Source organism: Zingiber officinale, chromosome 1A (assembly GCF_018446385.1).
Source record: "Zingiber officinale cultivar Zhangliang chromosome 1A, Zo_v1.1, whole genome shotgun sequence".
NCBI classification, from domain to species: Eukaryota; Viridiplantae; Streptophyta; class Magnoliopsida; order Zingiberales; family Zingiberaceae; genus Zingiber; species Zingiber officinale.
In genome coordinates, this window is record NC_055987.1 from 20,772,902 (window position 1) to 20,844,990 (window position 72,089).

Here is a 72,089-nt window from a genome sequence, read left to right on the forward strand (position 1 = left end):
TGGAGTTTGCCTTTACTCGTATCCACGTCCAGTTATTGTTGAGATGACTTCACGAAACCACGAGTCGTTCGTCTGCAATAGGTATTACTAGCCAAGAATGAAGACGAAGTAATTCGAGAGAACTCCGAAGCACGATTTGGTGGGCGGCAAGGGATCGAAATCGTCGATAATAAAATTGTCGGCACTAAATTTGTCAAAGTATAATTCATTGGCATCGAATTCATTTGCACTAAATTCGCCGGCATCAACTTTGTCGACACCGAATTCGGTGGTTGAAGAAGGCTGGCAATAACTCTTAGGCCGCAAGAGCTCAAGCGAAAGCTAGGAGAGGGAGAGGGAGAGGGAGAAAAGGATGAGAAAAAACTCTAATCAAATTAGAGTTTTCTCTCAAAGAATAAAATTGCTCATCTTTTCTCATAAAGAGGTATTTATACACCTCTACATGACTTTGGGAGCAAGTCATCTCCCAAATCCAATAAGCAAAGTTAACATGTTCTATTACCGTTAAGATCTAAGTTTGGTTCAAAACCAAACCATCTTTGTTTAAACTCTTTTGGTTTATTATTAAATCAAGTTGTTTCATAACTAAATCAACCCCCTTTTAGTTTATATCAAACAATAATAAATTCATATCTCCTACAATAGTCACGACTCAACCAAACTCTATCTCTCTCAATTTGATATATACAATTCTCAAATTCGTTTTAAATCTTTTAGATAAACTCGTAGTACGTGTGACCCAATAGGTTCCCGATTGTGTTGGTCGTCCATACTTAACCATTAATTGTAAATCGATCATAAGTGACATCTAATAATATTTCATGATCCTCAATTGATCGGTGTCCCCTTGGGATGATCTAGTGGCTAGTGCATGAGATGCTGTCACCATGAGGTATAGGGTTCAAATCTCGACATAGTCGAGATAAATGCCTTATTCATGCGCCAGTCATTATTTCAAAGGTTACTAAGCACCCATGATTTACATCATTCGTGTTAGCCTTGGGGCGGGTTGGTGGAGGTGTTGGGAGCGAAAATTAAACGGTTGATTCGAAAATCACTTTTGAACCTTTCAGCAACTATAGTGAGTCGTGTCTCATTCATGTGATTACGTCGCGCTTAGCTTAAGAAATACTGACCATAGGGTATACATCTCCTCGCAAAAAGCAATCAATCCTTTGTGGGCTATCTAAATATTTCCACGACCAAGCGAATTGAATACCTTAAGTTGAAGGAAATTTGATGAACAATTGCTTGGTTAAACCAAAGAGTATAACCTGTGCTAGTCTCACATAATCGATGATATCTGAATTAACTTATCAATTCATCGACTAGGGATTATTAATTCAATATATTTATAATTATACATGTAGAGAAACTCATAAGTTGTGATCCAATTACAAATTTTCTTATGCTATAAATCATTTTACATATTCAATAAATGAATTTAAAATCAAATCATACATATAGAGAATGTGCACTCAATTTATTTATCCAATAAATAAGTACAAATTATAAAACGATTGTCTTAGAACATCTCTCAAATATAACATATCCTCCTTTCCGATATCTATTAGAGGATACCTACCTATATATTATATTAGCATCTACAATGTTTGAATTTTAATTGAGATCGGGAAAATAGAAAAATTTCTTCTGTGCTCACCTCTTGTGTGCGACTTATTAGTGCGTGGGACGCTCGGAAGTGGATCCGGGCACCCTCCACACTCAATCGTGCATGGAGAGATGTACAAATATATATAATTTAATTGAATATTTTACATATAGAATTCTATTGCATACCCCCTCCTACCTAATTGGGGATGACAACTAAGAGATTAAGGATTTAATGTTAACCCCAACACATAATATACAATTTAACATATTCAGTCAGCGACTCAGAGGTTATATAGGTCTCCCAAATGATAATATTTCAGATGGAAATTTTTTAACACACATACACACGACTTAAATGATCGACAGATATATGTATATATGCTAATAACTATGACTACTCATTATTTTAAGGAAATAAAAAAACAATGAAAATTCGAGTGTTTTCAAGATATATACGATTAACTACTGTATCAGAAATTTCAGAGAATTGTAATTAATTATAATTCGTCTCAAACTCATTTATGGATCTCATAAAAAAAATTAATGTTGTGATCGTTTCCAAATAATATAATTTACTTGTCCAAGAAAATTAACCTGACCAAATCACTTTCATCATTGCAAGATTAACAAAAAAATAAAAAAGTGTGTTGGACGTCTTAATTAAGTTGGCACGACTAGGACATCACTCTTTAATTAAGCTTCCAAATTATTAAATTTTGATGCACTTGAAAAAAAAAAAGTGAAGATATGCTTTTAGTTAAATCCCTTTTGAAGCCACACCTGTGGTGTTAGATACACGCTCTTCGCCTTTTAAGATATGAACTTCTATGGAACGGAAACTTTTCACTATCAAAACAATTCCTTTATCTATTTGGACGGCATTTTTAATCAATTAACAAAGCAGACTGTTCCGGTCTGGAAATTGCACCACAATGACTCGGCGAGAAAAGTCCAGACCAACGTAAAGAACAATGATATTGATGTCTTCATCTAGATTCCTACATGATAATTTCTACAGAAAGTACAAGCATCAAAGAACTTGCCCAAAGTTGCCCTAGCGAAATTATTCCTATGTCTAAGTTAACACGGTAGTAGTGAGACAAAACTCTAATATATATTTTTATAATTTTATACATCTATAAGGATACTTATACAAAATTAAGACGGGACAATTGCCCCATCAAAATTATATGTGGCTCTGCCCTTGCCATCGTATGCCAGGAGCTCAACAGCTCGATGAGTTGGCAAGCCAGGAAGTCGATGAGTTGACAACTCAGGAGATCGATCGAGAACTGGGTCAGATCGGTTAGGCTCGACTCAACCAGTCGGAGATTGTTGATACACCATGCGAAGGCTATGTTAATTGACACGGGCGGAGCCAGGTACAAGACTACCCGGGCTGTAGCCCGGGGGCTCGATAACGATGAGAAGAGAAAAATCTTAAATTTATCATAGAAAAAAGGGAAAAAAGAAGGAGAAAGAAGAGGCAAGCTCGGGCGTCAGTGTCAACGTCACCGTCGTCATTGGCGCTCGTGGCCCACAGCCCAGGTAAGTCACCCGGCGGACTCTGCCATTGTTAATCGAGTAATGAAGTACGCCACATGATCCCTATATTGATCGAATCTTAATCTTACCACATGACTTCTATATTAATCCAGTCAAGAGTTCACCATGTGCATCCCAATCGAACTAGCGCATAAGGTGTTGTCACTATCGAATCTTGATAAAATCGAGATAAATACTTTCCTTATGTGTTAGTCATTATTTCAAAAGTTAGTAGTCGTCGTATTCATCTTTTTACCACTATATTAATTAAAGTTATACCAATTGATTATAATATTTAACGTTTTAGTTCGATTGATGTTCAGATTTATATTTAGCTAGCTAGGTTTCAAAATTCTAGATGTACTTGTTAGCTGTTACGTTCTAATTTGATGGCGGTCTCTCCCCTTGGTTCACATATCAAAGTGATTGTGACGTAGGTCTATTTTTGGAAGAGATATAAATATATATCACATCTAGCATTGACTTATCCATGCGGCACTAAAATAATTAGGTATCGTGTTGATTTAAAATCACTAAATCACATCATCATCTTCATGAATCTTTCTCCACTCGTCACTTATAATTACAAAAAGAACCAATATTCCACCTCTTCATTAAGTTCATGTGTAGATTTATCATCATCATTGCTTTTCATCATATCAATGACGACCTACTCCTTTTAATGTGTCATGAGAAGCCATTTTAATCCGACAGAATCGCCTTCTAAATCATTATGCCGTGGAATATAATTCCATCTCTCAATGACATGTAAATTTTCCTGAAACTGCTACGGATTAAAGTATATATACTTTCATCTCCAAAAGTGTGTCTCATCATTTGTGTAAATCCTTTCTCATCATTTGCCAAAGATTAAAGGGGCACTGAGGATAAAACAGCGAAGCTAATAAAAGGGTAAGGATCTACTAATTAATCATCATTTGGTCTCCACTTAATTGGGCTTTTAAAAGATAGTGAGGTATATGCCCCATCCATGTCCACTCCATCAATTGATATATAATTAATAGTCAACTTTTTTTGCTTAATACAATATTTGCAAGCTAAGTGCATTTGCTTGCAATAAGATCCTCGAAAAGTGTGGCCTCAAGCATATATATATTTTTAATTTTTAATTTTAGTCGACACCAATTGTCCAACACAAAGGAAGGTGAATAAGTGTCAAATTAACCTAATTAAATTGAGGACTAAATGTGTTTTATTATTAAATGTGTTTTAGAGATCATGGGAGGACGTTTGTCATTAAATCAAACAATTACGTATTTTTAAAATTAATTTTATTATATGTTTAATAAATAAATCTAAAGAGGAGAGGAGGACCCACCTCAAATATGCCGGCCTGTTGTCTATCTAATCCAGAATCTTACTTTTCCTTCTATTCATTACTAATCACGAATGAAATAAATTAACTTGTAGGCCACTTCATTATACATGATGGGCAAGTAGGTCGCCCCTTGTTGTCTGATGTCTATTATAAGCTCAGGGACATCCATAAATCAATTAAATATGTTCTTTGAAGATGAAATAGATAAAATATTCATAGCCTAAGGAAAATAATATAACTGTTATACATTTTAATTGGTATTAAGTTCTTATAAGCCGATTAATTCCAGGATAGACAGGCCAATCCCATAGAGGTGTGATGGTGACTTAGTGGGCGAGGAGCTTAAACAAATGCTAACTGCTCTTTGGTGGATGTGTTTATTGGTAAGCAGCGACCTTATGCTTAGAGGGAATTTGCAGATCGAGTGTTTTTGTTTCCTGACCATATGAAATAATTTGCTATTTAGACAAGTGATAAGATAAAATCCTTTTAATAATATGTGTTCATAACTACTTTAATGATCTATTTTGGCCAATTTGCTTAGAGGAATCTTCTGTATAATTAGCCGGTAAACATGGAGCCGAGTCAATGATCTACTCTGGCCAATCAACTATGGTATGTCATGTGACTTCCAGTAATCCATTCAAATAGGAAACTCTAAAGAAATCATTTTGACTTTTAAAGAAGTCAAGTCTTGTCAGAATACTTACAAGTGAGTTTATTCCACCTCACATTCGCATTATAGTTTTGGTAATTATTTACTCGAGATGCCACATGTTTCATTTAAACAATGTTTGATAGCACCCCAAGAATATAGTGGAATTGTTTTCGAGGTCATGATGTCACGGTAGGATATCTAGATTATTTTTCAGGTATCACGGCTCGAACCCCAACTACGATATATTTATAGGAATTTTTTCTCTAAATGGAAGACGTAATCAAAGGATATAATTTATCTTGATGGCCAGTAGGAAACTTACGTGAAATCGAATCGATTACCCAAAAAAAAAAAATTTGAATTATCATTTCTTTTTTCAAAAAAATATAATAAAATTGGTATTCAGACAGAATCTATCATCAAAGAGATATGATTCAAATTGTCACAAATCATTTTTAGATTTTTAATCGACTTATTCACATGTTGACTTATTTTCACTTTTTTCACTTCCTCATGAATAAAAGTTCGCGCTTCTTTCTTTTTTTGGTTTATTTTCCACTTAAGTAAACACATCATTTGTTTCGTTCAGTGGAGAAAAAAGCAGGCTCGTCCTCGTCATTTTGTGTCTTCTTCGTTACGGTTACTTCCGCGTCTCTTTACTTCTCCCCCTCGTCCATTGTCCGTCCATACCCGAGAGAAAGATTACAACGTAAGAGTATGCTTTTTTTAATCTCACCGCAAAGGAGAGGAATCCAGCCACCTCTGTACTCGCCGTCCCTACCCACCATGTCCTCCTCCCCCGGCGCCCCTCCACCGGCAGCTACCGCCACCCCACCCCCATCCACCTTTGCAGCGCCTCCCCCTACGACTCCTGCAGCCCCGCCTCCAGCTACCCCCGCCACACCTCCTCCAACCACCCCCGTGGCCCCATCCGCCCCTCCCCCAACGACCCCCGCCTCCTCACCTCCGGCATCCCTGCCTCCACCCGCCACTCCGCCTTCCCCCGCCATCCCGTCCCTGTCCCCTCCCTCGACCTCGCCCTCCCCCTCCATACCATCCGCCTCGTCGCCTCCCCCGCCTCCGGCCTCATCCGCTTCGCTCCCACCCCCGTCTCCACCCTCTTCACATTCTCCATCGCCGCCTCAAGTGCCATCTACCAGGTCTCTGCCGTCTCCCTCTTCGCTTTCTGCATCTCCGTCAAGTTCTAGCTCAATCTCGACACCGGTTGTCGTCGCGATAGCGGTTGGCGGGGTTGCGATCCTCTTGCTGCTTAGCTTCCTATGCCTTTTTTGTTGGAGAAAGAAGCGCAGGGCGCCGCCGCCGACGCCTCATTACTATGGAGCTTCACCGCCGCCTCCAATGGCAGGGAAAGGTTAGCTCCATTTTCTCTTGTTGATTTTCTCGGGAAAATTGTTTTTTTTCCCCTTACCTTTTCCCTTATTTCGATGTGCACTTTGTTACTTTCAACTGCACAAGTGGTTCGTCCGTGTAATTATCATGGAAATACACCGCATGAAATAACCAACAAATCGAAGGCTCTTTATCTTATGAGTAGTATGCTTCGTCGGTCACTGAGATTGGTGCATGGTGGTTCGAGTTGCTTCGAATAATGCTGTGTCAAAAAGGTTGATGTTGTGTGAAGACAACCTTGCATCTATGGCATCCGCAATTCACTGTTTTGTCTAGTTGCTTAACTAATATTTACATTCAAACACGTTCATCAATCAGCAACAACTATTTTTGTCACTTCTTTGAAAGAAGATTGTTGTGATCGTATTCTTTGCTGTTCCATTTTATGCTTTGGTTTGGACATTATGTTTTTAGTCTTCAATGAATTGCTAGCCACTCCAATTGTCAAATTATATCTCATCAAAACAACCACGAGGGATTGTTTCAGATGACCGCTATGGTGAATATTGGCAACAGAATGCTCCTCCAGCAGCTAATGTTGTGAAATTTCCTCCTGGACCACTACCTCCTCCATTCTCTTTGCGTCCACCACACTCTCCCAACCATCTGCCTCCAATGCCTATGATAAGTAGCAGTGGAGGTTCAGGGTCCAATTATTCTGCTCCTGAGACTCCACTACCGCCACCATCTCCTGGTGTTGCCCTTGGATTCTCAAAAAGCACTTTTACTTATGAAGAACTGGCTATAGCAACAAATGGTTTCTCTGATGCTAATCTCCTTGGGCAAGGTGGTTTTGGTTACGTACATAGAGGAGTACTTTCAAATGGTGAGGAAGTTGCAGTGAAGCAATTGAAAACAGGAAGTGGACAGGGTGAACGTGAATTCCAGGCAGAGGTTGAGATCATCAGCCGTGTGCATCACAAGCATCTTGTTTCATTGGTTGGATACTGCATTGCAGGAGGCGAGAGGCTGCTTGTTTACGAATATGTTCCTAATAATACATTGGAGTTCCACTTGCATGGTAAGGCATTATGCCATTCTTGATTATTACCTGTTCAAGTTTTTGTACCTTGTATCAATTAAAGCTTTCTTACTTTTTTTGCTTCTAATTCTTAGCCTTCACTTGTTTAACCATACATGCATTGAAGTTGGGTTCCGGTCATATATTCAAGCTATATAATGAGCTGATATTAAAAAACTTAGACAACAATTTAACTGAAATGTTTCCTTCTGAATTACTTGAATAAATTGGTCTTCATCTGGGTCTTGATTATTGAATTTAATCTCTTTAAGGTGGGTTTGATGTAATTTGTATATGCGAATACAAACTGAACTTGTTTAAGTGATCTAACTTGAGGTTATTGGATTTTGGATTATTGGATGTGGATTAAATGTGTAGAACCCTTTAGCCCGATCCATTATTATCTATGGACTGATAACAGATTATATTTCTATATAAGGGAGAGATCCTGTTGGATTAGGGTATCTTGACATCTCTTTCGTTCCCCATTGACGAAGAATTTTGCCGTCGTCACCCTAGTTCCTTTGTAAGACCTGGATTTTCCGGTTCGAGGGCGACGCTCTACGATGATGTCTTTTCTGCTGCATTCAGGTTTTATCGTCGTTATTGCAATTTCTTCATTGTTTTTATTATGCCATGCATGTGATGTTACTAGATCTTGGTGCTTAGTGTTGTATTTCCTATTCGAGTTCTTGTTTAGTTTCTAGAATTCATGCGGCTTAGGAAATAATTGTTAATATTAGGCCTAAGAGCCAATTATAAGATGATTAGGCTTATTGGGTTAATGATTAATCCAATATACTAAATCTAACCCATTAAGAGGATAATGTAGATTAATGGGGATTAATTGGTATCATTATTGGAAGAAGACCAAAAGACAAAGACTCTTGATATTGCTTGAGACTTTTGGTATTCTTTGAAGAATATAAAAGACATTGTGAGCTCATTTTTATTAGAGACTCTTAGGGGCTGCTTGTTTGGGGGGTTTGGAATGGGAATGGAATGAAACTTGGTGCTTGGTTTGGGGAAATGATGATGGGACCCACGGATTCATTCCTCTAAATATAGGAATGGACCATTACTAAGTAATATGGGGGGTATGGGAATCATTCCCATTTCATTAATATTTGCAATCATTCCTATTCTCATTCCCATTCCCTTACCCGAACCAAGCGCCCCCTTAATCTTCTTGTCTTCTTCCTCCTTCCTCCTTCCTCTTTGGCTGAACCTTCTAAATGGCTAGCACCACAAAGTTGGTTCTTCTCCAAATTATGAGTTCGTGAGACGAACGAAACATGTTTGTGTGGATACCATAGAAGCGTGACCACTTGATCGTGCTGAGATCTACCAAGGACAAAGTTGCTGTCAGGAGTTCGTGTTTACGCAATAAAGGTATAACTTTTATCACAACTAATATACCGTTTCCTTCCCATGGATCTTTTGGAAAGGATCTTGTATTTATTCAACTATGCTTGTGTTGTTCTGCGCTCAAGATCCTTACAATAATAACTTCTATTAATTGCTATTAGAGCCAGGTTCTGTTTCATCGTTTGCTATAACACTGCAGTTTAAAGTTTTTCAACGATTTGTTGTTCTTTATGCTAGATGAAGTTTTCCTAGTATAAATCATGTTTGATCATCGAAAAAATCTTTTGCAAAGAAAACCTAGGAAAGGCTTCATCTTCTAGGTTTTTCGTGATTTTCATGAAGCACACGAAAAACAGCGGTGAACCGTTGCTGTCTTCGAGAAGAACTGTCGCTACTTGTTCTAATTATGGTAAAATCGCAATGGTGTAATTGATTGCCTTGGTCGGGCAATCATTTACCAAGCCAAAGTCTGCAAACATAATCGATGGGAATCGATTGACCCATTCGATTAGTTGGTACCAATCGATTGACATTGCGTGATCAAACATGGGACCAATTTTCAATCAATTACAGGTCCAATTGTTGTTGTAAATCAATTGGAGATCGTCATCAATTGATTGATAGTTTTGAGGTCGGACACAGAAGTGATTGGAATGGATCAGGTCAATCGATTTGCTAATCGATTAACAACCTTAAAATCACGGCAGTATTGATTTAATCGATTGGTCAAATCGATTGAAGACATTAATTTTCACCAATCGATTAATGGCCTAAAATCGCATACAGAAGGCTCTGAGATCGTTTAGTTGATCGATTGGTGACCACCAATCGATTGCCATGGATCAATAATTAATTGGTGAGTGTGAAGTCGAACACAGAAAATTCTGTGATCGATTAGTGGGATTGATTGGCAGATATCATTAGTTGATTAATGGTCGTGAAGTCGAATACCTTTTAGATCAATTAGGCCAATCGATTGAATCATACCAATCTATTACCATACAATATCAATCGACTGATACGCCTAAACTTGAGTTGTTAAAGCTGATCAAGTACTTATCTGTTCGATTAAGTCTTCTTGGGTCTATCTACACACATGCTACTAAATTGAACTATTGTGTTAGCTAAAAGAAAGACACCTTAGGTAAGTTTAGTACATTTTGTGTTGGCAGACGTATATCTATATTAAGAGTAATTGACCTAAAGAAAAATTACTTTTATGCTAGATATATGTTTAAATGGAACTTATAATTAAGGAACAAAATTTATTTTATTCAGATTATGCACAAAATATGTTGGCTCAAAGGAATGCATATGACGTGACTGATTAAGGTTGTCGTGAGCGATGGGCCGATATATAACTCATATAAAGTGTTGATTTATGCACATAGGGTCGGCTCAAAGTAAAACACATTGTGTGACCAATTAAAGTTTGAGTTATATTAAAGAGTATCACTAACAAATTGTTTTAGTCCAAATAGTAAAATACAATGTTGTATTTGGTATCTCATAAAGAGCCCATTCATATGCACTTAAAATTTTATTTTATTTGTATAATCTTATGTTTTACTGTCTTACTTATATTAGTTCTTGGCTTTAATTCAATTATGAGCTTACATTATTTTCACTTTTATAATTTCAGTGCAATCAGTAACTGCTAGTATTAATAACATTCTCACACTAATTGGTTTTAACTTTGTTGAATGGAAAGAGTAGGTTATCATAGTCTTAGGCTAGATGGACTTAGACTATGCATTAAGATACGATTGTCCTGTGCTAACACTATAGAATAGAGGGCTGAATTTAAAAAATAGGAGCGATCAAATCTCATGAATCTAAGTATCATGAGACTTTTTATTCTGGCACTAATTAAAGGCTCGATAATTGAGGGAGAGGATACTAGGAGTTTCCTTAGTCAATTAACAGACCGTTTCGTGGCAAACGAAAAGGTTGAGACTATCATGACAAAGGAAACATTATGGAGTACATTATGAAAATGTCTAATATAGCCATAAGTCTGAAAGTATTAAAACTCGAAATGTCCGAGTCTATGTTAGTGTATTTTATTTTTATGTCTTTGCTAGCACGGTTCACTACTTTTAAGATGTCTTATAATACTCAAAAGGAAAAATGGACATTAAATGAACTTATAGCTCAGTGCGTGCAAAAGGAGAGATTGAGGCGTGAGACACCTGCCATTTAACATCTGACTCCCAAGGTTTGAGTAAGAAGAGAAAGAGAATCAACAATACATGGAAAAAAAGCAAACTGCAGATTCAAGGAGTTTTGGCCATAAGGAGCACAAGAAACAGATAAGAAATACACTTATTTCTTTTGCAAGAAGAAAGACCATATGAAGAAAGATGACCTTAAATACACCAACTGGCGTTGTAAAGAAAGGTAAACTTTTCAACTTTGTTAATTCAGAAGTCAATTTATCTATTGTACCCACTGATACTTGGTGGATAAATACCGGTACTACTATTCACATAAGTGTCACTATGCAGGATTATCTTAGGAGCCATCTTCGTCTTGATGGTGAAAGATACATCTATATGGGGAATGGAAAGAAGGTTAAAGTCGAGTCCATAGGTATTTTTAGGCTTTGTTTAGGAACATATGTCTTTTTGGATTTAGAAAATACATTTATTATACCATTTTTTCGACATAATTTAATTTCAATTTCTTGTTTGGACAAATCTAATTATTCTTGTTCATTTGGAAATGAAATTTTCTATATTTTCTTTAATTCAATGTTAATTGACAATGACCCTTAGTTGATAAGCTTTATAAATTAAACACCTTAATTCATCGTGTAGCGTTGGTTCATAGCATTTTTGTCTTGTCATTGCGCAGCGTAAATAGCGAAGCGCATAGTGCAAGCTAATTTAAAAAATAAAATATACTTATATAAGTAAAATAAAAATAACATAACCTAAAATTAATCATAATAGTTCATTACATGCCAAAATATTCAAGACCAACAATTTAAAAAGTCTTATAATTAAAATAACATAACCAAAACAACAATTTAAAAAGTTTTATAATTAAAACAACATAACCTAAAAATAATCAGTATCATCCAACTCCATATCACTATCATCATCAATAGTATCTATGGTTGGAAAATTTCCACTATCAAAAGTTATTGGAGTTGCTCCATAATTTTCAGCATCAAGATGATTATTTTCTTCATCAACGAGACTCAAACTTTGGTTGTTTGCCTTTGCTTCCACTTATTATATAAGAGACACGACATTTAAGAATCAATTTTCAGGTGAAGTAGATATAAGTAAATAATTTGCATATGCTTATTTGAATTTTCAACCTCTTTTTTTTTCTTTGAATTCATAAGAGGAACTTCAATTATATTCTCAACATCTTCGACTCGCTTATTTGAGTTGAAAAATCTTTCAAAGATAGCGGACGATACTCTCATAATAGGATTACTTTTAAATAATTCATCATCTTGAAGTCATTTAGTAGTTATGGGGAGGATGATGTTAGGGTCGATTTGTGCTAGAGGAGGGGGGGGGGGGATGAATAGGTTGTCACGCGCTTGTTGCTTGCTTTGATGATGATAATATGCAGCGGAAATACACTCAAAACACACTACAACGCTAATGCTAGGGTTTACTTAGTATCCACCTCAAGAAGGGGTGACTAATCCAAGGATCCGACCCTCACTCACTCATCTACTATGAAAACACTCCTTTACGGTAACTACTAAATGCGGAGAAGCCTTGCACAAACTCACAATACAAGAAGAAAGAAAAACAAGCTTATACAATACAAATCTTACAAGATTTACAAAACCCTAGCTTGCTTCTTCCTGCTTGAATACACCTCTTGACTTGCTTGGAAGTGCACCAACACTCCTCTCTAAGACTCCAAGATTTGGTGTGTGCTTGTGAGAATAATCGCAAGAAGTGGAGAGGAAGAACTACGAAGGAAGATGCTCGCCAAAGCTTTATCTTGCGCAACGGTCGTCTCTCTATACTCTTTGGAAAGTGCTTGAATCAATTGACCGATCGATTCAGGCTTTCTTGTGATTGCGCGAGAGAACCAACCCCCAATCGATTGACCAATTGATTGGGGAGCCCACTTGATCGGCTGATCGATTGGGGAAGCTTATGTACCCACGACAATTGCTCCCAATCTATCGGCTGATCGATCTGGATCCGTCACTGATCGCAACACTGCCCAATCGATCAGCTAATCAATTGGGTTCGGTCCAATTTGGTCACTTGATCAAATTGACCAACCTTAGCTTGCCCGAGTCAAGTCTAAGGTGCCCCAAGCCCAATATCCGATCAACTGTGACTTGTTGGGACTCCTCGTACCTAGCATCCGGTCAACCTTGACCTGTTGAGACTTCTTCGCCAAATGTCCGGTCAATCCTTTGACCCACTTGGACTTTTCCCTTGATAACACTCACTAGGACTTTCACCTAGCTTCACTCATTAGGATTTTCACTTGGCTTTACTCACCAGAATTTTCCCACTGTCGGCTTCATTCACCGGGACTTTTACCTACCTAGCTTCACTCACTAGGTCTTTCACTTGGCTTCACTCATCAGAATTTTCCAACTGTCTAGTTTCACTCACTAGGTCTTTCACCTGGCTTTACTCACCAGGATTTTCTCTTGTCTAACATCCAATTAGGACTTTTCCAGTCAAGTATCCGGTTAACCTTGACCTACTTGACTCTTCTTCACATCAAACTGGTCAGTCTTTGACCAAAAGGAAATTGTATCAATAATCTTCCCAATCGGACGATTGCATCTGCAATCTCCATGTATTGTCAAACATCGAAATCCAAACATTAAGACTCAAGCTTAGTCAACCTAGTCAACCTTGACCCAGGGGATATTGCACCAACAGATGAGACCTTCTTTCTCAGGTATCTATTCATCATCCGAATCAATTTCATCAACTGCAATGGGATCAATCTTATCTCTCCTCCTAATGCTTCTCTCCCTAAGCTTGAAGTTATATTTCATAAACACCAACGTATTTAACTTTGCATGTTCAAGCCTATTTCTCTTTTTTGTATGAATATAATATTGCAAAGAAGAAAACATATATAAAAAATTAAACAATGATATGAAAATTATAAAACAATTAAAATTCAAGTAGAGTTCGAATATTCATCGATTCAAAAGTACTCCAATTTTTTTCACATCCCAAAGCACTACAAGTGAGACTAAGCACTCGAATTGCAAACGTAGTAAGCTCGTGTGTCTTACTTCCAAAACGTTCCCACCATGAGGCTATTAACATAAAGAAAATGAAAATTATAAGAATGTATATATAATTTTAAAATACGAATGCTAGTATAAAAGGTTAAAAATTGAAAAGAGTCTGTAAAGAAGTTAATAATTTTACCTGGAGTCCGCAACATTCTTGTTCGCTTTGCTATTGGAGTTCTAAATTCTCCCTCAGCTTTGTTATTCAAGTTCAATTGGATGTTCGCTTTAAGACAAACATTAGAAGACAACATTTTATCCATGCAAGCATACAATCAATCTCTAACTTCATCACAATCAGAAAACCTTTCTTCATAACGCAATTGCAAGTTTAAATAGTACCTGACCACGTGTAGAGGATGATGAAGTTGCGGAGTCCATCGTGAATCATTTTTTTTTTTTTCCAAATGGGCTTGTATTTTCTATCAACTCCCTCACAATTAAATTTTATTATCTCTTTTGCCTATCCATAAGTTCATAAATATATCCCATGGCCAATCTCTCCTCTGAATCAACTTCTCTTAACATACTTACAAGAGGAACAACACTTTTAATACAAAATACAACATGTGGCCAAAAGTTGGGATCATTAATAACAATTCTCTTCACGACCTTCCCTGAGTTGTTTGAGATAGTGGTGAACTAACCCAATCTTCAAAAGCAAACATTTGTTCAAGTGGTCTTTTAACCTTATACATACTCTGAAGAGTGAGAAAGGAAGTAGTAAAGCGAGTAATAGCAGGACGGAGAATTTCTTTATCGTTTGTATACTTTCTCATCAAAGAAAGTATAGTCCCATGACCATAAAGGAACTTCACAACCATCTTAGCATGCTCATTTGTGTCAGAAAAATCCTCCAACATTAGATCAATGCAATGCGCCACATAAGGTGTCCACCAAATTCTGTGTTTAGTCTCCATAATTTTTTTCCCTGCCTTAATGCAATTCAAAGCATTATCCGTGACAATTTTGAATCACATTTTCCTCTACCACCTCATCAACATCGTCATCAAGATACTTAAAGTTCAATTCCCCATTTTTAATAAAAGCTGATGCATTAATAGATTTCAAAAAGAAAGTGTCGGTAGGACTATTCACCAAAAAAATTGATCAAACTTCTACTCTTCCCATCCGTCCAACCATCGAACATCATAGTGCATCCAAATTTTTTCTATGCCTTTTTATGCTCCTAATATATTATGTTGATGTCATCAACCTCAGCCTTAAGTGTCCAAGTTCTTAACTCATGCATTGAAGGAGGCTTGAACCGTCTTCCATATTCTGCAATACCCTCAACCATAGGCAACCAATAAGGATCATTCATAACATTAAACGGAAGTGTGGCAGAGTAAATAAAACGACCAACTCTATGTTTCACATCAACAAGCAAATCTTTTTTTATGCCAAATTAAGGGTTGTTTGTCTAGGTTCCAAACTAACGAACCCATGAAGAGTACCTTTATCTTTTGATTCACCACTACCAGACAATCCAATTGAATTTCCCCCTTCACTTCCAAGTCTAACCTTTATGATTGCGTACTCATACTCTGGGGACCCTCACCAATCTCTTGTAACAATTTCGTTTGTTTGCTTTTAGATGTTCTAATTTTGCCAAGTGATTTTCTAATTTCTTGCTTAATATGATCCGGAACACTAACACAAGGTGTAATCCTTTTATGAGTTTGAGCTAAATATTCCTTTAAGCGAGTAATCCCTCCATTCGATATATGTTGACAAAATTTGTGCCTAACAGATTCCCCTCTCCTTTTAATAATAATACTTCCAACCAATATCTTTTTTTTTTTTTGACAAATTCGTAGATATTGCAAATTTCAAATATACAATCAAAATCTTAGAAAAACAAAAGAAAAAAATAATTATTTTCTTGACACTATTTGATTATCTATGAATTAAGGAGAAAAAGCAATCGAAAGAAAAAAAAACTTCACTGTTTGAACAAATAATTAATTAATTCTTTCTCTAATTTCACTGTTGATTATATTAGAAGAAAAATCAATTAAAAATTACAAACAATCGACAGAAAGTCAGAAACAAACCAATCGAAGAAAAATGAAAAGGAAGGAGAAAACCTCACCTTCAGTCGTCGCCCTTCGTCATCCCTTGCCGCTCGCCGCCACTCTCTAATCGTATTTGAACCTGTCCTTCTTACTCACCTCTGCCTTTGCCCTAGCTGCTCGAAGGTTTGTCACGATTCTGCTATGTTAAAATCTGATTTTTGCTTAAGTTGATTTGTAATCAACTAAATCAAGATAGCCCAAGCTATCGCATGCTATGGGCCACTAAGTTAAGATAGTGCACGCGATCGTGTGCTATTGACACTATTGTCCCGAATAGCGTGAGTTATTTGGGACAATCGCTAATCAGCAAACGTTATGTAGCGTTCGCTAATTGTAGCGCGTGATAGGGTGCTACATAGTGCGCTATTTGCCGCTATTGAAAACACCGCCTATGGTTGACAACAAGATTATGCATAGTATAGGTACAAAACTTAAATTGACTGATGAGAATTCATCAATGCCGTAGCATATGCGTTTAGGACATATATCCAAACAATGCCTAGAACGGTTAATGTCATATGAAATTCTCAATTCCCTTAATATGTTAGACTTTGATGTCTGCATAGAGTGTGTTAAGGGGAAGACAATTAACAAAAGAAATAAGGGAGCAAGTCGATGTAGTGATGTCTTAGAGTTAATACATACAGACATTTGTGGCCCATTCGTTAAGACATCTTGGAATAGACATACATATTTTATTAGTTTCATAGACGATTACTCTTGATTCGACAATCTATACCCTATTTATAAGAAGTTGTAATTTTTGGACATATTCAAAATTTTTAAAATCGAAGTTGAAAATAACTAGGTAAAAAAATTAAACCATCAGATCTGATCATGGAGGCGAATATTATGGTCTATATGATGCATCAGGTGAACAACGTCTCGGACCTTTTGCGAATTACCTTATTGAGCGTGAAATTGTGCCTCAATATACCATACCTAGTACTCTCAGTTAGAATGGTGTAGCTGAGCGTCGTAATCGTATCCTAAAAGATATGGTAAGAAGTATAATAACTTTTACTTCTTTACCTGAATCCTTGTGTGGTGAAATACTCAAGATTGCAGTTTACCTACTTAACAAAGTACTTAGGAAGACAATAACTAAAATCCCATTCGAGATATGGACGGGTAGGAAGCCTAGCATTAGACATTTATATGTCTGGGTTGTCTAGTTGAGGGTAGGCCTTATAGGCCTAATGAAAAGAAAATGGATTCAAGGAATGTTAGCTGTAATTTTGTGGGTTACTCCGTGAAGTCAAGAGAATATAAATTTTATGATCTCACTAATATATCCTTCTTCGAAACGGGAAACGTTAAATTCATTGAGGATAGTGGGAGCATTAAGGTTAGGAAAGTATCTTTTGAGGAAAGTATTAGTAATTCTCCCGTGGTCACTACGAGTGCAATAAGTAATAGTATGGTTACCATACCTTACGTTATGGATATTGCACATCCAATAGGAGTAGTGAATTAAAATATTTCTGTGTCATCTCTAATGCAATTGGAAGGTCCTTCCACTCAAAGTGAGATATTGCCTTGATGGGCAAGTATCTCAACCACCTTAAGAACAAGTGCTTTTAAGGCGATCCACTAGGGATAGGAGATCCACGATTTCTCGTGATTATGTTTATCTCTAAGAGCTTGAGTTTGATATAGTAGCCGCTCGTGATTTACCTCCTCCGTGTTGGCCCTGGGATGGGTTGGCGGGGGCATTGAAGGCGAGCATATTCGCCTTTTGCCACAATTGAGTTTGATTTAGGGTTGGAAAATGATTTTGCATCTTTATAAGAAGTCAAATAATGCTCTAACCTTGAAAGGTGGATATGCAAGAAGAGTTGAAGTCTATGACAGACAATGACATTTGTGAACTTGTCGAAGTACTTTAAGGTACAAACTCTTTGGTTGTAAATGGATATTTAAAACCAAACTGGATTTAAAGGATAATGTCGAAAAGTATATGACTCATTTTTTGTCAAGAGATTCACTTAGAAGGAGGATATTAATTACAAGGAGACTTTCTCACCACTCCCTCAGAGTAATCATGACACTTGTAGTTCATTTTAATTAATAGCTACACCAAATGGACGTAAAGACTGCATTATGGTGCAACCAGAGAACTTTGAGTTTGATGATTCAAAGCACCTAGTATATAGATTAAAGAAGTCTATTTATGGTTTGAAACAGTCGTCCTGTAGTGATACCAAAAAATTGATCAAGTGGTTGTCTCATTTGGATTTAAGGAGAACCTTGTTGATTAGTATACATATGTCAAGTTGGAGTAGGTTTGCTATACTTGTCTTATATGTGGATGACATATTACTTGCAAGCAATAATAATGATCTATTATATGAAACCAACTCATTTCTATCCAGTCATTTTGAAATGAAAGATCTTAGTGAAATATCCTTTGTTTTAAGCATACAAAAATGCCATGATCGTTCAAGAGCATTCTTGGACTTTTACAAAATGCCTATATTGAAAATATATTTATAAGGTATGACATGCAAAACTGTGCATTTAGTGACACACCTGTGCCTAGAGGTGACATATTCAGTTTGTAGCATTGTCCACCGTTTGAACTTGAAATAAAGGATATGGAATAATTCCCTTATGCATCGTGGGAAGTCTCATGTATGCACAGATTTGATATTGACCATATATAGTGTTCACAGGGGATGTTAGGCAAATATGTAAGTAACCAAGGATCATCGCACTAAAAAGCGATAAATAGAGTGATGCGGTATTTGCAACAAACTAAATGATATATGCACATGTATCGGAGGTCAGATCACCTGGTGGTAATTGATATTCAGACTCCGATTTTGCTAAATGGTTGGATAGTAGGAGGTCCACTTCAGGGTATATTTTCATGCTGGTTGGAGGACTATATCTTGGAAGAGCGCCAAGCAGATGCTAGTGGCCACTTCTACTAGGGAGGCAAAGTTGATAACATACTACGAAACATCCAATCATGGGATTTGGCCGTGAAATTTCATCACAACGTTACATATCGTTGATGGCATTGACAAGCCATTGAGGATCAACTGTGATAATAAAACCGCCGAACTTTATGCTAAGAACAACCACAGTTGTTGAAGTCTAAGCACATCGACATCAAGTTTTTGGAAGTTAAAGAAAAGGGTTCAGAATCATCAAATGATAATAGAGCACATAAGCACATATTCTATGTTGGTAAATCTACTCACCAAGGGCTTGGTGCCTAAAGTGTTTCATGCGCATGTTGTGTGTCACGCCCCGAGGGTAACGTTGTCCGACGAAAATCGGACATCACCTCTCCTGTAGCAGTGACAAATGAAACTAATATACATTGCCACAAGGCTACTCACATGCAAACTAAAGCCAATACGGTTGGATGTAAATACAACCATGCAGTTTATAAGCAGCCCACACCGCTGGAAGTAAACACAACCACGCAGTTAATAAATAACCCACACGGTTGAAACAAAACACAGCAGAAGTCACAAAATAACGATCACAAAACCACAATATAACTAACTGCGAGCCGACTCGGCTTGACACGACTGCATTAAACCAAATATACGAAACCACAAAGTTGACCTCCATACAAAAGATACATATACATGAATAAGTCCAAAGCCAATAATACGAACGAAAGCAATAACAGAAGAAGTTGCTCGATGTGACATGGGACTGACGGACAGGATATCCAGGCGACTCCATAAATCCTTTACCTATTACCTGGCGAGGGTAATAGACAGATAGTGCATGAACATAATAAAGAACTAGAGATACAAAGGTATATAATCTCGTAGGAAAAATAACAGATACATATTAAATGTCCATACCTGAAATCATATCCTAGGTTAGTAATAGAGGTCATGATTAGCAAAGATTTGCTACAAGTACTGCTCATAACAACAAGGATAACATGTGAGGTATATATATACTACTAATAAGTAAGTCAGTGTCCTCTGCACCACGACCTCTGTATGGTCGAGAGACCGGATCGATGACAACTGTACTCACTACAGCCGCCACTACTCTCAAGTGACCGAGTGGACAGGTGCTGAGTAGCTAACTAGCTACGTAGCAATGAGGTCTCTGCTGCTCGCATCTCCAGCTATCACTACCCATGAGTGGCCGAGTGGGAGCACGACAGGACAAGCGGCATCTGCTCCAGCTACCACTACCCATGAGTGGTTGAGTGTGCGGCGCTGGTCAACGACTCTCTCGACCACAAGGGAGAATTTGTCGTTGACATACATGCAATGATATGATACACAAGATGCAACAGTCATCATATATATATAAACATAAATCAGGTATGCTACAGGAAGCCAACATGCTCAATAAGGTATGTAAATTAACAACAATCAAAGCAAGTAAACATGGTATCTAGTATCTATTATCTAATATCTACTAAATATCATAGATGATAATGAGAGACTGTATAGACCATTAAAACGATCATCTCAAAGATTGAGTGGATAAGTATTAAGCTCAAGAAAAATACGAGTGGAATCAAGGTAGTACAACAATTATCCGAATATATAGTTCATGCACTAGGGTCAAAGAACTAAAGAAGCAAAGCAGGAGGTATCCGCCTTTATCTGTCGATCGTGCTAAATAATCCTACATCGAGACGGTTGTCTCGAATAAACGTCTTGCAAATTACATGATGTACAGTTTAACTAATCGCATATGTAGTAAATAACTAAATAAAATCCCCAATCTACTTATGGTAACTCTAATCGAATATGATTTTTGATTAATCCCCCAATTAACCTTAATCATACTACAACCTAATTAGATTAGGTTTATACATGAATCATCAATTAACCAATCATTTAATTCATTACTCATGGAACAACTCATCCATAAATCCTTTAATAAAGAATTATCCCACAACTTAATCAATTTCTATTAACATAATCTTCTTTAACAATTCCCCAAATAAATGATTACTAATGAATCCAAATCTGTAACTAAATTCCAAATTCATCCACAATTGAAAGTGAAATAAAATCTCCATCATCAACATATTATAAATTCCAAATCAATCCAAGGTTATCAACGAGATGTAGATTAATCAACTAATTAATCTATTTAGATTTAGTTCGTTACCTTAATCAAACATCGAACTTCCTCTATGGTGGCAACTCATTGTGGTCACCTGAGACACCCATCCGGACTAGCTGCTGGTGGAGCTACTGTGGCCGGAGCAAGGCTGACAGAAATCCAAGGCCGAAGCTACAATGATCGACCAACCTAGCTAGCACAAATTTCTCATTCAAAAATCAGAATTCAGATCTCTACAACCCAAAAATCAAAATGCCAAGCATGTCTTACCTAAAACCAAGCCTGTAATTTCCTCTAGGATGAAACCCGAATGTTGCTATGCTAGAAATGGTGCTCTCCTCTTCGAATCTGAAGAAGAGATGGTGTCTTTGATCGCCCCCCCCTCCGAATCTGGATAGAGCACCGATGGGCTCTAGGGCACAGCATCGAAAGGAGATGACAGTGATGAATTAGAAAGAGGAGAGCCTGTTGGTGGTTGCTCGGCACTGGCGACATGATTGAGGAGAAGGCCGCGACTGTGAATCAACAACTCCCTGCTCGTGGATGGAGAGACCAGCGGTGACGACTCATAGAGGACAAAGGCCGAACAGAACTCGGCGATCAAAGGAGGAGAACATCAACCCTCGACCGATAGTGGATTGGGGGTCGGCGTCGGCAAATCGGGTGTTAGCATCGGCCATGGAAGCTAGGGCACAGCTCGTAGGGGAAAACGGTGATGCCAATGCTCCGGCGTCGGCCCACAGCAACTGATAAAGGCCCCTAGCAGTTGGCGGTGGTGGATTTACGTCGGCGATGAAGAGAGTTCGGATGGAGAAGAGGAAGAGGTGGCAAATTGTGGCGTTGTAGTGACGCGAGAGGAAGAAAAGGGTCGCCATTGGCTTGCTAGCACTTGTGGTGGCCGGTGGCGTCGGCGATGAGGAAAGGAGAAGCAGCAGTGGAGAGGAGAAGGTGACACGGGGAGAAGGGAGAGGGTGGGGGGAATTAGCGCAAGAAAGGAAGGGAGGAGGAAGCTTCGACAAATGATTTAGGGCACTTAATATAACTTATATAAGTAGGGTTTAATTTATTAAACCCTAAGTTAATTCCTCAATCAACTCCCACTTAAATGGTTATTCTAAACAGGCTTTCTCTATGCCCGATCATTTCATCCCCTTAAACGTGTTATATGGACTCCGCTTAAATCCCAGAAAATTTCTAAAAAATCTTGAAAAAATCCAATAAGGTTATTACCTTGATAACACTTATTATTTAATTATTGGATCTTACATTGTGGATAATAAAATTCTTGAAGAAATACTCATCTAGTGGGAGCTTGTATTTATTTTATTGCTCTATGTTAATAAAGACATATTTTGTTTTGATTATTATACGTACTTAAAGTTCAAAACATTAATGAATATTTATATGTTTGTTTGATACTCTAAATAAAATATCATGATTTATTGTTGCAGTTTAACATTTGATGTTTGTAAATATGATATAAATTCCTTTTAAAATCATAAGGCTTGGATCATGATTTGCTATTGCAGTTTAATATTAAGTATTTGCAAATATAATCATACCCTTTTGGGTCACTTTAGGACTAGTTGGAAATTAACATGTATTGATCACATTTTATTTAATTTTCATACTATACATCCACATCTTGATATATGTCACTAATGATATTAGTATTGTGATTACTGTCGAGGCTTGTTATTGTCATATATAGTAGTTATGACATCTTTAATTCTATACCAATGAAGTTAATCGACCAAATTGTTTACAGGTATACAGTACCCATACAGTTTGATATCAATTAAAGTTATATTCGTATATCATATACACATTACATGTGACCCCAAGTGGGAGATTGTTGGATTTAATCTCTTTAAGGTGGGCTTAATGTAATTTGTATATGCTAATATAAACCGAATTCATTTAAGTGATCTAACTTGAGATTATTGGGTTTCAGATTATTGGATGTGTAGAACTCTTTAGCCCGATCCGTTATCATCTATGATTGATAATGAATTGAATTCCAATATAAGGGAGAGGCCCCCGTTGAATTAGAGTATCTTGACATCTCTTTCGTTCCCTATTAACAAAGAGTTTCGGCGCCGTCACCCTAGTTCCTTCGGAAGATTTTTTTCCGGTTCGAGGATGATGCTCTACGACAATGTCTCTTCTTGCATTCATGTTTTATCGTCATTACTACAATTTTTTCATTGTTTTTATTATGCTACACATGCGATGTTACTAGATCTTTGTGCTTAGGGTTGTATTTCCTATTCGAGTTCTTGTTCAGTTTCTAGAATTCACGCGGCTTAGAAAATAACTTCTATCATTGATATTGTTAGAATATTGTAACATAATAACTAGGGATATCATTGTAATTATGCTGTATATCCTTCTTTATATAAGTCAATAACTCCGTGGTGTCTAAGACACGGTTTTTCTCTTAACATGGTATCAGAGCCAGGTTAAAAGAAAACTCTAATTTCCTACGCCGTTGCTCTCTTGCGTTTTCTCTTCTCCGCAACCCCCCTTGCTCTCTTCCGCGATTCTCCAGCGACAACGAGTGTCGGCGGATGCGAGCGACGACAAAGACATCCTAGATCGTGCTCAACTCATTGGAGGGGTTTCCACAACGAGCGGCGGCAGCGGCGAGCTTCCATCTTCGGAGTTGTTCTCCAATGAGTTCTCCACCGCACAAAACCCCTCTGTCTCCACCTCCCGAGGCGCCGTCCCAGACCCCGATCCCACCCACGGTGTCGCTCCCATCGTCATCCTACTTCTACTTTTAGTGGCGGATCTTGCTTCCTTGGAGACCTCGCCGTCGCCCTCGCCGACCGTTGGTAGCCCGATCCGCTCTCCTCATGCACCCCCTCCGGTGATTTCTTCCTCACAGACTCCTCTCTCTTCTCCACCTCCTCCCTGACAGCACCCTCTTCGTATTCGCCAACGATCGTGCGACCGTCCTCGACGTGACCAGCAAGCGCACGATCCGCAAGCTGACTCCCGATCCTTGTTGAAGAGTGCCGACTTCAATCTAGGGTTTCGTTGCGGCAATGGTTCTGCTCTCTGAAGGCTTCCCGTGGACGTGGTTGTGGAAGCAGGGAGTTTTCACCAAAGAAGGGGATAGCTGGTTGCCTCTTCATCTTCTCCTTCGACGTTCTTGACAGTTCTTTCCAAACTAATCAATGGCTACATCCGGCATCCCAAAGCTAGATACCTCAATCTTTACCAACCACATCACTGCACCCCTCTCTTTCGAGCAGTTGGATGGTAAAAATTACGTCTCTTGGGCATTTCATATTGAGCTTTGGCTTGTTGGACAGGGTTATGAGGCACATCTCACTCAAATTGAAGAAGATGTTCAAGTCGCCGATCGTCCTCTATGGAAGAAGGTTGACGCTAAGTTGTGTTGTATTATCCGAGCCACCATCCATCCATCTCTTAGGAATGTCTTCCGTACTCACAAAACCTGCAAAGCCGTTTGGACATAGGCTCAACAACTCTTTACAAACACCTCTTGGCGATTCTATCAAGTTTGTGAATATCTTATGACCATCCTCAGTGCCCATCAGATTAAGGATTCAATGTCAACTTCTGTCGACACAACAGCAGACCTCCGTCTCGCAAGGGTGGCAAAGGCTGTCCTTGGTGTGATCATTGCCACCGCCCGGGCCACACAATTGATAAGTGCTGGGGTCTGCATGATCGACCTCCTCGCACTGCTCAAATTGTTCAGAATTCTGTTGCTTCTTTAGCTTTCACTTCACAGTTAACACCGGATCCGACCCCATAACCTTCCTATAATGACTTTCTGAAATGATTTGAGGATCGTTAGGCTTCTGATTCCACTGCTACTGTTGTACACGCTGGTAATTCCTTTGCTGGCATATCTCACTCTTCAGGTCCTTGGATTATTGATTCTGGGGCCACTGATCATATCACTTGTAATAAATCTCTATTTTTCTTCTCTCACTACTTCTGGTTATTTACCAATTATCACCATGACCAATGGTTCCCAAACTTAGTCCAAGGATATTGGTATTGTTCATCCTTCTCTGTCTCTTTCCATTTATAATGTTCTTTATATTCCTGGAGCTCCATTTAATTTATTGTCAATAAGTCAACTTACTTGGTTTTTTGATTGTGTTATTTCTTTTAATAAAATGTCTGTTTTCTTACAGGACCATAATACTAGGAGGATGATTGGCTTCGGATGTGAGTCTCATGGACTTTATCGACTTCAACAACCCTCTCTTGTTGGTTTGGCGGCGGCTTCTCCACTTCTTATTCATGCTTAATTGGGACATCCTGGTCTTGATAAGTTGAAATAATTACATTCTAATCTTTCTCACTTAGAGTTTTTGTCTTGTGAGTCGTGTCAGTTAGGTAAGCATGTTCGTCGTTCTTTTTCTCCTCGCACTGTGAGTCGGGCTACACTCCCCTTTGCTTTGGTTCATTTTGATGTTTGGGGTCCGAGTCGTGTTTCTTCTACATTGGGATCACGATATTTTGTTACTTTTATAGACGATTTTTCCCGTTGTACATGGTTATATCTGATGAATGAACGTTCAGAATTGTTTTCTATTTTTTCAATTTTTTTTTCACGCGAGTATCTTTCTACTCAGTTTCGTTCCTTTTTGGCATCTTATGGTGTACTTCATCGCATGTCTTGCCTTCATACCCCTCAACAGAATGGGGTTGCAGAACACAAGAATCGTCATCTCCTTGAGACCACTCGGACTCTTCTTCTCTATTCTCATGTTCCTCATCAGTTTTGGGGTGATGTCGTACTTACTGCGTATTATCTCATCAATCACATGCTTTCCTCCACTCTCCAGGGTAAAATACCTCATCATATCCTCTACCCTCATCATCCTCTTCATCCTTTACCACCTCGGGTCATTGGTTCTATATGTTTTACTCATGATCTTGATCCTAACATTGATAACCTTTTTCCCCGGTCTCATAAGTGTGTTTTTCTTGGGTACCCACGGTCTCAGAAAGGGTACAAGTGTTATTCCCCTACTCTTTGTTGGTACTTCATCTCTGCTGATGTCACATTCTTTGATTGTTTCTCTTCCTAAGACTACAGGTGATGCCTTTGCCCATCCAGGCTAGAAACATGCTATGCTCGATGAAATTTGTGCTTTACAGAGTAGTAGGACTTGGGACCTCGTTCCTCTACCACCTAGGAAGTCAGTTGTTGGTTGTCGATGGGTGTATACGGTGAAGGTTGGTCTAGACGGTATGGTTGACAGACTTAAGGCGTGTCTTGTCGCTAAAGGCTATACTCAGATCTTCGGATTGGATTATGGGGATATTTTTTCTCTTGTTGCCAAGATGTCTTCTGTACGCCTATTCTTGTCAATTGCTACGATTTGCCATTGGCCTCTTTATCAGCTGGACATCAAAAATGCATTCTTACATGGTGATCTGCTTAAGGAAGTCTACATGGAGCAAACTGTAATTCAACAGTTTGGCATGACTCGGAGCTAGGCTGACCATTCTGTCTTTTATCGCCACTCATCTACTGGTTGCATCTACGTAGTGGTTTATGTTAATGATATTGTCATCACAGGTAGTGATCATTTTGGGATTTCATAGGTGAAATAATATTTTTTTAAACATTTCGAGACAAAAGACCTTGACAAACTCAAATATTTCTTGGGGATAGAAGTAGCACAGTCTAAACAGGGAATCGTCATATTCTAAAGGAAGTATGCAATGGATAATCTAGAAGAAACAGGAATGTTAAACTCAAAGACAGTCGACAACCCTATGGATCATAATGTCAAGCTCCTGCCAAATCAGGGAGAGCCTCTTCCAAATCCTGAACGGTACAGACGATTAGTAGGGAAACTAAGCTATCTTACTGTTACTCATCCGGATATCTCATTTGCGGTAAGTATAGTAAGTTAGTTTCTCAACTCTCTATGCAAAGAACATTGGGATGCTGTGACTCGCATTAGTCGATATAGCAGAGGCGTACCAGGAAAGGGTCTTTTGTATGCAGACAAAGGACATACTCGAGTCATAGGATACTCTGATGTGGAATGGGTAGGATCTCCCACTGATAGAAGATCCACTTTTGAGTTTTGTATATTTGTCGAAGGTAACCTTGTTTTTTGGAAAATCAAAAAGCAAAATCTTGTGGCAAGTTCCAGTGCAGAGGTAGAGTATCGGGCTATGACCATAACTAGTCAAGAGCTTATATGGCTAAAACGGTTACTTCAGGAACTCAGGTTTGGGAAGGTTACACAAATGTCACTTATATGTGACAACTAGGCTGCCATGCATATTGCCTCGAACCCAGTTTTTCATGAGAGGACAAAGCATATTGAAGTTGACTGTCACTTTGTTAGAGAGAAAGTCATATCAGGAGAAATATCTACTAGTTTTGTCAACTCACATGATCAATTAGCATATATATTTACTAAGTCACTGAGAGATTCCCGAATTGATTACATATGTAACAAGCTGGGTACATATGATCTATATTCTCTAGCTTGAGGGGGAGTGTTAGAATATTATAACATAATAACTAAGAGTATCATTGTAATTATACTGTATATCTTTTTCTATATAAGTCAATAATTCCATAGTGTCTAAGACACGATTTTTCTCTTAATAGATATGACTGGAGATTTTGTTTTGTTATTTTGCAGAAGAGGCATTATTTTAAGATAATTGAATGGATACTTTCTGAAAGTAATTCTGTTGCAGGAAGAGGCCGACCAACCATGGAATGGTCTACACGATTGAAAATTGCTTTGGGTTCTGCCAAGGGATTGGCATATCTTCATGAAGACTGTGAGTTATTCTGATATTTTGTATGTTACAATTGTTTCGAATGTTCATCAATGTAGAATTGATTTACTCTTTTGTATCAATCCTTACTAGGATTATTCTGGTGCGCAGGTCACCCTAAGATTATTCACCGTGATATTAAGTCATCCAACATTCTCCTTGATTATAAGTTTGTGGCAAAGGTAAACAAATCTACTGCATCAGATAATACATTAAAATTTAGACAAAAATATAATATTTGGTTTATTAAACTTCAAAAAAGAATATGGCTTCTGCTTTGACATGTAATCTTCCTCACGTGCTAAACATGCCAACATGGATCTTTAGAATTGTTATTAAAATATTATGTGAAAATTCACACATGAACTGAAGAATGATTTATTATTTTAGTTGAATAATCTATAGATTATTTTGCAATAGGAACAATTGTAGTACGTGAAACGGGATATCTTATGCTACTTTGTACTTGAAATTTGTCCGACTCAGTAAGTCGGATCACTTGGATAAGTGATGAATAATGAATGTAAGAGTTGGCTTGGCCTGAACTGGTTGTTTTTTTCGAGGCTGAAAATTGGTATATAAGAAAAAAGGAGCTGAAAAATGCTATATTTAAACTGAAAAATGAAAGGTTTGTACTGAAGTGTGCACTAAGCTTTTAGTTAATGGAAAAAGACAAGTCTTTCTTTGCTTCACATCCTTCGGAAGTTCAATCAGACATATTTGGTTAACTTCAGCGCTTTTAGCTGAAACCTCCCTATCAGCCAGCAGATTGGCTGAAGCACTTTTTCAAGCAACTTATTTTAGTTAGTTAACCATTACGTTGCTAATTTTGAACACATTTTATGATTTTCAGGTTGCAGATTTTGGGCTCGCAAAGTTTGCTTCTGATAATAACACCCATGTTTCCACAAGAGTCATGGGGACGTTTGGGTAAGCTTCATACTTGTCATTACACTTCAACAGGTACCTTTGACATTAGATCTAATGATGCAACTAGTAATTGTAACACTTGTCTAGCTTAGTGACCTGTGTTTTCCATTGCATCCATTTAGCGAGTAGATCTTTTAAGACCTAAATGCTTTGTGGAGTTCCCGTGGCATAAATTTCTTTCACATCAATTTAACCTATGGACGCTGCTTTGTTGTAGTTATCTGGCACCTGAATATGCATCTTCAGGCAAACTGACAGATAAATCAGATGTGTTCTCGTTTGGTGTAATGCTTCTAGAGCTAATCACAGGACGCCGCCCTGTTGATCAATCCCAAACTTACATGGATGAAAGCATGGTTGATTGGGTTAGTATTTATATTTACATTAATGTTTTATCTTGTTCTGATCATCTCTTTGCATCTTACCTTATCCAGTTGTTTCTTGTAACTTCAGGCAAGGCCATTGCTTACTCAAGCTCTGGAAGATGGCAATTATGACGATGCTCTCGTTGATCCTAAGTTGGGAATGAATTATAATTCTGACGAGATGGCCCGCATGATTGCCTGTGCTGCTGCATGTGTTCGTCACTCAGCACGTCGACGGCCAAGAATGAGTCAGGTTCCTGTCTCTGTCTTTTACTTTTTTTGTTTTTTTTTGAAGTTCCTTATGAAAGTTTATAATTATATAACATCTTCAAATTGTGGCTTGCATCTGATGTTTGCATTCTGCAGTGACCGCAATGTTGTCCACCTTTCACTAACACCACTGAGTGTAATCTATAGGTCGTCCGTGCTTTAGAAGGTGATGTATCTCTCGATGACTTAAACAACGGCGTTAGGCCCGGTCACAGCAGGTTTTACAGTTCATACGGCAGCTCTGATTACGATTCCAATCAGCACAAGGATATGAAGTTCAGAAAAATGGCAATGACCACTGAAGAATTCGCTAGCGGCGAGTACAGTGCACCAACCAGTGAATTCAGTCAGATTCGATCGGCATCAAGCAGCGAAGGTCAACAAACACAAGAAATTGAGATGGGAAATAAGAGAGGCAACTACTATGGTTTCGGCAGCAATTTGTAAGAACCTCCTGCATCAATTCTACTGCAAATCCCAGCCTTGTTCCACGGCTGAGAAAACCAAATCATCTTCTGGACAGCTTTTCTTAAATGTTCATTTCGCTGACTCAATAAATGACTAATAGCTTGATTCTTCTTTTGTGATGTATATGCTTTTCTGATCAAATGCTGAAAGGAAATGTATTTCTTCAACGGTTAAATTGATTTCTAATATAAAGAAAGTGAGATTTGTATTTTTTGTTCATTTCTATGTTCTGCTGATGCTATTTGTCAAATCCAAATAGACAAGAAGCACGGCACCTCATTTATTTTTGAATTCAAGTCCAGAAAGAATGTTAGATGATCCCTAAAACATCAAGAATGCTATTTCCAAACAAAAGGAACTTATTCTGAACTTTAAAATATTGTTACAATCATTAAACAACCAAGGGGGACTGCTGACAACAAAAGCATCAAGCATACTGTAAGAAATCAAATACTGTTCTTTTGGATAGCCGAATTAATTACCAGAACATTGGTTGGCATTAGTGAAAAACCTTCTTTTCCTCTCATTTCGTTTTGGTCAAATTCACTTGGTCTCATTTTGACAACAGAATTTGTGCAGCCATATCGGCGACACGGCTCACAAATAGGTGCAGGCATTCCGGGAAAACCTTATATGTTTGCTTTTGCTCGAATCAACGACAAGTGGACACGAAATGTGCTTATGGTGCTTCACCCTCACCAGCTTCCCAATCACATAACCCCGTGAGACGACATCAAAGTCCAGAGTTAAGGGGACAGCTCCACCGGTGCTGGTTAAAGCCATGCCTGCTCCTGCACCATACAATGGGACCTTTTCTCCATGCAAGACAACTGATATTGTCCTGTGACTCTTTCTAGGCTGGTAATATTTCTGCAACTGCAATCAGGAAAAAAAAAACGTGAGAACTAGCTCCTCCAAGAACTATAGTCGTGCAAACTGTAGTTACCAACATTTGAAGCATATCATTTCTGTGGCCTGACATAAATAGCGAACATTAAATGAAAAAGAATTAAATAGGTAAAACTACCATCCACAGGCAGAGAAGATTTAGTTTGGGTCTCATATACAATTTGACCATTGTACTTCAGCAATGAGAAGGCTTACAAAGATTATAATCAGTGACCAAAATGGTTGCATTCATTATGGCTTAAAGAATCTATACTGTCCCAATTCAGTTCTTCATAATGCAGTTTGAAGGATAGATAATACTGCATATAATCAAATACAACATTCAATGAGAAACTTACCTCGCCAGTAGCAATTGTGATTTCTGAAAATTTGAGACGGATTGGGTCAGAAGTGACATGGATGCCAAACATTGTAGCAGTATTGTACACACTGATCTTCACTGAACAATTGACAGTGACCATCTTAGTTGGAACACCAGTCATGTCGGTACCCTCTCCAGCATAAAAGTCATCCATTGACAAGCTCTGGTTTAAGAGGAGAGTTTAATGGAATGTTAAATCATGCAGCAGGTTCAGAGTTGTGAAAGTCTCTTTAACACATAACAATAGAACTTGCACAATACCTAGTTACCTACATAAGCATCAGAATTTGCTAGGGCATGTTCTAAATAAAATGATCCCTGATGACCATGATAGAAATTAGACATTCCTAGCTAATGCAAGGCAATATTGCCCAACACCAAACCAATAATTTGCAGTTCATAAGGAAAGGAAAAATGCAAAAATTAAGGGCTATATCAATTTAGAAGTTATGTGATGAACCATTTTTGTCCTTCAACTGCAAAAATTGAAAGTGACTAGTTAGAAAACCATTTCAATTTTCAATGTGATTTCTATAATTGCACTGGTTACAAGTCATGACAAATTCAGCAACATTTCATATCATATTACTCATATAAATTTAGATTCCAATCAAATCAGCAATGTGATTATTTTACAGGGCGGCAATGCTGCCCTTCCAAAGTTCAACTAAATGAAGAAGCTTACCCAAAAATTTTAGATTCACAAGCTGTAATCTTTTCTGCAGTAACCATTAATGAATACACACACCCAAATAAAGTAATAGAGTATATCTTCAAATTATAGGAACACGAAGTGCAACAACAATACAATTTAAACACAATAATTTTTAAAGAAGCATACCTTGACAACAACTTCTGGTTTATATGGCCGAGCTGCTCCCCAAATGATAAGAGAGAAGAGGGTAAACAAGAGGATGAAGCTTACAAGACCCAGAATAATCTGACAGCGGCGCGTTAACCCCTTCTCGTCATCGAGGTCCGCATAGGATCCTTCTTCCTGGATCACATTGCACTCAGGCCACCCCTTGTCGTTTACTCTCTTCCTGTCGCCTTTCCGGCCCGAGGAGGACCGGAAGGGCCCGGAAAATCGGCTAGCCGAAGAGGTCCGCGAATGGCGCCCAAACGAAGGGTGCGACGGCGACTCCATCGGGCTATTAAAAACAGGGGTCGCCTGCATCGACGACGACTTGTCGCCATCGTGAGAATCCCGCGACGGACTCTGGACGTAGTAGGTCTGCCTCTTCGGCGACCGAGGCGGGGAGGACGGGGCTAAGCTCGTAACATCGGACTCCGACTTGGTGTGCATCATCTTAGTATCTTACTCTACTCGATTTTGCAAATAGCTTGAAAAATTGTCAAATTTGGAACTTTCAGCATAAATCCTAAAGCAAATTGAAGCAAACTACCAAATTTTTTTTCATAAAACTCCGAACCTTTCGTGAGAAAGAAACCGTAAGATCAGGGAACGTGGATTTCTTGCAACATTTCAGCAATCAACCATTGGCAACATTACGAGTTCCACGCAAAGATTCGAGCTTTGCTTCGGACGCGAAGCCAAGGAATTGAAAAAGGAAAAGCTGAGCTCGCACTGCACTACCAAAGAGCGAAACGAACAAGTGAGGGATAAGACGTCACAACATCCAACGGGATCCGCTGTCTACCCTCGATGACAAACCTCGAATATAATAAAACTTACAAAAAAAGGAACAACAGAGAAGCGACCACATTTATCATTTATGCCATTTAAAAGATCATGGCACGCGATCACGAAACCCGTTTCCTGTTTGGCGTGAAATAGGCAAGTTGTTAACACGCAGTCGCTAAGATTCTGAGAATACTCTCGTGAGTGGGGGAATTGGAAGTGTCGGCGGAGTGCTGTTTTATTTATTTATTTAGTTTTAGTTGACAGGTATTCAACTTAATTAATTAATTAAGTTTGGGATGATTGATTACTAGAGTGAGAGAAATTCACTTTGAAATTAAAACTCGACTCTTAGGATTTTTTATTTAATAAATTAAGAAGCGCTTTTAAAAATTTATCTTATGGTCAATAATTTTAGAGTTATCATCTCATTAAAAAAAATTCCTATAATACATCAAAACTATCTTTAGATATTTAATTAACCATCTAAAGAACCTAATCGCTACATAATTATCTCGGATCCTGAGTGTTGTTAATTTACCTTAGGAGGTTGATGAATGATGATATAAATATGAAAGGGACGGAGCACGAGGTTAGCATAGTAAATACAATGGGAAATTCGGGTAAAGGAGTTAATAATTGGAATAGGTATATATATATATTTATTTATTGGAATAAGTGGAGTTAGGTATATATATAATAACACCATAATACATATGCCATGAAAAAATTGTGCAAGAAGGTATTCCCACCTACTTGGTAGGGAAAAGAAGGGAAAACAGGTCATGTTAAATAGGAAAATAAATAAATTATGAAAACATCACTACTTGAGCATTTTTTAATTGCCAATCACTATCTTCCCCTAAATTGGAGTTGTCCAAGTTCTTCCAGCCCTGGTAACCCACTTATACAGCACTTGGGACCATTCGCAGAACTGTAAGCTGGAAAGCAAACATGAGGTGGTGTCCAAAGAGGGGGTCGGATGCTCTGGATCGCAAAGTGCGGTCCAGAGGATGGATCATCTTACTCATAAGTGAAAATTCATGGACCCTATGGTTCATGAGATCTCACTTATTAGTAACTTCTGGTCCAAGAATGAATTAGGAGTTACGGTCCAAAGGATCGTGAATATCAAAGAAGAGCCAAAATACATCATCAGCCGCCTTTACATGATTTACTCTTACAGCAGGGACTCACTGATATTTTAGAGATTGGTTGTATAATTGTAATTCAAATTTATTTGGTAGACGAATCAAATCAAGAAAAAATATCATTTATTTCAAGATTAGTTGGACAAAATCTGAACACTTTGATTATACCCAGATTTATTTGGAGCCACATATAATGCAAATTCCTGTTAGAGATAAGAAACAGCAGTAAGCAGAGTAGCAGGCCCTAGGCAGATAGATGAATGACAAGCTGCAACAAGCTCATGACGTTGAAAATAAATCCTTGGTGAATGAGATCGTGGGTTTGAATCGTGGGATCCCTCTTTCCACTGCGCACTAACTTCATCGGTTACTGTGATTAATATCTCTCGTGATGGCCTTGGGCAAAGTACATGGGAGCGTTAGGGATGAGTGTTATCGTCTTTTTGCCCAATGACGTTGAAAATAAATGATTCTATATCTGAGATCAAAATCAAGGGAAACAGATACTACCACTAGAAGCTGGATAAATTAAAACCGACTCCAGGAGGGTGGAAAGAAAAGGTTGAACCGAGGAAGGTGGCAAAATATGATTAAAGAAACAGAACATTGATTAGACCATGCTCAATCAACTAGTTTAACACATTATTGCTGGGAGCAAGATGAAGTTGAAAGGTCAAGCAGTGAGTGGACGGAGAAGAGGTTCACAAGAATTAACTTGCTTTCGCTAGATGGCGCACGTAGATTTTGCTGTCCACTCTACAATCACAACGGAGACATTAAGCCTATTGTAATCTCTATATGCAACTATCCAGCAAACCGTTGAAGTGATGCCCATATGCGACTTCAGGGGGATAGCACGATGAATCCTCCAAGCTGCTGTTAGATAATTGCCGCATTATCACTGCACAAGCTGCTGCATACAAAATCGGACGAAGACCGTCAATTTCACAATACACAGTTTATTACCTTGATACGTAATATTCACTGACAGAATTTTCCAGACGTTAGCATGACGAAAGAGTAAATCACAGGAAATAATGCGACGAGAATTTTCACTACTTTTTCCAGTAAATCATGTCTGAAGGAAAAAGGAGTTGTATCAAGTTTGAGCTCCTGAAATGCAAGTGGCAAGCAACTCCTGAAATGCAGTCGCGCTAAAGAATGTGCAAGCTTCACAAATACATTTATATTTTATTACGCAAAAAAAAAAAAAAAAACCACCTAAAGAATTGTATTTTCGTCCCCGAATAAGGTCCAATTCAATATGCAAAAAAATGTAAGTTCCAACCTCAATAACAGACAAGATCGATAAAGCATAAAATCCAACAGGTAATTTGTCAACGACAGGAAGCCAAAGAACAACTACACCGCGAGGCACCAGCAGCTGCTGCAATTAGGCCCTCTTCTTCTTGCTTTTGCCTGAAAGGGCAGGAGGGTTGCGTCGAGGAAGCAGCCCTCGTATGATCGCCAAGAAGGCAAAAACCATGAATGGAGCATAAAATTGAATCAGTCTATCTGATGCTTTCCCTGAACCCAGCAACTCTCCCATTATGGCCGCCTGAAAAACGATCACAAAGTTCTTAATCAAAACGTAACTGTAAATGTTTGTTCAAAAACAATCAAGAAGCTCATCAATTCACATTCCACACGGTTTTCTATGAGTCACCGATCCAGAATAATGTGAAGAAGTTGGGATACGGGTCTGGATCGGTGCTAAAATCACAACTTTTTCCAAGTCTGTAGCAAAGCTGCGATTTTTAGGGTTTAGGACATAAAGAGGATGCTGAATACCATGGTCGTGGCGACGTTGACGCCCGCCATGAGGGAAGTGGTGGCAACCCAGGGGCGGCGGGCGATGATTCCGTAGACATTGGCGACGGAGAGGGGCCAGAGGAAGGCGATCTCCAGCCATATGAGGCCAGTGAAGAAGCCGGGCTTCTCGGCCATCAAATAGTCGCCGAACTCTTCGGCGTACCACCGCTTTAGCTTCACGAGCTGCGTCGGATAGAGCGAATCGGGGAGGACGATCTGTGCGTCGAACAATGGCGCCGTCACCGCAAGCACAACGGAGAAGACCACCACGACGGCGTCAACGAGCACCGATATGAAACCCATTTCTCCTGTGTAAACCCTTCGCGTTCTCACCCTTTCTTACAAAATAAACAGGGCGACTATCCAGACTTCCACTAGACATTGAATCGTCAAATGGGCCGGACTGCGGGCAACTCCTCCCCCGGCCCATATGTGTCTTGTATGTATAGTTTAATATATAAAATTTACTATATAACTTTTTTTTTATATATACTAGTGTGATCGTACACACACGTTGCGTGTCTAATATAATAATATATAAATTATTTGGGTCTTTAAAAATCCGAATTGTTTGGATTTTCTAGTGTCACGTTAGAGAATCCAGCAATAAACTATTGTAATAAGCTTCCCTATATAAAAAATTATTTTAATTTAATATTATACTTATCTTAATAAAAGAAACTAAGAAAAATATATTTTTTAATATCGTCGGCTTAAAATATTTATAGAAGCTTCTTTGAATATAGTGTTGTCAATTCTAAGATGTGGGACTAAAGAAAACTATATTTTTTATATAAAACAACCAAAGAAAATTACTAATAAACCTTGGAATTATTTTTAGTGTGAATAGAAAAAAGGACAGTAACGTAAATTCATTTTAGGCTTCACCAAAGTTAGTTAGTAAAAGGGGAAGATTTTTAATAAAATAGTAAGATAATCTATCTAACACTTCTAACTAATTAATCTGGAATGATTGATCCGATCTAATAAAAATTTCACAAAAATACAAATAAATCTTGATGGATGATTAGATCACGAGTAATTTAAATACCACACATATATGATATGTCCTATAAAATATTCAAATCTCGTTATACGAGAACTCCCTTACATTTTACCATCAAACATGAGGGCTAAACATATAACTAAATTTGAACATGGCATGGTGATTGATACAAGCTACTAATGATGTGACCATAATATTGCTAGAGAGTCTTGAGGGTATGTCTTTAACCATAAATAGGGCCGACCCTGAGGAATGTCACCGGGGGCGACGACCAAGGGCCCTCGATTTTTAAGGGGCCCTGAATTTGACATACATATATAATATATATCATATATAATTAGATTGTTTTAATAAAACCCCCCAAAAAATTATTGGATTATTTTAATAAAGGTCCAAAAAAAAAAGAAGGAAGGTAAATGATCATTTTTTCTCTTTCCAAGATTTTATTGTTAGTACAATTCTTTCTTCATTAATTTGTTTATAGAAATCATAAGACTCCAAAGAGTAAAGTATGTTATAGAAGTCATAAGACTCAAAAGAGTAAAGTATGAATCATGAACGCTAATTTTCTCATTTCTTCTCCTTTGAATCTCTTCTAATTAAATTAGAAAAGTTATTCTCCAATTGAAATTTTAGTTTTATCAATATCATCATTGATCAATATATAAACTTACAATGTAAGTTACCTACTTATCTATATTTTTTTTTTCTTATTGTCAATATTCAATATTGATTTTTAATATTGTATTGGAGCCAATATTTTATGATTTTTCTTACATATTTAAAAGACTTAAAATAAATCATCTCAATTTTAATTATCATAGAATAAATTATATCGATTGCTTCAAGCATAAACCAAACTTTATTGTTCTTCAACTATTATTTTCACTACTTGTGTTTGTTTCATTATCAGCTTTATTGTTGGTTTTGTGTGTTTTATTTTTACACTTGAAATTGGTAGTACAAACATGTTTTCAAAGAAATCTCAACCTTGGAGTCAAAAAAGAAACAAAAGATAAAGAGTGGAACAGATTATTAAAACTCATAAAGGTATTCTTTGTAAGTTTTTAAAAGCTAACTCTTCAATTGAAGATTCAATTGATGAATTACAAGAAAAAAGTTAAGAAGAACTAAATGATTATACAACAAATGAACAACAATTGAGTAATCAAGAAAAACTAAATGATAATACAATCAATGAATGAGAAGAATTAAGAGAAATTGATGGTCATAATCATGCAACGAATGAGTAAGAAGAATTGAGAGAAGATGATGATAATGATTTGCATATAAATGACTTGACAATTTTATATATCGAAAATGAGGTGTTAGAAAAATTTGATTTTGAAAATCTTATTGACGATTTTACTTCTCAAAATGCTAGAAGATATAGATTTTTCAATGATTATTTCATATTTATTTTTTTTATATTCATATGTATTACACTTTTTGGAGAAACATAGGAAATATGTTTTGTACGGTGTTGTACTTTTTGAAGAATCTTGAGAAATATATTTTGTATGGAGTTTATCATATTTTAAATGAAATATATTAATTTTCAAAATTTTCTATTAAACTGTATTCAAATTGTACGTCAGTATATATTTTTTTTTTCCTATAGAGGCCTTTTTTCTCTTTTCGCCTAAGGGCCCCGAAAAGTCAGGGCCGACCCTGACCATAAAAAAAAAATTTTAATGACTTAATTTGTAGCAGAATGGAAGTCTGATTTACATATATGTTTGTTTATTATTTTTAGCTAGCATTTTGGGTAGATTAAATTTTGGGATAATGGTCCAATATTATAAAAATTTTCATTGGTAAATTCGGAAGTACTCATAACAGGCAGTCCGACAATCTAATATGTTGGTGTAATCAACCTTTAGGATTTCGATATTTGACAATATGCCTAAGTCTGACCAGTTTAACCAAGAGTTGATCTAAACATATAGCAAAAGGCAATTCGCTCGCAGGATTGATCCAAACATGACTTGATGTTTGGAAGAGAGAAGTCTAGTTAGGACTAGATGATTAGCAAGGGTAAGGCAAGTGAGAAGTCTACTAAGTCACTAGTCCTAATTGAAGGTCAGCCAAAGGGAATTCCTAGTGAGTGAAGCCAGACCCTAGTGAGTGAAGCTAGGTAATGGAAGTCCTGGTAAGTGAAGCTGGGTAGTGGAAGTCTTGGTGAGTGAAGCCGGACCCTAGTGAGGGAAGCTAGGTGGTGGAAGTCCTGGCGAGTGAAGCCGGAATCTAGTGAGTAAAGCTAGGTGGTGGAAGTCCTATTGAGTGAAGCTAGACAATAAAACTTCTAGTGAGTGAAGTTGGGCAACCCTAGGAGAAGGTAAGCCTAGGTAATAAGAAGTCTTAAAGGAGTAAACTCCAAACATATGTGACCGACTGGTTTTTGATTGATCGTGCGCGGTCGATCAAACCAGCGAATTATTAATAATGCTAATACTATTTTCCTTTACTATTTTATATCTATTGTGCTAACTCAGTGTTGCAAGCAAATTTTAGTAGATCATCTTGGTCAGATACTAAGCAAGGCCAGAGAAAGACTAAACAGGTCTGAAGGATCAGATGTTTGGCAAGTAAGTGGAGGTAAGCATTAGAGGAGAGTGTTCTAGTGAGGATGAGTCACAATTTGGGACTTTAGGCGTAGGTCCAATTTAAGTTCATTTTGAAAACCTAAAACTGAGACCTGACTAGTTTCTGGCCTCGGATAGACAAATTCTAATTAATACTGCTTATTTCTATTGTGCTAACTTCGCATTGCAGGGTATACTTTATTTTGTTGGATTAACACATTTTGCAGGATAAAAGAAGCACAAAATGCCTTGAGTGAATAATACCCGAGGTGCCTTCCATGCGAAAGAAGGAGCCTTGAGCTGGGCGATGGAAGGTGCCTTGGTGACTTTGGAAGACGCCTTCGGTCAGATAATATTAGACTTCATCGACGATAAAAGGTGAGCTGTTTGGGATAAAACTTAGTGGATGGAAGGTAACTTCAACACTCAATAAAAGAGAGTTTTGACCAATGCTTCTTAAACACTTCTTCTACGAGCTTTTATGCAATCGTACAACATTCCGACCGCTCTAACTTCGTGCAACTATTCTGCTACGACACTGCTACTTTCGACTGCTACTGAGAAGTTGTCCAACACCGACTTCGATCCGTTTAATGTACAAGTGTTAGGTAACAAAATTTTCTTTGTGTACTTAATTACTGCATTAAGAAAAGTGTAGTTTGTTACACTTATCCTATCATTTTTTGTGCTCCATCCCCTCTTCTAATGATTATGGAAGAGGTTGTCAGTAGATTACTCGCCGATAGGTCTGCATGACCTAGGTCTTGGAGTAGGAGTCACTAAAGGTTTCGAACCAAGTAACTTCTCGTGTACTGTGCTTTTTTAGTTTCTGTTTCACTTAATCTTTTTTCCGCTACGTACTTGTTTTCATGACAATAAAAAAATTAGAGTTTTTTAAAACCACGTGATTTACCCCTTCTCATGTGCGCTACGATCCTACAAGTGGTATCAGAGCCAAGTTTGCTTTGAATTGGTGCAACTACCAATCAAGCAGATTTTTTTTTTCGATTTTGAGATTTTTCGATTATATCTGAACTGGTACGATTACCCCTTCAGAAAAATTTTCCTTCATCTTGATTTCTTCTCGAAGTTTGTGCAACACTACTCGAGATATTTTTTTTTCTTTTTTCACCTGTGCTATTAATCCCACGACAAAGTCTTGGAAATTATTTCTTGCCTATATTTGTCTTGCAAGATCTTCTCACATCAATGGCTCAAGGTGAAAGACGAAGCATTCACGAACCTCAACTACATGAAACTAATTACTTCAGAATGTGGAAGCATCAGATGGAGTACTTCATCATGATGGACGACTTTGACTGTGGAATAGCATTGAAAAGATCCATTGAGAAGCAAACTAAAAGTAATAAACTTTATTTTATTATTGCCTAATAAAATTGTATGCAGAATCAGAGAATTTAAATATCCTATGACTTTTGGACCTGGCTAAACGAACTTCACGAGGATTTGTCATAACTGGAAGATCAAGTTGAACTCAAGCTCAAATTTGAGTATGAATCCCTAGAGTCATCCTTAGAATCACACTTGGGAGAATTAGACCAAATAAGCTGTAACGCCTCGGCCCGGGCGGGCCCCACCCTGACCAAATCGGGAACGCCACTAGAATTGCCCATCGGGTTGACGACTAGCTCCACAAACCGCCGGAGGTCCTTTCAGCGTGCTTTGTCCTCACTCGCACGCACCCTGGAAAACTTCCCAGGAGGTCACCCATCCTCAGATTTCTCTAAGCCAAGCACGCTTAATTTTGGAGTTCTTAAGTTTGGGCTTCCGAAAAGGAAGGTGCTCCTTGGTGATATGGATAGTACCATCTAACTTTTTAAGCCATACTTAACCAGAATCTCAGAATCGGGGTATTACAATCACCCCCACTTAAAGACACAACGTCCTCGTTGTGTAACCATGAATCACACCACAAACAAATCCCAGAATCTCCCTCGCTAGGTGATGCCCTGGGTGCTCCTGCCACAGGCGCACTCACTGTCGCAAGGTCGCTGTGATGCCATCTGTAATGCCCCAGCCTGGGTGGGTCCCACCCGAACTGAATCGGGAACGCCACCAGAATTGCCCATCGGGTTGATGACTAGCTCCACAGACTACCGGAGGTCATTTCAGCGTGCTTTATCCTCACTCGCACTCATCCTGAAAAACTTCCCAGGAGATCATCCATCCTCAGATTTCTCCAAGCCAAGTACGCTTAATTTTGGAGTTCTTAAGTTTGGGCTTTCGAAAAGGAAGGTGCACCTTGGTGATATAGATAGTACCTTCTAACTTTTTAAGCCATACTTAACCAGAATCTCAGAACCGGTGGATTACATAAGTTTCATGACATTAATGGCAAAGGAGGAGGTAGAAGGATCTAAATCTGAGTCAGAACAAAAGTCAGAATCCGAATATGAGACGACGATGGACAAGGAGGAGAATCTTAATGAGAATTCAAAAGGTATACTAGTAAATTTAAAAGTTAAAGATTATATAACATGCTTTAAATGAAGTGAAAGAGGGCATTACAAAAGTAAATGTCCCACTTATAAGACTCGAACCATACAACCGGAGCTAAAGAAGAAATCAATACCAAAAGTCCAGAAAGGGAAGGAACACATCCAATGTTTTAAGCGCAAACAGATGGGTCACTACAAACATCAATGCCTAGAAAGAAGACCCAATGATCTAGGGGGAGCAAAGGTTAGTAAGTTTATAGTACATGAAAATCTTATTTATTTATTTTTTTACACATGTTAGTAACTTAGATAATTACTATTGCTCAAGTTTAGACTCTCACCAAAAATTAGATATGCTTGTTCATTTAACTAATTAAGTTAATTCAAATCTAAATAAGAATAATTCAAAATCATCTAATAATGTTTCAAAGTTTAAAATATTATCTTCAAGTGTTATAAAATTAGAAAAACAAAACAAACTTTTGAAAGATAAAATTAATAAACTAGAAAAATTATTGATAATTTTATCAACATATAAAATTTAGACTTGGGTTACAAGTCTAAATCAAACTTAAACTTCACAAATCAAGTTATAATTTAATTATGAAACTAATTAATAAAAACAATAACTGTCACGCTCCGAGAGTAATGTTGTCTGACGAAAATCGGACAACACTTCCCATGTAACAATGACAATTGAAATCTGGATACATGGTCACAAGGCAATACAAGAATAATATATACAACCCACACGATTGGATTAACCACACAGCGGGAAAAAAATAAAAGTGTCTAACCTAGACAATAGTGGGATCTACTCGATCCACTCTAGATGTGAAAACAACACAAATTAAAAATATAAGTTTGGGCCAAAAATATCATAGCACATTGATCAAGTTAAGCAATCATTTTTAATAAATAATTAATTGGATAATTTACTTAACTTGACTAACTTAGTGAATGCTGCTATCTTCTGATAGTCAGTCATTAACTAAATGTTAGACATTTAAGGATAAATTTTTAGATGATTATTTTTAAAGTAATATCAAGTTAAGTGTGAGAATCTATTTTAAAATTAATTTTTTTGTTAATATGTTTTGAAAAATATTTCAAGAATTAGTTCTTGCAAAACTCTTTGAAAACTTACTTGGAAAATTACTTTGAAAATTTTTAAATCTTTTGAAGATATTACTTTACAAATTTTTGAAAAATATTTGAAAACTTTATTTGAAAATATTTGAAACAACTACTTTGAAAATCTTTGAAATAACTACCTTGAAAATTTTTGAAACGTTACTTTGAAATTTTTTGAAAATATTTCCAAATCTACTTTAAAAATTTTGAAAAATGTTTCAAAAATAACTTTTAAAATGTATTGAAAAATTATTTGCATTGAAAACTTTCAGGAAACCACTTTTGAAAATAGGCACAATTTTTTTTAAAAAGCATCTTTTGAAAAAGGTCTCAAGAAAAATTTCTTGAAAAAATTGAAAAATGGTTGAACTATCTTGTAAAATTTTCATGGATTTTTTTTTCAAATATCTTTTCAAATATGATAATTTTATTCCTTGAAAACTCTCTTTTGACATAATTTTGTATACAATGCATTGAAATACTTTAAAAACTACTTTAAAAATATTTTGGAATATTGTGTCAAGTATTTTAAAATTCTCACAAAAGTAGACCTGACACCCTAATCCTATTTACTATTTTTATCTACAAGTTTGTGTTAGAAATGATTATTGTTTGCTTAATATTTTTGATGAATAACAAAGGGAATGATAGTAAAGGTGAAACTTAGAAAATGTTAAATATCCAAAGCTCAAGAGAATGAACATCATTACTATTATTTTTTCTCTTAATCATGCTATTATTGTTTTGCATATTTTTTCTAATTTTAATCTAGGTTATCATTGCATCAAAAAGAGGAGATTGTTAGTATAGTTGACACTAATAATTGAACTTGGTTTTGATGAGCATAAATGGTTAAAGTTAGATTCTATATGATCTGATAATTTTATCGAGTGTGCAGGAATTGACGAGTCTAGAGGACCTAATACCAAGCTAAAGCCCAATTAGGTTTGAGGACCTGATAATTGCTTGAAGTCAAGATAGTTTAAAGTGTGACCTGATATATAACATGAAGTCTAGTTGGGTTTGCAGGACTTGACAGCTGGTTGAAGTTCAGTTGGGTCTACGGATCTAATAATTGGCAGGAAGACATGGTGGGTCAAGAGGCAAGTCAAGTGACTGTAAATGGTAAATGAAGGTAAGTTACTTGAGGAGAGTGATCTAGTGAGGAAGAGTCCAGTGGGACTAGAGGCGTTAGTCCAGCTTAGAGTCATTTTGGAAGTCTAAGCTGAGACTATAACTAAATCCTGGTCTTGGTGAGACATGATCTAATTAATAATTATTTTATTTGTGCTAACTCTATTTTATAGATTATTTTTTTATTATTAGGCTAACATGAACTTACAGGATTGAATTACAAACAATCATCTCGGATGAACAGTGTTTGAGGTGATGGGATATGCCCGATGCAGTATGTGCTAAAAACATATTTTGTAAACATGCACAAGAGAAGACTTAATGATAAATAAACTAATTTATTACATCATACATACCATACACATGCAAGATACAATCGTGCAGACAAGATCATAAAATAAAATGAAATCAAATAACAATTATTCTAGGTATACCTTACAGATAACCTGTAACGAGAAGGGGATCAACCTTTTGCGACATTATGGAATCTCGCCTCTATTCGTATCCATGTCGAGCTCTTCAAGAGAACTCCAAGTGAACAATCTTCGCCTTCAGAAGGTACTAGTGATGTGCATAGATTATATACATCTTTAGGTATTGTTTGATGCACATCTACTTGTATTTCATGTATATTGATCATGTCTGAAATCTGGGAGGTGGTGCGCTGGCTTCGACAAATGACAGTTTCTAATGAAGATGAACTCCTGAAGATTCGGAAGAGCTCCTCAGTGGTGAGGCCAAGTGAAACCAGAGTCTGGTCTAGTCAGTCAGACCGGAGCCTCTTTCGACTAAACTTAGGGGGGGAGGCTTGTGATACAGTGCATAATGGTATGATCTAGTCAAGGGGACGTGACAGTCAGAAGTCAAGGGGATGTGATAGTTAGAAGTCAAGGGGAGGTGGCAGTCAGAAGTCAAGGGGATGTGATAGTCAATATACGGAGTGGGACCACCCGGGGCCATCCGACGTATAAAGCGAGAGCGGGGTCTACTGGTCGGGAAACCAGGCCTGCGGTAGGAAGCGTGATCAGGACCAAACTCGGCCTGACTTTACCGATCAGGGGTTGTTAAGCTAGCCTATGTGAGCAAACTTATCACCCTCGGTGGGTTCGGAATCATAAAGGCCGGCAGAAGGGGATTCTGATTGTGCCCCTCCGCCCGACCAGTCTATTTATCAGCACTCAATGGACCGACTAGGGCTGTTTCAATCGCACCCGGGCGGGATAAAAGGCGCTACGCTACAACAGGATAGGGAATCATAACCGTCTGTTAGAGAATATCTGTTGTATGCTAGAGAATATTCTAGTAGTTGGGATCATCTCCCAGAAGAACCTTCCTCCAGTCTATAGGAGAGGGCCACGTGTCCTCCACCACTCGACAAGTCCTGACATCCGACATCTTCTGGCAGGGGTCAGTCTCCAGAAGGTACATACTGTCATATAAAAAGAGATGTCCTCTTCCTTGCGCAGGTACGCTCACTCGTGCACTTGTCTACTTTTCTTCTTCCTTCGTACACTGTTCTTCTGGGGGAAAAAATACCTGACTTGAGCGTCGGAGGGCCTGCTCCGGGGACTTTTTCTCTGGTTCTTGGTTTCTAACGTTCCGTGTGCTTGTCTGAGTGTGCGCAGAGTTTTAGTACCACCGGCGCTGGCCCAACAGTTCTTCAGGGCCACTTGGGGGTTCGTTCTCTAAACCCCATGCGACCACAACATCAAAGTCTCCTCTCAGTCAACGCCAGCGACACTTCATCCGGCCTCCATCTGACTCAGACTCCGGACAGGATCAGTAGCCATTTAATCTGAAAGACGTGAGTAAGCCACGTGTATATCTCGAGATAAGTGAAGAACGTGAAGAGTATAGCCATCACTCTATAAAAAGTTGTTCGCTCCTAGGGGCACAGATACACATGCACACACACATCCAAAACCCTAAACTACTATTCTTCGTTCTCCTTTCTTTTTTCACCGGAGACTTACTTGAACATGCTAGCTAGGAACCTCTCGATCATCATTCTAACCTTCTCTTATTAGTGCTCTCTCCCTAGGCTCCAGTGAAGAACCCTACCAATCCTTGTTCCACCAAGGTGGACGACGATGACAAAGTCAACATAGACGCCAACTCACCGGTGTTCATTGGTTAATGATCTTAGGCAGGAACATATTTGATTTAAGTGATGTGTGCAGATTGTATTGTGCTAATTGTTTGGGGTGCAGATTATATAGTAGAATGTACCATCCATGTGGTACAAAGTAAAGTTGAAAAAAAAAGAAATATCGACACTCAATAAAATATACATAATAAACATATTGCTACAAAGATAATTTTAGCTCTAAATCTAATGCTGAATCGGAGTCTCGGCCTTTAGAACCAATTGAGAGCTGAAGCTGCTGATCCTGTCGCATGTTATTCCTCTGCATTAATTAACCAATCCAAATTAAAATATATTGATCAGTTAACAAAATACAAGGTGAAATGTCGCATTTTGTGAAGAAAAAAATTGATACCTCATTGTCTTGTTCGTTGATGAACAACATTGGATGACTATTTGAATCGTTCAAGGACCTACGATATTCTTTTGCTTTAAATAGTTATAAATATCTACGATAGACACAGGCGCAGAGAGAGACATACACACCATTTTGCTGCACCAGAAAAGTGTTCGCCATATGTGATTTCTGTAGAACCTTCAAATCCAATCTAAACAATATGCAATTGAAGCATTTTATTTAAATAAAAAAATCTGGTTTTCAAATTAAACTAAGATATGAAAGATTAAACTGATCACTAGCTTTGAGATTTATCAGAAGTCTCTGAACGCACACATCTAATTATAGCATGAATCTTTTCAAGACTTTCTTGAAACTTAAAAAAAGTTGTGAGCTAGCCTTGTCCATTGATCAGTATCAAGTTTCCTAATATTGTTGAGAACACCTAGGCCATACTATAGAGCTATGGACATGCTTGAATCCATTTTTACAGTGACAGATCATTAAGAAAAAAAGGAAGAAAGGAAAAAGTATAAAGCAACGTCTATTCTTAATGAAGATGAATATGCTCGTACCATAAAGCTAGGATGAGCTCCAAAGACAGACGATGGTGTGGAAAGCGATGATGAATCAGGATATGCAAATTGTCCTCTCAGATCCTGCTTAAATTACATGCTTATATACATGGAACAATTAAACGACAATTAAAGAACAAAAAAAAAAAAAATACTGCAGCATGCATGCATGGATAGATCTACATAAACCATGCAATTGTAACAGATTGAGATCCGTAATTAACCGTCATCTTATTTTGGAGTCTAATCTTCTCCAACTGAGCCACCCCAAGTCCTCTCTGAGGCTGCCTAATTTGCTTCGCTGATGAGTTGCTCTTCTTCCCTTTCTTTGACTGCCCAACGTAGCTCCTCATCTCTCTCACTCTCTCTCTTTCTCTCGTCTTAATTCGAGGTAGTCTAAGGAGCAATAATCCTAATTAAGGGAGATGAAGGATGAGGAGGACTTCTTTTTAATTAATTAGAAGTTCCCACTACGTACAAGGCAATTATTGCAAGAGTAGAAACCATTCCAATGAAGTTGTGTTAGCTTAATTATTCTCGATGTGCATTCTTTTATTAGTTATACTTGAAGAAAATATTTTTGGTTTGGGCCCTAAAATTCGATGTTTTATCACTATCTATCCATGATCTTAATGTAATTACTTAAATATTCCTCGCCTAGATATATATCAAACAGGTTCTTCTAACTTTTTTCAAAAAGATGTAATTTTACATTGGATGATTTCTTCAATGATATGATAACTAATGTGATAATATGGACTTGGTATCAATGTTAAATCCACGTATACTACAAAAAAAAAAAAAACAATTTTACTGACGGAATTATCCGTCGGTATTCCGTTGATACATAGCAATATCGACAGTCTTTCGATGGAAATTTTTCCGTCGGTAAAATATCCGACGGCCCGAAATATACTGACGGAATTATACTTCCGTCGGTATAGTTCGCAACAATGGCAAAAGTCAAGAAATTGTCCTTACCGACGGAATGGATTGTTCCGTCGGTATATAGCGACAGAACTACCCATTCCGTCGGAAAATACCGACGGAACAACCCATTCCGTCAGTATTTACCGACGGAAGCAGCCCATTCCATCGGTAAGTACCGACAGAAGCAACTATTCCGTCGGTAAGCTATCGAATCTGTAGTTACGATAGCTTACCGACGGAATCATATTCCGTCGGTATTCCGACGTAATTTTAAAAAAAATTTCACAGCTTTGGTTTGTTTACACGCTATTTCCATATACATTTTCCAAATACATAAACAAACCATCACAATCGATGGTATCATACAATCCACACAACAAATAAAATCCAAAACCAATATAATCCACACATATATAATAAAATCCACAAACAAAAACATATTTCATACAATCCATAGCTAACCAAATCTATAGAATATATATTCAACACATATCCATGTCTAAAGTCAAGTTTACATAATACATACCGAATTAGAATGTACTCCAAATAACACAATAACGCGAAAACATAAAGCAAATCCTGTAGAAAGGCAAATACAAAATGATGTATAAATAAAAAGTTTGCATATATATGTATAACGAATTTTATATGAAATGATACCTGAACAAAAGTGAGCAAATGATGTAGTGAAGAGCCAATATGTAAATATGACTGAACGTGACTCCTGAAACATATAGTAATAAAACCTTTAAAAATAAACATGTTATAATATCAAAACAGGCTCACGTTATATATAATAAATAAAAAACTAAAGCTTAGTTGAACAAACCTAAAAAAAAGCTAATGATCTCCGCCTAATGGATCTTGAGTCTCCTATGACTCAGAATCCTGGGATGCCTGGGTGAAAGAAGTAGATCTTTCACCAGATATATATCTGAGCCAAATCTTTCACCATATTCAGGTGTTGGTGTTTCATATATATTGGAATAATCAACTGCAGCATTCATCGCATCATGAACCATTGATTGCATTGCAATATCAATATTAGTTGATGCTTTAGGAGCGGTAGCAGTTGTCCCAGATGACGAACCACCGAAGGTCCAATTGGTTCATATAGATAAGGCTCTCTGTGACAGTACCAATTGTAGTAATTTGGTACAAAACCATTTCTACATATATGCATTTTTACAGTATCCTCATCACGGAAAGCCCTATTTTGACATTTTTTATGATTGCATGGACACCGTAACTCAGCACCATTCATACATTCAGGGTGACTTTTAGCAAAGTTCACAAACTGTTCAACTTCAACAATAAAATCATCTTTGATAAATCCTTTTTCTAATCGATTGTACATCCAAGATTTGTTCATAGACATTTTCACCTAAAACGTATATATTGAGAACTAAAAATTAACGATTAAGATACTAACACAAAACAAACAAACGGACTATATTATGTGAATTATTAATATACTAACATAACATATTTCTAAATTGAACCATGTTAAATGACATACAATATAGTTTAGAAAATTTTACTTGAAGATGTGTAGGTCAACCGGAGAAGAACATCAAATGCTACCTGTTTACAAAATAAAAATAATTTAACTAAAAATTATGACAAAAATTATTTTCAAGTTGCTCGTGGCAACAAGCAGCCAACCTATATATACCGGCCGGCACACAACCGCCAGTAGTCGGCCGGCACAGCGGCCAGCAGCCAGGTGGCGGCCGACGACTGCCGGCACAGCCACAGGCAGGCGCAAGCGGCCATTGGCCAGCGCAGAACCCCGCAGCCAATCGCTGGAGGGCGCAAAAGGCCGCAGGCGAACGTCGCTGGCGGCCTCCGCCTGCGGCTGGCGGCCGCAGGCGAACGCCGCCAGCCGCAGGCGGCCGACGCCAGCAGCTGGCGGCAGCAGAAGCCCACGGGCGGCAGCTGGCCGCAGAAGTCAGTGCGGGCACGCGCCGCCGCTTCAGGTGGCAGGCCGCCGACAACTGCCGTCGCGAGAAAAAAAGAAAAAAAAAACAAACCTAACCTGCGATCGGGATCGGGGAGAATGAAGGAGATGTCGGCCGCCGCACGCGTGAGGGAACAACGAGGGATTAGGGTTTTTTAGTGAGACTTACCGATGAAATTAATATTCCGTTGGTAAAAATAAATTTTACCGACGAAATGAGTTATTCTGTCGGTAAAATCCTTGGTTTACCGATGGAAATCTATATCCCGTCGGTACTGCAAGGATGTACCGACGGAATAACTTATTCCGTCGGTAAATTCCGTCGGTAAAATTTTTTTTTATCGACGGAATATTAATTCCGTCGGTATTCCCGTCGGAACTGTTGGTTTTTTTTTGTAGTGGTAAATATGATCATCCTATATATTTAAGTATAGTAGTTTACTATAATGTATTATTTAATCGAACACTTACAAAGTTCATTACTTATTTAGTTGATGAATTGGCACTTTATGTTCAACTTGGTCTAAATTAACTGGACCAACCTACTTTGGCTCATAAAAAAATCTAAGACAACCAAGAGAATTCAATTTAATATAATTAAGATGTAAACTCGGAGGGCTGAGAACATATAGATCAAACTATAGGGACTAACATGATTCTATATCTTAAAAGTTCTCAATATCTTAAGATTAAATTCGTTTGCCAAAGATAGACCAACATGACTCCTATCTTAAAAAGTTAGGAAAAACATTTAACTATTGTTTGGCAAATACTAATTTAAATGCCATAAGATCCATGCTTCTCAAGAGATGCACTTACACAATTCAAAAAAGCTAGTTGAAGTAGATGGCCATATCGAACAAACAATAGAATATAGTATCAAGAAGTTTCCTTTGCAGCTTCATTGTGCATGATGAAGGGAATATTAGGTGTACCACCTTTGAGGGAACTTCTAGCTAGAACTAACAGACATGAGCTGTCAGCTTGGTTTAATTAAGCCAAATAGGCTAAATAAAAAGATTGCCCAAAATTTTGTTCTAACTTTTTTAACCTAGCTAGTGTTCCAAAAGCCGATCTAATTGCGCCATCGTAAGCCCACATTCCCAACATGATGATTGACAATATCATTAAGTGGTTCGGGTGGAAAAGAAATTTGGATTATGACATGTTTAATTATTTTTGCACAATGTTGAGTATGAAACATGGAACTAGACGTTAATCATGATTAGATATCGTGAGCTGGATAGGAAATATGGAAGATCTAATCAAGATTACACTCACATGGATTCATTTGCAGGGAATATATATAAATTAAGGTATATTACACTTAATTTCAACTCAATCGGAATCTATCTCATCAGACGCAGAACGATGTCCAACATGATGATGCAGGCCCTTCCTGGAAGATCTTTCAAGGCCCAAAGTCTTAGCTTTTGAAGATGCTCCCCCTACCATCCAGGCTTATATGCTCCCGGATTTCTCGGCGGAATGGAATGGAAAATTTTACCCAAGCCACATTTTATTTTGTACCATATTCCTATGAAGAATGTTTCTTATAATTAATTTTTCAAGCATTTAAAGATGGTATTTCAATTTTAATAAATTAATAGATAATTGATTGCTAGAAATTTCAACATTCTATTTCTTATAATTGATTTGTTGTCTCTTCGTGCGTAGTGGATTAGTATTATATGGGGGAAAAAACTGAACAAACTTTTAATCGCTTCGATTTGTGTCTTAACTTATTTGTATCGCTTTCGAGCGCCCGTTGCCCCGCCACTGGTGGTGGGACCCGAGCTTGGTGCGGCAGCTTTACGTATTTTGTCGGGTCACGCTCGGGGAGAGTACGAGCAACCGCGATCGCGCAGCCCGATGCGAGCCGGATCCCTGAATCCAGTATCGCATCGCAACATTAGCGGAAACAAGTAGACCAACGGCACTACTCCGCGTGGTCGACCAACCATATCCCAGCTAATCACAACGCTTCCTTTTCGTGCCGTGGGTCCTTAACTCAGCAGGAGTCTCCTCTCTGTCCCTCGCTCACGCATTTGATCCAACACCTGGTCGACGACGCAGCGTCGACCCTCCCTTGCTTTATTTGCTTCAGCTCGTCTTCTTCCTCCGAATGCGTTGGCCACGAGAAGTCCCCATCGAGCAAAGAAACGTGAAGCGACCTTCTTCCCTTGTTAAGCGAAATAAATGAGATATTAGATGAGCTATGGGTTGCTTTACGAATAAAGGGAAAAGATTGTCCTTAAAAAAAATCTTCAAATTTCTGAAGGAAAAATGCGACTCGTCATGATTATCAAAAGGGGCGATTGTCCTTCGCGATGAGTTCTCCAAGGGAAACAGTGAAAATTGAAAGCGAGCAAACAGTCGAGCAGGGAAAATATTCCTATTTTCGCATATTTTGAAGTAATCCGACAAGATAAATCCCAAGTAACTTTCCTCCTCAATGTTCTCAAAACCGGAAATCAATGAGCAAAGATAAATTCTCACAGGTATTTTGCCAGATTAAAATTTGAAAATTGAAGCATTAATGGCAGAGCTATCTAGGTTCTAGCCAGAGGCAGAAATCATTAGAGAAGCCAAAACCCAGGGTTTCAGTCCCTAAGCATGGCAAAGAGAAAACCCACAGTAATGGAGACCTACAAGGACTGCAGCAAACAAGGACGCCTGTCGGCAGAGTTCAGAAGCCGATGCTGCATTAACTTGGTTTATATATATAACTACGTAAAACTTTGGTTCTGGATCTCCTTCCAGTTAATATTGTCCCCTCACCCACGAGCAAACAGTCCCTCCCTAATGACGCCACCATGTACATCCCTAATAAATAACCCACATAATCCCATTTAATATCTCTGGTTCCATAATATCTTGTCACAGCTAGCGTTCAGTGATCAAGTAGGTCCTGATTCCCAATAATATATTTTAGTGCTCGGAACAAATCATTCTTGAGAATATAATCCAGCTATAAGCATCTTTATCCATCAGTGCGGAGCGTGTTTATTGAATAAAACACTTGATGCCTTGGTCCCTCTTCAGGGAAAGATTTTGCGTATCCCTAGCAAAAGATTACAAAAAAATTTTAAATAAAAATGGGAAATCTAACCATTTGTTCATGCAGCAATAGCAAAGTTCTCCACTCCACAGTTCATGCTACAATAGCAAAGTTCTCCACTCCACAGTGCTACTGCACTCCACAGTTCAATCCAATGTGCCATCACATCCACGCAGAGTCAGCATGCTGTTCTAAGATTTTTAAAATGTTATTCAAAGAATCAAGGCAATCCAATGACTCAGCCAGGGGCAGAAGATGAAATAAACTGATTCTTGCCCTCAGAATAACATTTTGATCGACCTTGGTATCTTTCGGGAACACTCACCAAGCTTGAAAACTTATGCTACATAGGAGAGGTCCCCACTGATGGTGCTTCACGGTAAAGCTGCAGATTTCAACATGCCTGTCTAATGCTGAAAGTTAAAGAAAGTCTGCATGAAAGTGATCCAACAACAGCACGAGTAACATAGAATTTCTTCAAGTAACTTTTAAATGAACAGTCAAATAAATCAATCTGCCAAAGCTTCTTTGGAAGCAAAAGAATAGGACACACACATTTCAGAGTCCATAACTTGTTTTCTTGCTAAAACAATGCCAGGCCATAAAGGTCATTCACTGACTTGCTAGTAGTGCTCCATTGGATGAATGCAAACTCAGGGACTGCACAAGTGACAATTTGACAGGCAGTGACTTTCTCTGAGCAGTGACTGCTATTGAATTGGGAGCTCGTTTGAGAAGGACACCTTTCAAATATATAACATAAGGGACCACCATAAGTATCCATATGTGACTAATGGAAGTCGAATCGTGTTAGTTTCACCACACCTTCGTTAGATGCATCATGATTAGTGCATACAACTATAACTCTTTTACTATATTAAATTTAAGTTGGAATTCATTCCAACTTAAAATGACAAATCATTTGATCTATAGATATCATTTTCATGTATCAACATAATGAAATGCTACACTTGTCCATCTCAAACTTGAAAATAATCCTAACTTCAACAAATGGCAACCTATAGTGATGCAGGAGGTAATCAGAGGGGGTCATGCGACAAAGGAGGTCAATAGTCTTGCTGAGATGACGGTCAAAGTTAATGGAGAGTTGTTTCCTGATTCCGCAGCGCCCAGACTCCAAAAAGACCCCAACTCCGAATGTATCCCAGACTCTTTGAATCCTTGAAAGGTTCCAGACTACGAAGGGACCCCCGACTCTGAATGGGATCCCAAACTCCTCGACTCCTTGAAAGATTCCTTGATTCCGAAGGGACCCTGACTCCTTGAAAGGTTCCCCAACTCCGAACGAATCCTAGACTTCCAGACTCCCTCAAAGGTTGACCACTCCGAAGGGACCCTCGACTCTTAATGGGTCTCAGACTCCCCAACTCCCTGAATGATTTTCCAACTTTGAAGGGAACCCACTCAGAGGTGAACATTAGCCATCGCTCATAGAGGATGCGGGCAATGTCGTCATTTTGCCTGAAAATTGTGTGTAACACCTTCATTTATTTTAGGAGATGTGGGTAACACATTAGCGAGAATCTCGGAACACGTAGAGAATGTACAAACATGACCGCCACTATATAAAAGGTAGTCGATCCTATGGGCGTAGGTACGCGCACACATGCATCCAAACCCTAACTACTGTTCTTCGTTCTCCTTCCTCCACCCCCACTAGAAACTGGGTTAGGCATCAGAGTTGTTGTGCTGGAACCCCTCCCCCCACACACACATCATTTTTCTCTCCCCCAGACCTTGGCATACCTCTCCACAAGTCCTCATCGTTGCTTAGCGCTCGACGACCCAATCAACATCGATGCCTACTCACCGATGGCTTGTTTATCAACATTCTCAGATCAAATTAGTGTTATATTTGAGAGGTATCCTAAGACAATTGCCTTAGATAATATACTATTTATCAGATAAATAAAGTTAATATTTAAGTGTGCATTCTCTATGTATGTGATTTGATCTTAAACTAAAATAATGAAGTCCACAATACAACGCATAGCATGAGAAAAATTATGATTAGTTCATAATTAGTGGGTATCTTTTCATGTGTAACTATGTACAGATTAAAAGATCCCTAGTCGATAAATTGATGATACTAGATATCATCGATTCTGTAAGACTAGTATACGTTAGACTTCTTGGTTTATCCAAGCAACCAATTCTTATTGGCTGGAAACATTGAGATATTAAGAGTTAACATATGGATGCTGATTAAGGGTAAATAGTTTATTGGATGTGATCTACTATGAGTCTTCATGTTGTTCCATATATGTCTATGAAGATCTCATTGCATCTCGACTGTAAGTTTCCTTCAGCTCGAGATATTCAAGTTATCTTGGTTATGATGACTTATGCTTTGACATCTTAAGCATCTCCTTAGAGGTAGACTTGACCACAGGTCGGGTCAATGGGTCAATTGCCCATTGACTTGGTTCGCCAAGTCAAATCAAAACTGTAACGCCCGAAAATTCTCAAAACTATTTTAGGAATATTCTATGATTTTTCTGGAATTTTTAGATATTTTTTCGGAATTTTCCGAGTAGCGGAAGTAACAAAACTAATTAGAAGAATAAAAAGGCTTTAGTGGGAATCGAACCCGGGACCTCTCGGGTCCGTTAAACCTTTAGTTAGCCTTAGTAACCGGTGAACCCAGCAGGGTCGTGCTGAGAGAAAGGAGAATCAAATATATTTATAATTGAGTTGGGCCAAAATACCCACTTAATATAAATTAAAAACTTAAGTTGGTTTGGGTTATTTTGGAGTTTGGTTCGGCAACCTCTTCCCCTCCAAACCCTCACGCCGAACACCTCTCCCTCTTCTCCCTCTCTCGGCGCCAACCACAAGGAGAACTAGGGTTCCATCCCTAGGGTCCCAAGGTCACTTTCCGGCGACGATTTCAGCATAAGGACGTTGAATCGTCGAGAAGTCGTCTCCACCGGAATTCCTAGTGATTAGATTTGTAAGAAATCTAGCACACAAGGTAAGAAACCCCTCACCTGCAGTATAAGTAGCTCCGTTTGGTTTTATATGCACTAGTTTAGCTATATGCTGTTTTTATCGATGCATAGGGTGAATTTGACCCTCCTCGCAGATTTAGGGATTTAGTGAGGACTTCTAGATGTGCCGGACACGTATTCCCTCTTCAGTGGGGGTTCCTAGACGTTGTCGGGTGCCTAGAAGTGGCCTCCCTAATAGAGGGGAGAGTTGGGGCACACTAGGTGTTCGATAAAATAGCTAGTTAAGTTAAAATGCAAATTAGGCATTTTAAATAGCTCAGTTAAATGCATTAGGAGCATTTAAATCAGTAAATCAGTTTATTATAGTTTATATGTGACTACGGTCCAATGGGTGGGCTCCCACAGTCGCCTCTAGGTTCAGACAACCTAGCTCAAGTTAAAACAGTTAGCTATATTCAGTATTTTATTTTCAGTGGCACTGTACTGGATCAGATATCCATTGGGTTGGACTCCCACAGTCGTCCCTAGGTTTAGATAACCTAGTTAACCCTACTAAATTCGGGACTTACAAACCCGGGTCTAGTTAGGGATGCTCAAACAACATGATTATGTATTTTCACTTATTATGAATTAGTTTTCAAAGCTCAAATTAGTTATGTTAGTTGAGTTGGAATTCAGTATTAGTTTAGCCTATTATATGTTCGATTCAGTGATCTTTATTGATTCATATGTTCAGTATGCATGTTCAGTTATTTCAGTTTATGCTTGCAACCATAGTATGCAATGCCAGTACATGTTTTCAAATAGCATTCTTTAAAAGCATGTTTGCATCGTTGCATGTTTTAGTGAGGTAGTCGATTTCTTACTAAGCTTTAAGCTTACAAATTCTATTTTCCTTATACTGCAGATAAAGGTAAGGAAAATGGACTACGAGAGATGTGTGTGGGCGGGAACTTGGAGTAGAGATCTTAGGGAACCTTAGCAAGCTTTGTTTCAAACATTAGAACTTTTCAGTGTTTTTGTCATCTTGCACTTTAGTATGTTAATCGCTATGAATTAGTTGACTATGCCCCTTATTATGCTTAGAACACCTCTTTTATGTTGTTAGAATGTTAGTTGTTGTCGTTGGAGTGTTTCCTAGTCATTTTAGTACTTGTAATGTGATTGAGGCACGAAACAGTGCTGAAATCAGACCTTTGGCACGGAATCGAAACTCGAATCGATCAGCTGATCGATTCGAGAGCACCGTAGCGTGCTGGATCGATCACTGGATCGATCCAACCTATGTCCCACATACAGTAGCCGGCTGGATCGATCACTGGATCGATCCGACTATTCCAATCGATTCGTGGATCGATTGGGAGGTCTGGTGTCAGTGGGGGAGTGTCTAAGTTCAGTTCCTTGGCCATGGGAAGGTAAAACATGTTATGAGTAGTTAGTTTACCTCCCTTAGCATGTATAGAACCAAGAAATGTCAGTAGTTTAGTAAAATTTTAATTAGTCCAGCTTCGCATATGTCTTTAGTAATGGTCAGGGAATAGGTTAGCACAGTATAACCTAGTTAGTAGAAGGCGGTGGTATCGGAGGATGTTCCATACTTCCTACACACACATCAGACAACTTCCAAGTAAGAATACCTCTACTCTCTTTATTGTTCTTGCTTTCTTGTGTATTATGCCTATCGCTTGTTAGTATGTGATAGTTTTAAACATGATATCGGTAGATAACTATAATTACCTTAGTTATGTTATGCTCTCTATGTCTTTAGAAATGGCACGAGGAAGGGCACTAGCTGAAGAGGCGCCTCCTCCGCTTATAGCAGCAGCTAGCTGAACAGCAACATGAAATAGCCACCTTAAAGGCTAACCAGCAGAATACCCCCACACCCCGGTCACCGGAACGACTTAGTCTTAGAGGTTCCACTAGCTCAGCCTACAGCAGCTGGGCCAAGAAAGGAAGCCTATCGATCCGGTGGGGTCAAGCCGGAGAACTTCTCGGGCACTAGTGAACCATGGGATGCACAAGCTGGTTCAAAACACTGGAGCTTGGCCGGAACACGAGAAGGTGAAGTGTGCCTCCTCCGTCTGACAGGAGACGCACGTATGTGTCGAGCGAAGCGCCTAGTGAACCGGATGTCATGGGGCGACTTGAGAAAGAATTCTTCGAGGAGTTCTTTCACATACGGGACACTCTGACGAGTTCACCGAGTTTCGGGGGCAACCTATCGATTGAGGAAGCCGTGAAGAAATTCCCAGAGCTAGTCAGCACAGAGAAAAAACGAATCCGGTTGATGCTCAAGATTGAGAGGAGATCGTGGGTGGTGGTGGCACATAGGCGGAGTTAGTGGCGGTGCCTTGACCACGAGCATTAGGCGGCAATTCTCCTCGAGTCCAAAGGGCAAGGAAACTCTCACACTCCAACAAGGCCACAGCTCTAATTGGAAAGGGAACTCCAACCACAAGCGTGAAGTGACCCCAAAGGAGGACCATCTAGCAAGCGACCCAGTTATCCAAAGTGTGCTACTTGTGGGAAATTCCACCCGTGGGTTTGTCGCAAGGGCACACGAGGATGCTTTGAATGTGGACAAGAAGGGCACATGGCTGCTCGAACAAGACCGGTCTTCCTCAGATTCAAGATCTGAGCCGGCCAACCCAAGTTATATCGAGAGAAGGTCCACTTATCGGCGGGATTAGAAGCCCCTCCACCACGGCGGATCTACTCACTCACCGTAGCGATGCCTCGGGTTGTCACATTAGCATTTTATGAGTGCTACTATTCTATTTAACACTGGGGCAACCCATTCATATATAGTCGGGATCTTCGAAAAATTAGAAATACCCTCGAGGTACTCGGTGGATAATTTTGGCACTACCTTCGGGAGAGATCATGGCATCCACGCCCTGGCTCAGAGCAGTGAGAGCTCTTTTGTGATCCGATAGTGCTAGAAATGACCGACTATAACGTTATCTTTGGAATGGACTTTACGATCGATACGGTGCTACCATAGAGTGTCGTAAAGCAGGCGCCAAGCGGCTAGAACCAAAGAGAAAGGCCAAGAAGTTTCTCTCTGCTCTGAAAGCACTTGATTCGGGATGTCAGGATTCCTAGCACACGTAGTCAACGCCAGCCAGAACCAACAGCTAGCAGAGGTTCGAGTCGTATGTGACTACCAGCAGTCTTCCCTGAAGGCTTAGCACCAGACCGGGAGATTGACTTTGAGATAGAGCTCATTCCGGTACAAATCCTATCTCCAAAGCGATTTATCGCATGGCTCAGCAGCAGAAGGAACTTCGGAGCAACTCTGAGGCTTGACAAGGGTTTCATGAGTCACTCGCCATGGGGGCGTATTGTTCGTGAAGAAGAAGGATGGAAGCATCCACAGCACTGAACCAAGTCACGATCAAGAACAGGTATCCCTTCCAGAATCGATGACCTATTCGACCAGGTGAAGGAGCGGCGGTGTTCTCTAAGATAGATCTCGGATCAGGTTATCATCAGGTGAAGGTTACGAAGGGGATATACCCAAGACGGTAATGGACACTACGAGTTCGTAGTCATGCCCTTTGGCGTGACCAATGCTCCACATTCATGGATCTCATGAATAGAGAGTATTTGGATAAGTTTGTTATTGTGTTTATCGATGACATTCTTATCTACTCAGGAACTCGGAAGAACACTCAGAGCACCTGAAACTAGTATTGTCCAGCAGAACCAGCTATATGCCAAGTTCACGAAATGTGAATTTTGGTTAGATCAAGTGTCCTTCCTGGGTCACATCATCTCAAAGGATGGTATTATGGTAGATCCCAGCAAGATATAAGTAACTGGAAGAGACCTAAGAACGCCAGGGAGTTCGGGATTAGCAGGATATTACAGGAAGTTTGTAGAGGACTTCAGGATAGCCTCTCCAACGACAACTCTTACCGAAAGAACAGAAATTTCGGTGGAGGATGCAGTTTTGAGCTAAAAGGAGATTGACTGCTCCCATTTGGCTCTACCAGACAACACCAGCAGCTTTGACATCTATAGTGATGCCTCTAAGTTGGGACTAGGAGCGATACTGATGCAAAACGGTAAGGTGATCGCCTATGTCTCCAGACAACTCAAGGATTATGAGAAGAATTACCCTACTCATGACCTTGAGCTCCATGATAGTGTTCGCTCTCAAAATTTGGAGATATTACTTATATGGAGCTCGGTGCAGAGTGTATACAGATCATCGAGTCTGAAGTACTTCTTCACTCAAAGGATCTGAACATGAGACAGCAGAGATGGCTTGAGCTAGTCAAAGACTACGATATAGACATCCTCTACCATCAGGGGAAAGCCAATAAGGTAGCCGACGCACTTAGCAGAAAATCCGGTGCTACCTTATTATCTCTTACACCATGTCACCGCCTCTACGAAGGAGATCGTAGATTTCGATCTTGAACTCATCGTTGGACAGCTCTCTACTATGACCTTAGAGTCTACCTTGCTTGGTGATGTTCGATCAGCTCGGGAGCGGGACCTTGAAATTCAGAAAATCAAGCAAGGGCTAGCAGATTCCGATAGCGGGGTGTTATATTTTGGTGACAGACTCTGTTTTCCAGATTAGGAGGAGCTACGGAGACAGATTTTAGATGAGGCTCACAAGACTCCATACGCGATGCATCGTTCCACCAAATGTACCAAGACACGAAGAACCATTTTGGTGGCGAGATGGCGAGACATCACCAGATATGTTAGCATCCGCCTCACCTGTCAGAGGGTGAACATCAGCGACCGGGAGGAGTTCTACAACCTATACTTCCGGAATGGAAGTGGGAGGATATCTCTATGGATTTCATAGTGGGAGGCCCAGAACCACGAATGGTTTTGACGCCATCGGGTAATAGTCGACAGGTTGATTAAATCAGCCCACTTCTTAGCTATTAAGATATCCTACTCCATGGAGAAGCTAGCTCGGTTGTATCTCGAGAGATCGTCGACTACATGGAGTCCCACGAACCATCATTTCGCAGACAGATTCACATCACACTCGGGTGTGTAAGTTAAAGTTGAAGACATGACATTCCATCCTCGATGGATGGTCGAGAGTAAACCGGTACTCGAAGATATGCTCCGTCCTAGACTTCAAGGAAGTTGGTGCAAATATCCGAGCTTAGCAGATGCATACAACAACAGCTATCATGCCACTATCGGCATGGCACCTGAGGCTCTCTATGGGCGGAGGTGTAGATCTCAATCGGTATGAGAGTGGTGAGCGAAGAGCTAGAACTTGAGAGATCTAGTGGCGATACCACAGCGTATCCAGAGAATAGAGGCGGAGCCCTTGCTATCTTGATACAACCCTTAGAGTTTTCGGGGATACGGTGTTCCTCGGAGTAGCTCCCATGAAGGGAGTGATGCGTTTGAGAAGAAGGGCAAGCTTAGTCCCAGATATGTGGGACCATACCTTATCGAGAAGAGTGGGCAAGGTAGCATATGAGCTAGAGCTACCCCAGAAATGTCAGTTGTCACAACGTATTTCATGTCTCTATGCTAAAGAAGCATACCCGGATGCCACCCAGGTACAGATCCGCGAAGACCTCGGCTATGATAGTCGGCCTATTCGATAATAGACCGAGCGGTTAAGAAATTCTGAACAAGGAAGTACCATTAGTCAAAGTCATTTGGCACACTGCAGAAAAGGCAACTTGGGAGACAGACCCCGAATTATTCTAAGTTCGAGGACAAACTTTTTATAAGGTATGGGGATCAAAAATTCTCAAAACTATTTTAGGAATATTCTATGATTTTTCTGGAATATTTAGATATTTTTCCGGAATTTTTCGAGTAGCGGAAGTAGCAAAACTAATTAGAAGAATAAAAAGACTTTAGCGGGAATCGAACCCGGGACCTCTCGGGTCCGTTAAACCTTTAGTTAGCTTTAGTAACCGGTGAACCCAGCAGGGTCGTGCTGAGAGAAAGGAGAATCAAATATATTTATAATTGAGTTGGGCCAAAATACCCACTTAATATAAATTAAAAACTTAAGTTGGTTTGGGTTATTTTGGAGTTTGGTTCGGCAACCTCTTCCCCTCCAAACCCTCACGCCGAACACCTCTCCCTCTTCTCCCTCTCTCGGCGCCAACCACAAGGAGAACTAGGGTTCCATCCCTAGGGTCCCAAGGTCACTTTCCGGCGACGATTTCAGCACAAGGACGTTCCCCTCCGCGAGTAAAGCACGTGGACGCGGGCGAATCGTCGAGAAGTCGTCTCCACCGGAATTCCTAGTGATTAGATTTGTAAGAAATCTAGCACACAAGGTAAGAAACCCCTCACCTGCAGTATAAGTAGTTCCATTTGGTTTTATATGCACTAGTTTAGCTATATGCTGTTTTTATCGACGCATAGAGTAAATTCGACCCTCCTCGCATATTTAGGGATTTAGTGAGTACTTCTAGATGTGCCGGACACGTATTCCCTCTTCAGTGGGGGTTCCTAGACGTTGTCGGGTGCCTAGAAGTGGCCTCCCTAATAGAGGGGAGAGTTGGGGCACACTAGGTGTTCGATAAAATAGCTAGTTAAGTTAAAATGCAAATTAGGCATTTTAAATAGCTCAGTTAAATGCATTAGGAGCATTTAAATCAGTAAATCAGTTTATTATAGTTTATATGGGACTACGGTCCAATGGGTGGGCTCCCACAGTCGCCTCTAGGTTCAGACAACCTAGCTCTAGGTTCAGATAACCTAGAAACAGCAAGTTAAAACAGTTAGCTATATTCAGTATTTTATTTTCAGTGGCACTGTACTGGATCAGATATCCATTGGGTTGGACTCCCACAGTCGTCCCTAGGTTTAGATAACCTAGTTAACCCTACTAAATTCGGGACTTGCAAACCCGGGTCTAGTTAGGGATGTGCGCACAACAAGATGATTATGTATTTTCACTTATTATGAATTAGTTTTCAAAGCTCAAATTAGTTATGTTAGTTGAGTTGGAATTCAGTATCAATTTAGCTACAGTTTAGCCTATTATATGTTCAGTTCAGTGATCTTTATTGATTCATATGATTAGTTGCCATGCCATGTTTAGTATGCATGCCAGTACATGTTTTCAAATAGCATTCTTTAAAAGCATGTTTGCATCGTTGCATGTTTTAGTGAGGTAGTCGATTTCTTACTAAGCTTTAAGCTTACAGATTCTATTTTCCTTATACTGCAGATAAAGGTAAGGGAAAAATGGACTAGCAGAGGAAGCTGGAGGCCAATGCAGAGATGGTGTGTGTGGGCAGGAACTTGGAGTAGAGATCTTAGGGAACCTTAGCAAGCTTTGTTTCAAACATTAGAACTTTTCAGTGTTTTTGTCATCTTGCACTTTAGTATGTTAATCGCTATGAATTAGTTGACTATGCCCCTTATTATGCTTAGAACACCTCTTTTATGTTGTTAGAATGTTAGTTGTTGTCGTTGGAGTGTTTCCTAGTCATTTTAGTACTTGTAATGTGATTGAGGCACGAAACAGTGCTGAAATCAGACCTTTGGCACGGAATCAGAAACTCGAATCGATCAGCTGATCGATTCGAGAGTTTCCAATCGATCGAAGGATCGACTGGGCACCTGGTTTCGCGAACAGTAGGCTTCTGGATCGATCGGTCGATCGATCCAGCCAATTCCGTCGCGAACAGAAGGCTCTTGGATCGATCACTGGATCGATCCAACCTATGTTCTGCATACAGTAGCCAGCTGGATCGACCACTGGATCGATCCGTGGATCGATTGGGAGGTCTGGTATTAGTGGGGGAGTGTCTAAGTTCAGCTCCTTGGCCATGGGGAAGGTAAAACATGTTATGAGTAGTTAGTTTACCTCCCTTAGCATGTATAGAACCAAGAAATGTCAGTAGTTTAGTAAAATTTTAATTGGCCGGTTCTGGTTCATTAAGTGAAAAACCAACAGACCGCTGGTTTGGCCTGCCGGTTCAACAGATTTTTTTTTATTGGAACCCCCGATTAATCGGCGGTTCCTAGCCGTTGAGGGAGGGGTGGGGGCTTTTTAGGGTATTTTTTTCAACGGTTAGGATCATTTGATTATTTTTTAATCAATGATAATGATTTAATGTCCATTACTTTCCAAACTCTATAAATAGTGAGCTCATTTCATCATTTTCACACACATCTTTTTTACTCTTAATTTCAATTTCGTATTCTCTATACGTTTTTGTCTTCATTTCTATACACTTTTATTTCTATTTTTCAATTACAATGGAAGGAGGACATGGAGGTGCATCATCTTGAGCTCCAAAAGGGAAAGAAAATAGTAAATCCACGGAAGGAGGACCCCAACATTCAATCTACCAATGATGAGATCGAGCACCTTCCGAATCCGACATCCAAAATACAAGGAAGTACCGATGCAATTACTTCTAAGATTCAGAAAATTTCTTCTCTAAAGTCTTCTATTTTCACAAAATATTTTGAGAATGTCACTCTTTTGTTGGGAGAAATACGTGTAAAATGTAAGTATTGCAATGCTTCCTACAAATTTCAAGCTAGCGATGGCTATGGGTCATTGAAACGACATATAGAAACGAAGCACTCGATTGAATATGGATTGGTCGTTCTCAAACAAAATTATCAAGATTTTTTTCAACTAGCAGTAGTACTGATTTCAGTTTATTTTTATATTCAGATAATAAATTAAGAGAATCATTAGCTACATTTATTTCCGTAGAACATATTTCTTTTAGTTTTGGATCTAAATATACATTTGAAGATTTTTATAAAGAATCTCTTAATTCATGTGAAATGTGTTCCTAGAACAACATTTACTCGTACAATTAAAAAATTAGTTAACTTAAAATAATTTTTAAAATAATTCTTTTAAGTTAAAATAATTTTTATGATAATTTTTAAGTTAAAATAATTTTTTAAAATAATCTTTTAAGTTAAAATAATTTTTAAACAAATTTTTAAAAGAATTTTAAAAGAATTTTTTAAAAGAGTTTTTTAGCTAAAATAATTTTTAAAAGACTTTTTAAGTTATAATAATTTTTAAAAGAATTTTTAAGTTAAAATAATTTTTAAAATAATTTCAAAGTTAAAATAATTTTAGAAATAATTTTTAAAAGAATTTTTAAGTTAAACTAATTTTAAAGTTAAAATATTTTTTAAAAGAATTTTTCAATTAAAATAATTTTTAAGTTAAAATAAGTTTTAAAAGGATTTTTCAATTGAAATATTTTTTAAAACAATTTTTAAGTTAAAATAATTTTTAAGTTAAAATCATTTCTAAAAGAATTTTAAAGATAAAATATTTTTCAAAAGTAATTTTAAATTAAAATAATTTTTAAGTTAATATATTTTAAAAGAACTTTTTAAGTTAAAATAATTTTTAAAATAATTTCAAAGTTAAAATAATTTTGAAAATAATTTTTATTTTTAAGTTAAAATAATTTTTAAGTTAGAATAATTTTTAAAAGAATTTTTAAGTTAAAATAATTTTCAAAAGAATTTTTAAGTTAAAATAATTTTTAATATATATTTATAATTTAATTTTAAAATAAATTTTTCAAGTTAATTTAAAAATAAAATTTTAAAATTTATATGTTAAATTTTAAAACAATTTTTAAAATAAATTTTTAAGTAAATTTTAAAATAAATATTTAAAATTTATATGTAATTTTTAAAATAATTTTTAAGTTAAATTTTAAAATAAATTTTATTTTTATTTTAAAATAGATTTTTGTGTTAATTTATAAAATAGTTTTTTAAAATTTATAAGTTAATTTTTAAGTTAAATTTTAAAATAATTTTTAAAATAAATTTTTAATTCGACTTTAATTTTAATTTTTAATTTTAATTTAATTTAATTTAGTTAAATTTTAATCTCTATTTGAATTAAATTTGATTTTAATTTTTATTTTGAATTTTAATTTAATTTTTATTTGAATTAAATTTGTTTTTAATTTTTAATTTGAATTTAATTTAATTTTAATTCGAAATTAATTTAATTTAAATTTTTATTAAAATTTAATTTAAAATTTTAATGTAAATTTAATTTTAATTTTTAATTTGAATTTAATTTTAATTTTTTTTTATTTTTATTTTTATTGAATTAAAATTAATTTTAATCGTTATTTGAATTAAATTTGATTTTAATTTTTAATTTGAATTTAATTTACTTTTAATTTAATTTAATTTTAATTTTTTTATTTAATTTGATTTTAATTTTTAGTTTGAATTTAAGTTAATTTTAATTTTTTAATTTGAATTTAATATAATTTTTGTTTTTTATTTGAATTTTTTTTAAATTTTTAATTTGAATTTAATTTAATTTAATTTAATTTAATTTTAATTTGATTTAATTTGATTTAGTTTAATTAATTAATTAAATTTAATTTTATTTAATTTAATTTAATTTGATTTAATTTAATTTAATTTTATGTATTTTGATTCAATTCGATTCGATTTGATTCGATTCGATTCGATTCGATTTAAGTTAATTTAATTGATTTGAAATCCTTAATCATCTCACCTGATCTATGTTTTAAATCAGGGAAACTTATAAATTTTTTGTGAGATGAAGTTAAGTTTAATTTTTAGGGTTTGATTTAACTTTGTGTTAGATTCAGATTTATCTTTGGGCTCACCAAACAGATATTTTTTGGATAAACTTCTAGGCTATGGTAAGTCACCTGGACATCATTAGAGTAATCATACCTTCGAGGTTTTCCAAATAGTCTTATCCACTGAACTTAGTATAGAACCTTGGTCTAACTAGTTAGGATCCGTAAGGGGTAGCTTCAGTTAGTTCCACTCAGCCAAATGCACCAAGTAGAAGTCATATCTTCCTAGACATGCATAGACTGAGCTTCCCTAACCTACTATCATCCAAAATTTCTCCAGTACTGGTATGTCAAGTTAAATTATTGTCTCTTTTTAAACTAATCCTAATTATGCTGCCGGGTAGGTTAGTTTTGGTTACCCTGTCGGGTAGATTATTTTTGGAGGTGCCAACTAGTTTGAATTCTCCCCCTAAATTATTGATTTTCTTTTTAAGATTTTTGTATAATTAAAGTTAATTTTATTTAAGATATTGTATATTTTTGTTTAATTTGTAATTTAAATTTAAGTTTTTAATTTTGAATTAATTAAATTGGTCAAATTTTTCTTCTTTTAAAGGAGTGTATTTAATATTTAAATTTTCTTTCAATTTTAAGTTTATTAAGTTAAGATTATTATTAGTTTTTAAATTTGAATTGTTTGAATTATATTTCTTGATTAATTTCATTATCAAAAGATACTTGATTATATCTTAGATTTGGTTTAAACTTCTAATTCAAGTCTAGATTTAATGATTTAATTATCTGTTCTTGTTTATAAATTTTGTTTTTTTTCAAAATATTGATTTATTTTTCTAATTCCCTAAACCTTGAGTATGAAATTTTAAGGATTAAAGAATTGTTTTCTACATTATTGTTTAAATTTTTATTAGTTAATTTATTTGGTTGAGCATGCATATCAAATTGTTGAGGTAAATCCAAACTAGAGCAATGATGATTATCTAATTTAATAACACGCGTAGAAAAAATTGGATTGACATGTATTGTAAATTTACTAACCTTTGCTCCCCCTGGATCCCTAGGTCTTCTTTTTGGGCATTGAAGTTTGTAGTGACCCATCTTTTTTACAATTGAAGCATTGGATATGCTCCTTTCCTTTTTGAACTTTAAGTGTCGACTTCTCTTTACCTCTGGTTGTGTGGTTCGAGTCTTATAGGTGAGGTACTTACTTTTGTAATGCTCTCTTTTATTGCATTCAAAGCATATTATATGATATTTGAATTTTAAATTTACAAATTTACCTTTAGAATCCTTGTTAGGATTCTCCTCCTTGTCCACCGTCGTTTCATATTTGAATTTTGACTTTTGTTCTGACTCTGGTTCAGATCTTTCTACCTCCTCTTGTGCCATTAAGGCCAAAAAGCTGGTTTGGTCTGATTCTGAGGATGTCTCTGGGGATTTGGACTCAGATCCGAACTCTAGTTCGACTTGATCCTCTAGCTCCATCGGCTCCTCGTGAAGTTTGATCAACTGGGTCCAAAGCTCATATACATTCTTGTACTTTTCTAGTCTGCATATAACATTGTTAGGTAAAATATTACAAATTAATTTACTTACATTGTTGTTTAATTCTAAATCCCGGTAAGGCTTTTTCAATATCAGCACATTATCGAAATTTAGGCTTCCTAAGAACCATTCCATTACTCGCCTCTAGTAGTTGAAATCATCTTGATTGTTTAATGGTGGTTCGTGGATGCTCCGTCCTTCTTGAAGAGACATTGGTATACTTGCAAAAAAATATAGACAAAAAAATAATTTTCAAGACTTTGTCTTGGGGTAAGCAGTGTGGGAGATAAAGAAATATAGTATTTCACTAATAATAAAATATTAATAAAATATTATTTCAAATTTTGAAAAATACGATATTTTGCTAATATTCACTAATGGTGAAAAGATGAAAATGACTTTTTCAAAAATGATTTTGGAGGGGAAAAAATGAAAGATGTAAGGATTTATTTTAAACACAAACGATATCTATTTTTCTTTTAAAAAGAACCCCCTTACTTGATTGGTAGTTGCACCAATTCAGAGCGGTACTTGCTCTGATACCACTTGTTGGATCATGAAAGCGCTAGAGGGGGGTGAATAGCGTTCGAAAATTCGTTATCGAGTTTAGAGTAAGTAGTGAAAAAATAAAAGCAAAACACAATGCTAACACGAAACCGATTTTACTTGATTTGGAGCCTTCATCGACTCCTACTCCAAGGCCCGCACTCGTCGAGTGCTTTCGTTGGGCAATTCACTAGCAGCTCGAAAAAGTGATTACAGATGTAAGTACAAGAATGCTTAAAACGAAATATCAACAACAATTGAAAAAGAAGACTTGAGCCGCAAGTTGTCGGAGAGGCTTCATAGCGTCGCAGGAGCACAACGTAGTAGAGCACTTGTTGGAAGATGTTTTTTGCTCCAGGGTGAGACCTCCTTATATAGGTAGCTCTGGGCACCTGGATCCCTTCCGGGTGCTTGGACCGTGACGTAGGCCCGGCCAATTAGCGCGCTCCATATCTGCGACGAGGATAGATTTTGCCTTCCGGGCACCCGGACCGATTCTGGGTGCCTGGACCGATTCCGGGTTCCCGGATCCCTTCCGGGCACCCGGACCACCTTTCTCTAGAAGGTCCTTTTTCTGCAAGAAAGTGTTAGTTTGAGGCAAAATAAAAGTTATACTATCCTGCAAAACAGAAGTTAACACAATTATAGTAAAAGAGTAGTAATTAGATTTCGTATCCTCGAGACCGGAATTTAGTCACGATCTCAACTTAGATTTTCGAAATGGATCTAAGTTGGATCAACGCCTAAGTTCCCTACCCGGGAATGCGTCCTCACAGTCACTCTCCTCTAGTGACTTACCTTAACTTACCTGCCAGACGTCCGATCAACCCGTCGACCCGTTTGGACTTCGTGCCAGTGTTGGTTGCTACTCGGAAAACCTAATGGTTCCTCTGTATAAAAATTTTGTACAAGATCTAAACCTTTCCTAGCTACCATGTGTTCTTTTAAATTAAACTTAGATCACCTGCGGAACTTAACACGTTTGATCCCAAGTTTAACTTATATGTTCTTTTAGGTTTAGATTTGGATCTCCTGCGGAACTTAACACGTTCGATCCAAATTGTTGGTTGCTACTCGGAAAACCTAGAGGTTCCACTGTACAAAAATTTTGTACAAAGGTCTGAACCTTTTCCTAGCTACCATGTGTTCTTTTAAATTAAATTTTGGATCGCCTGCGGAACTTAACACGTTTGATCCAAAACTTAATCTATTTGTTCTTTTAGGTTTTGACTTGGGTCTCCTGCGGAACTTAACACGTTCAACCCAAATTGCCTTAAGTTATTAATTCTATTAAATATTAATTTCTATAATTGGTTCCCAGTACTGACGTGGCGAGGCACATGGCCTTCTTGGATATGGGAGCAACCACCACCGACTAGACAAAACCTTTTATAGAAATCTAATATTTAATTTCCTAAAATAACTTTAGGTTAACCGAAAAGAACAATCAAATCACAAGGAAATATAAAACAAAAGAACACAACTTCGAAAAACATATTCGAAATACTAGAACGTAAGCCTCTTGTATTTGGTATTATTTCCATAAATAACTAGTATGATGCGGAAAGAAAAATTACTAGTTATACCTTGTAGAAAAATAACCTCTTGATCTTCTACCGTATTCCTCTTCTAACCTCGGACGCTGTGTGGGCAATGATCTTCCGAGATGAGAAACCACCAACCACCTTCTTCTCCTCCTAGCTAGGTTCGGCCACAAAAGAAGAAGCTTCACCAAGGAAGAAAATCAAAACACTAACCAAGCTCCAAGAGATGCTAGCTTTCTCTCCTTCTTCTTCTTCTTCTCCAAGTAGTATCCGGCCACCACAAGAGCTCCAAGGAAAGAGAGGGGTTCGGCCACCACAAGAAGAAGAGAGGGAAAGGATGGCCGGCCACACCAAGGAACAAAAGAGGGAGAGAAATAAAATAGAGGTTATCTCATGAAGGCACCCTCACCCCCTTCTTTTATATTCCTTGGCCTAGGCAAATTAGGAAATTTAATTACAATAAAATTTTCTCAATTTCCTTGACATGATTTAATTGAGAAAAATAAAATAAAATTTCCCCAATTGAAATCTTATGGCCGGCCACATCAATGAAGAACAAATTGGACAAGTTTCAATCAACAATTAAAACTTCCTAATTTGTTTCTGGAAATTTTAAAAAATAAAATTTATCTTCAAAATCTCTTCATGGTTGATAAAAGGAAATTTCTATAATTTTAATTTTACAACATGTGAATAATTTTTAAAGAGAAAATAAAATATCTCACCAATCTACAAATAAGGAAAGAGATCTAATCTCTTTCTTTAATCTTTTGTAGATCTTTTACAAGAGAGATATTTTAATTTTAATTCTCTTTAATAAATTATATCTCCCACATAATAAAAATTAAAATTAAAATTAAAATTCATTTTTAATTTAATTTGGCCGGCCCCCACTAGCTTGGGTTCAAGCTAAGGCCGGCCACCCAATCTTATACCTAGGCCGGCCCTAGCTTGGTTCCCAAGCTAGCTTGGCCGGCCCCCTATTGGTGGGTATAGAAGGTGGGTATAGGTGGGTATAGTACTCTATAAATAAGAGGCTACGATAGGGACCGAGAGGAGGAATTGGTTTTGGTCTCCCGATAAAATTAAGCATCCCGTGTTCGCCCCGAACACACAACTTAATTTTATCAATAATAATTAATTCCACTAGAGAACTATTATTGAACTACCGCACCAATCCCAAATTACATTTTTGGGCTCCTTCTTATTATGAGTGTGTTAGTCTCCCTGTGTTTAAGATATCGAATGTCCACTAATTAAGTGAGTTACTGATAACTCATTTAATTAATATCTTATTCCAAGAGTAGTACCACTCAACCTTATCGTCATGTCGGACTAAGTCCACCTGCAGGGTTTAACATGACAATCCTTATGAGCTCCTCTTGGGGACATTATCAACCTAGTATCTCTAGGACACAGTTTCCTTCTATAATCAACAACACACACTATAAGTGATACCATTTCCCAACTTATCGGGCTTATTGATTCATCGAACTAAATCTCACCCATTGATAAATTAAAGAAATAAATATCAAATATATGTGCTTGTTA

General features: G+C 37.8%; 4 protein-coding genes across 5 annotated transcripts; 1 reads left to right on the top strand and 3 right to left on the bottom strand.

Moving 5' to 3' along the window:
- Nucleotides 1–5,740: 5,740 nt before the first annotated feature.
- On the top strand, nt 5,741–30,379 carry LOC122020265 (proline-rich receptor-like protein kinase PERK1). 2 transcript variants are annotated; one of them, XM_042578126.1, is made up of 8 exons: nt 5,741–6,528; nt 7,054–7,587; nt 28,066–28,152; nt 28,261–28,331; nt 29,003–29,079; nt 29,297–29,444; nt 29,533–29,697; nt 29,862–30,379. In XM_042578126.1, the coding sequence occupies exons 1-8, from the start codon at nt 5,874–5,876 to the stop codon at nt 30,159–30,161; spliced, it is 2,037 nt and encodes a 678-aa protein (XP_042434060.1). In that variant the 5' UTR covers nt 5,741–5,873; the 3' UTR covers nt 30,162–30,379. The 2 variants fall into 2 exon arrangements, with proteins under 2 accessions (XP_042434060.1, XP_042434066.1); XM_042578132.1 differs by having other exon boundaries at nt 6,354–6,528; nt 7,083–7,587.
- Nucleotides 30,380–30,518: 139 nt separating this feature from the next.
- Nucleotides 30,519–33,059, bottom strand: LOC122020276. The gene is made up of 4 exons (XM_042578145.1): nt 32,886–33,059; nt 32,294–32,795; nt 31,430–31,615; nt 30,519–31,058 (listed from the first exon to the last, which is right to left on the bottom strand). Exons 2-4 carry the CDS (start codon nt 32,759–32,761, stop codon nt 30,780–30,782), a joined length of 933 nt encoding a protein of 310 aa, XP_042434079.1. The 5' UTR covers nt 32,762–32,795; nt 32,886–33,059; the 3' UTR covers nt 30,519–30,779.
- Nucleotides 33,060–35,427: 2,368 nt separating this feature from the next.
- LOC122020285 (sigma intracellular receptor 2-like) lies at nt 35,428–36,403 on the bottom strand. The gene is made up of 2 exons (XM_042578156.1): nt 36,037–36,403; nt 35,428–35,803 (listed from the first exon to the last, which is right to left on the bottom strand). Exons 1-2 carry the CDS (start codon nt 36,358–36,360, stop codon nt 35,639–35,641), a joined length of 489 nt encoding a protein of 162 aa, XP_042434090.1. The 5' UTR covers nt 36,361–36,403; the 3' UTR covers nt 35,428–35,638.
- Nucleotides 36,404–46,555: 10,152 nt separating this feature from the next.
- LOC122000944 (protein SPEAR3-like) lies at nt 46,556–47,941 on the bottom strand. The gene is made up of 5 exons (XM_042555457.1): nt 47,658–47,941; nt 47,434–47,517; nt 47,008–47,069; nt 46,877–46,934; nt 46,556–46,783 (listed from the first exon to the last, which is right to left on the bottom strand). Exons 1-5 carry the CDS (start codon nt 47,784–47,786, stop codon nt 46,682–46,684), a joined length of 435 nt encoding a protein of 144 aa, XP_042411391.1. The 5' UTR covers nt 47,787–47,941; the 3' UTR covers nt 46,556–46,681.
- Nucleotides 47,942–72,089: the final 24,148 nt, after the last annotated feature.

Coding starts and splice junctions, on each gene's coding strand:
- LOC122020265 (XM_042578126.1), top strand. CDS start 5,874: ATGCTTTTTTTAATCTCACCGCAAAGGAGAGGAATCCAGCCACCTCTG. Junction 6,529..7,053: donor GCCTCCAATGGCAGGGAAAG/GTTAGCTCCATT, acceptor GGATTGTTTCAG/ATGACCGCTATGGTGAATAT. Junction 29,698..29,861: donor GACGGCCAAGAATGAGTCAG/GTTCCTGTCTCT, acceptor TGTAATCTATAG/GTCGTCCGTGCTTTAGAAGG.
- LOC122020276 (XM_042578145.1), bottom strand. CDS start 32,761: ATGATGCACACCAAGTCGGAGTCCGATGTTACGAGCTTAGCCCCGTCC. Junction 31,616..32,293: donor AACCAGAAGTTGTTGTCAAG/GTATGCTTCTTT, acceptor CTCTTAAACCAG/AGCTTGTCAATGGATGACTT. Junction 31,059..31,429: donor TCACAATTGCTACTGGCGAG/GTAAGTTTCTCA, acceptor TCCTGATTGCAG/TTGCAGAAATATTACCAGCC.
- LOC122020285 (XM_042578156.1), bottom strand. CDS start 36,360: ATGGGTTTCATATCGGTGCTCGTTGACGCCGTCGTGGTGGTCTTCTCC. Junction 35,804..36,036: donor TCAACGTCGCCACGACCATG/GTATTCAGCATC, acceptor ATCGTTTTTCAG/GCGGCCATAATGGGAGAGTT.
- LOC122000944 (XM_042555457.1), bottom strand. CDS start 47,786: ATGAGGAGCTACGTTGGGCAGTCAAAGAAAGGGAAGAAGAGCAACTCA. Junction 46,935..47,007: donor TTTTCTGGTGCAGCAAAATG/GTGTGTATGTCT, acceptor AGAATATCGTAG/GTCCTTGAACGATTCAAATA. Junction 46,784..46,876: donor TCAACGAACAAGACAATGAG/GTATCAATTTTT, acceptor TAATTAATGCAG/AGGAATAACATGCGACAGGA.